The sequence below is a fragment of the Monodon monoceros genome, unplaced genomic scaffold (assembly GCF_005190385.1).
Source record: "Monodon monoceros isolate NGI ecotype Baffin Bay Population unplaced genomic scaffold, NGI_Narwhal_1 Super_Scaffold_18, whole genome shotgun sequence".
Taxonomy (NCBI): Eukaryota; Metazoa; Chordata; class Mammalia; order Artiodactyla; family Monodontidae; genus Monodon; species Monodon monoceros.
The window spans coordinates 106,523,634-106,595,476 of NW_021703774.1; the positions used below are offsets into that span (position 1 = coordinate 106,523,634).

A 71,843-nucleotide genomic window follows, 5' to 3' on the forward strand; every position below is an offset into this window, starting at 1 on the left:
TAAATAGATAATTTTTTTTCCTTCTTCCATGGCTGAAAGTGTGAACCTGAGGAAAATATAGGACCCCTGACCCCCTGGACTGGGGCTTAACCAGCTCTCAGATGAATAGTGGGTCTCACAATTTAATGTGCATCAGAGTTGTTAAAAATACAGGTTCCTAGACCTCCCCACCTTAGAATCTGCAATGTCAGTAAGCACCCTGGTCACTGAACTCACTTGAAGAAACACAGCTCTGGATCATTCGTCCCCCTTCAGCCACATCAATCATCCGATAACAAGATGATCGTTAACTGCTTCTGAATTCAGCCCTGGGTCTACCACCAAAAACAGTAACATCATGTTTATTGAGTGCTTCCCCTGTGCCAGGCACACCGCATGTACTGTCTTATTCATTCCTTACAGCAGCCCTGTGAGGGTGCTATTATTACTCCAGTCTTACAGAGAAATAATCCCAAGGGGATGCCACTTGACCGAAATTACACTTGGAGCAGTAAGTTGGCAGAACTGGGGCTGGAACCCAACTCTGTGTGGTTCCAGCACTCTTAATTAACCACTGTACCAAAGTACATCCTACAGAAGCATGGTAGATTGTTTTTAGGCAGTGTGTTTTCAAGTGATTTTGCCTTTTTTTTTAAAAAAAAAAAGTTCTTTGTTTTATCATCAGAGAAAAAATCTGTGGACTGTTAATTTGAAGGTTTGACACATGCTTTCTTTCTATTCGTGTCAAAAGATGCTCTAAAATTCACACACCTGTAACTTAAAAGCAGTTTGACCTGAAATCCTTCACTTAAATTATACTTTGTCAAGTTTTTCCAATGGTCTTATTAAGGAAAGGAACACTATAGTTGAGAGGATTTTGAAGCATGGAGAGAGAGTCATACTCAGCCTGTAAACACGTCCACCAACTTTCATATATCACTTAATCTAGCAATGACAAGGGCAGAGTAAAGGCCTTTCTAGTAACAACCACATTTCTGACACATCTTCGGCTTTGAGGTTAGAGCGCAGAGCTAGTGGTTAACCAATGCTGCTAGCTCTCTGGGTATCGCTGTAGGCATGTGTGTGGTCTTGGTTCCATGCATATCTTGGGGTTCAATGGGTGAAAAGCCTAAACTTACAAGCTAAATGAATCCTCTACCCCAGGTGGAGGGGGTGGGCCTGGGGGCCAGGGAAGACAGAGGCAGAAACATAAGCCTTCTTCTCTACTTTTCCTTGATTCCTCCTGCAGGTTTATGAAAAGCTGAAGGACCATATGCTGATCCCCGTGAGCCATTCTGAAATGGAAAAGGTGGACGGGCTGCTGACCTGCTGCTCGATTTTAATTAACAAGAAAGTAGACTCCTGAGTCGCAGTCCCTCCCTTGTTGCCGGCAACACTGCACTTGTAAGGCCGATAACTGTACCCATTCCTACCGTTTTCATTGACAATCTTTTATGCCACTCTGCTACTAACACTGGTCTACAATTCTAAATTTAATTGCTTCGTTCTGCACCTCCCCCAGCCCCTCCCCTCGAGGTGGTACCTAAACTGTGGATTTGCTCAATGAATTAAGCAATCTAGAAAATATAGAGCTAATGAATTATTCAAATGTGATTAATAATCGTAAGGAAACACTCATTTTAGTGTTTGTATTATCAGTGTGAAAATTGTTTATTTGCCAATATAAACCGAAGAATGTCTTTTTGATCAGTCAGCTAAGCTGGATTTTCTTTCTGTATATCATTAATTATCTTTGGCTCCTATGAAATTCCCTGGTCTGTGGATCCTCCTCCTTTCCCTCTTTGTTTCCATCTGAAGTATGAAAACTTTCCCACTTCTATCACAGTCACCTTGACCTTGGGTAGAATCCGGGGTCTTGCCTTCTGCACATCTCCCTGCAGGTCGACCCTGTCTGCCAGCAGTCTTTCTGCCTCGCCGCTACATCTGCCGCCACCACCACTTACCCGCAGAGGGTCAAACAGGCCCCTCAGCAGAACCGTGACCAAAATCAGAGCGGCTGTTTAGGGGAGAGTTCACTGCACAGAGGCACATCCCAGTGGGGTTTGCCCCAGAGATCTAAATTCTAGAAGAAGTAGGGCACCACACCTAGGAAGGTGAATTCAGCACCAGATGGTTGCTAGGGGGTTGCAGATCAAGAAGCTTGGACACACCCCATGAGTACAACACTTTAGAAAGTCTTTAAGTCACATTCCGTGAATTTTTGTTTTATTACTGGCCATATACAGACCTTGGGGAATAGACTTATTTTTTTCTTTCAATTTACTTTCATTTCCCCCCATTGTGACTCACCCTGTTTCCAGGCTTCTACCCCTTAATCTACAGAGTTATTTTTTTGCTGACCTACAGAGTTATTTCTTTCAAAAGACACATTACATCTAAAAATGATTATTGATGGTCTAGTGCGAGCCAGATGGAGCATGTTCAGGAAGTGATAGGCTTGGTGCTTGAAATCAGCCGCAGACAATGGACAATTCTACTTTGAAATATCCATGAATATTTACTGTGGAATTCAATTAAAACTTCTCTCCTCTGTAGCCTTCCAATTACACAACCTTAAACTGACACGAATCTCTTAATAAAGAACAATGCCGCAGTGAAGGGAGAGATGGTTGTCTTTTACTTAAATGAAAGAATCAGTCTTTTAGCAGACCAGGGAAATGGTACTTTCCAAGGAATGGTGACTGATCCAGGCATGTTATCAAACTTCCCAGTCATCTCCACCTTTCCTGTATTGCCTATGGCTAAGATTAAGATTCAGGGAGTTTAAGGAATGCTACTTCACGTCTTGCTAGGCTCACCTAACGTGTTTGTAATCAGACATTCCTCATGTTTGGTGACCAAGAGAGAATACCTTCATTCATTTCATCTCCCCCTGAACAAATGGAAGTGAGAAACCTCTGAGCAAACCAAGACAACCTTAACTACTATTTTTTTCATTTATTCGATCATTTTATGTCAGACTTAGAAGAAGTTCCTTCTCCTCCTTCTTTTTCTTTTTGCTTGACTTTAATATTCATATCACGTTCAAATATCTAATTTCATGCATCCTATGGCTGAAACGTATCTTGGTCACTGGCATATTTCCAACTGTCTCATCATGGGTGAATAATATGTTTTTGCCACAGAGAGAATGAATGTTACCCACATGCCCAAGTTAATAAAGAAAAATCGTCCTCAGTAGTTATGGTTGCCCTTTGGGGTTAAATCCGGCCCTATGCTGGCAAAAACAGAAATCCTCCCTCAAAAACAACCACAGGAAAACTCACTCAATCAGCCACTTCAGTCTTAAGAGTACAGGTAACTGGCATATAATTTCCGATATCTTTATTTCTAGCTTTCCAAACTAAAGAACTGTTCTCTATTATGTTTAGTAAATTGCAAGTGAATCAATTTTTCTTTTGAACCATTTGTTCTACAGAAGGCTGTTTTCACTTTTCCTTTTCTTTTCATCGTTCCATCTTTCCTTCTCTTTGTCTCAAGAGATCACTTAGAATCTATGTGCCTCTTCTACAGAATCTTATTCTGCACTGCTACATCACCTACAAGGCTGGCTTCTTTGGGCTCTGTCTGCGATACGCTGATGTGAAAACCTACAATATTTGCAGCATACTAGTATTACGTCTTTGGTGTGCTCACCAGCATCACGTTATCTTTGAAGAGGAAAGACAACCCGCTACCCCGTTACCTAGGTTCCCCTCTTGTCCATTGTGATTTATAAGGAAAAGCTAACAGAAACTGCTTTTTGACGTTATAAAGACATTAGAGATTGTATTTAAGTAAATAAAAGCTGAGTCAGAATCACTTGGTCCGTAAGATTCAACTTACTAAGGACCATACAGAGAAAGTACATGATTTAGCATGATTTCTTCAACTGTGATGAATTGCTATAGAAATCAGCAGGCAGATCTCTCTACTGTGTATTGATTGCTCTTTTAAGCTACTGTGAACAGGCTACTAAGGCCATCTCTTCATCTAGAAGGGGAGAAATAGTCTGTAGATGAACAATGTGACTTATTTAGAGTTGCATGTTAGTCTTCGTAATTATTTACTCCTTTACGTTCTACAGAACTCAGACATGATTTCCACATGGTGTTAGATTCGTGCATTTTATCGTACTGACCATCCTGTTACAGCCAGTGTATGGTTATCCACTCTGTGTGCCAAAACCAGTAATGCCTTTCACGGTCCTTTAGTCCAGAGAAATTCTGCACTGATTTTAGTCTCTTGCTGTACTGATCCTACAAGTATACCAATCACGATGGAATAAAGTGTGAGTTGTACTGTGATCAATAGCCTATGTCTCTTTCTTGCAACAGAAACTGCTGTGGTGAATGAAGTCACCATTTCTTTGCTACCAGAGATGGGAAGTTTTTGTTTTTGTTTTCTCTTGTCCTATAAGCTATGGAATTAGAAATACTTACCTGTAAGTCAACTGCTATCAAAAGCTTGGATTTAAATGATAATCAAAGGATACTTCCTACTTCTGGTGCTTTAAAAGTATGCATATTATCCACGTGTGGTCAGGAGATCTTGATTTCACATATGTTCCTCCTCAAAAAGGCTTCCCTTGTTCCTTTGACTCCTGTCGTCAGCACATTATAATATGGCTCAGTTATGGAGACAGTTGAAAGATGTTTTCCTGTGTTCATGCAAGAGTTTGCTTTTTGTTTTTGTTTATTTTATAGTAAGAGATTTTTAGGAAATATGAAGGTTTTTTTAATAAGACTTTTTATTTCCAACAATTTTTTTCAAACTGAAAGTAGCTTCATTGTTCTCTTTTTCTGACTGTAAAAATAATAACCGCTCACTGCAAAAATAAAAATCAAACCTTACCCCAAAAAACATAAAAACAAAAGTAAAGGAAAAAAATTACCCCAAATTTTATCACCTACAGACAGCTGCTATTAGCATCTTGGAGAATATCCTCACATCTAGGACTAGACACAGATATAAATATGGAATGATTGTACATCATCATGCTGTTCCATAGCGTGCTTCCCTCACTCAGCAATACATTGTGGCCATCTCTCCATGTCAATAAATGTAGATCTACATCATCAACTTTAACAGCCCTGAATAATTCACAATAAGGTTGTCACAGCAGCTCTTTCTAAGTTATGTGGAGTGTTCTATCACAGATGTTTGGTGTGCCCACATTTCTAGTAGCCGGGGGTCTTTAGGCTATCAAACATGTTCTGCTTATAAGCTCTCACACACCCCGAGGGTTAGCTCAATCCGTAATCCTCTTACCATAACCGAAGGGTACATGCAAAAGCCCATCAGAAGCACAAACCAGTACTAAAATCCCTTGGAGAGGTCATTGATTTAGTCACACCGCTCAGTTGACGATGCGTCAGTTAGTTCTCCGTTATTTAGGCTGCCATTAACGTGGACGATGAAACTAAAAACTGCCAACTGCAAACCTGCTCTGGGCCGCCACAGGAAATGGAACCTTCCACCCACGTGCCAGAGTTCAGTGCTACTCTTAGAGGAGAGAGGGAGACACTTTTTAAAGCAAGAGTTAGCAGGGCTCCCCTGACTGGTCCCCCCCAGCCTTGCAGAGAGTGGAGGAAGCTGAGAATGAGCAAAATCCCCTCTCACGACAAGCTTCAGATTCTGGAAATGGGAATTTGCTGAATGAAGAATGCTGGTCAACCATCATTTTAGACACATGAGCACATGTTTAGCAAGTTCCCACACTCTGCCAGGCTCCTGGGTGCAGCTCCTATCTTTCGAGAGCTGACAGTCTGGGAAGGGTGGGGAAGGAAGACCACACAAGCGCCCCGATGATCATAACACAAAAGGAGGTAAGGGAGGAACCAAAAAGAATGGTGCTGTGGTGGTTCCCAAGTAGGGGAGATCAGACAGAGGGCTCAGGGTTTAATCTGGGCTTGAAAGTTCAGCTCTGGCTTCGAGAAGCCAGGATAGAGTTCTGGGGGGCAGCAAGACAAAGGCATGGAGGTGGGAGAGCACGGTGTATGCTTCAGAAGCACCTACTGTGTGCCCGTTAACCTACCTAGGCCCTCAGGATACAATGGTGATTGTCTTTGCTTTCCTGGAACTTACATCCAAGTAGGAAGACAGACATTAAGCAAGTTACAGCAAGCATGATAAACATTATGAAAGGAGAATGGGGTTCTCAGAGCGCGTGGTAGAGGCAAGCAAGGGGATTTGTTTGGCTGAAACATGAGACAAATATAAGAGCACAGTGAGACAATGTAGGTTGGAATGTCAAGGGCCTTGGGTATTTGGACAGAATTTGGCAGTCTGTGAGTGTCCCCTGAAGACGTTTGGGCCAGGGAGTTATACTAATGGAGTTGGATATGGCAGCATTGTATAGGATGAATGGGAACTGAGACTGGTGTTCTTCTAAACTTAATCTCCCCAAATTTAATTCATCATTTAAACACCTCTTCTCAGCACCAAAATGGAACCTGAGAACTCGGCAATTAACTCTATATTTTCTCTCCCGAAAAACAGATTCATAACACCTTTCCCTCCCAACTACAAAGGGACATTTTCAACGCAGATGAGATAAAAAGACTAAAAGGTTCTTTGGAAGAAAGGTATAATGTAAATATCATTATCATCGTCATTATCCTCATTAACTCCTATCACAGCAAGTCTGGAGCCCATCAAAATGTCATCTTCTATTTGAAACATCAATCACCTACTCCAGAAATAACTCAGGATTTTCATAATTGATGCCTGTAAGCTGGCCTGACAGCTTCCATGGTGAATTCACAGGTTTCCTTGGTACCCAGCAAGGCTGCTCCAAAGACATACCTGCCTTAGGGAACTGTTGGCAAATCTGAATGGCCCTCATCTCCCTTCCCCCTCCAAACACTCATTTTTAACTCAGTGAAAGCAGGACCACTTATAGCAGAAGATAACGGGAGTTATCAGGCTTTTAGGAGAACGTGTAAGTGCCAAGTATGTTAGTCACTATAAATAAATATAAGATTCAAACCAGTCTGCCCTCTAACCACTTGGTAAAATATAGCCTGGGCTGGCTTGTGACATGAATGCTTAAAAGCAGTGATGGGTCCCTAGGTCTCAGGAAGCCCCCTCTATTTATAAATAGAAAGTTTAGTCATTTGGCTATGAATAGCAAGAAAGAGCTTGGGTGAATTAACACAAGCCTCTGAAGGTAGTTTTGCTTTTCCTGTGCTTAAACTTTTTTAAAGATTTTTTTTTTAAGTTCCTAAGGACTCTTATTGATTAGACAGGGCTTTGAGCCAGAACTCAGAGGACAACTGCTCAAAAATTAAACTAGGAAAACGTGTGCTATGTGTTGAAATTTCCCATATCCCATCAGGGTACAAGACTGCATGTTTCAGACTTTGCATATTTCACACTAACGCAGGAAAAGTTCAGGAACCAAACAAGTTCTCATTCCAAGCAACAGTCGAGCTATGTAGAAATGTTAGGTCTTCTACCTCTGGAAAGAGCTTGTGGAATAAACAGAGTCGTGGTCATGGATCCAACAGAGACTTAAAATTCCAGGGCAGGATATGAACAAAGTCATCTGTTTTGTTTACATGGGACTCAGATGAGCATATGAGGTCCCCCTAGGATTAATGTTAGGACAGCAACATGGGGCTTGCTTTCTTTCTAGGTTTAATAATAATTGAGGGAGACAGAAGGAACACTATTACCATGGCAAGGTGGTAACAAAGAGTCTATCTGATAAGAAATAGAATTCACCCCCACTTGGATCAAATTGAAGAGATTCTAACGAAGGTCTGTTTCAAAGGTATGGATATTCAGTGGACAAACAAGGGATGGTGGGTGAGACACCCAGAAACCAGCTGTCAGCATCACGCCTAGGCCCAACAGGACAAGGACAGGAAATCATACCACTGGATCTGGGACAGAGAAGGAAGGGCCACAGCTCTGGCCAGAGACCAGTTTCCAGAGCCTCTCTTCTCACTGTCTGACCTGCTGGCGCTCCCCATTGATTGAACACAATGGCAAGATGGTTAGTGAGGGGTCCCAGGCGATGCCCCTGCAGGGACCAGCACAGAGCTGGCAGAGAAGGGTAGAAAAAGGATCTGGAAAGGGTAGAAGATGATCAGCACAGTGCCGCTATGAAAATGAGCTCTCAGCCCTTCAGAGAATCGTCATCACCAACTCTGTCTCTCAAGGTTGGCATTTAAATCCTATTTCTTAGCAAATTCCTCAGGCACATGCCAGTTCTGTGGTCTGGTTCTCCCTCTTTCAGTATCAGAAAATGATTGGAGCAGAATCAACAGTAGAACATGAGTCTGCACAGCCTGAAGGTGAGAGAACGTCACATTCCAGACCCGTGAGTCCTGGACCGCTTTAGTAAGCAGTACGTTAGTTCTAAAATAAGCACAGTCGCTCGGGCACCTGGTGTCCAAAAAGAGCTAGTTGCCTTTTTACTGCATGCCCATGACTTGCTGGTGACATAAAGTTGCTTACGATTCCAAAGAACCTATTTTCTGTGTTCCCCCTTTTGTTTAAACCTACAGCCAGCCTTGCTGGGCACAAGCTGTTTTGGTTTTACATGGTTATGTTGCTCATGGGGATAATATTCAGTCTAAACTAATAGTAGTGAGTTCCCCATTTTGGGAGGTGTTCAAGTAGAGACTAAAGGACCACATCCAAGATGGGTTGTAGAGATTGCTCTATCCAGTAAAATCTAATGTAAATAGCATCCAACATCCTTCATTACCCTGGAATTCTATGATTAGGTATTTGTACTGTTCTGATCCGGAGTGACTTTCTTTTCCCCTCTGATCCCCACTCCCCCAGTCTCCCTAATAGATGGACATCATCCTCATCTATTAAATAACAGTAATTACGGTTCCACTTCCATCATGACAGCATGAGGAGATAGATCTGCAAAACTGAGAAGATTGTTTTTTTAAAAGAAACATTTAGAGTATCTGGAAATGGTCATAAGTGTAAACATCAAAGGAAGACATTTAGTCAAGAAAATCTGCTAAACTCGGTAAGATCAGTGAGACTCTGTGGTATTTGAAGCTACACATTTCCTCCTCCCCTCCCAGCTCAGTGACATTAGTCCTCCACTCCAGAACACAGGGCCCTCTCTCCCTGCAGCACACCGAGGGGTGAAACATCAGTGTTGCTCATCTTGCCCTCAGCTACATATTGCTGACACTGATTTCTGGACAAGTGTGGCTGGGAGATGGGGACTCCTGTCTTTCTCCCAGCCCTACTAGTGGGACAGAGGCTCTACCCTGAGCACTGCACCAAGGAGAATACTGGGGCCCTGAACCCCTTGCCCTGGCTCCCAGGGTAGGGGTTCCAGCCAGGAGAAGGAAGTCAAAAAGACTCGAGGCTATTGCCCCCCACCTAGCACAGAGCAACTACAGCAAAGAGGTCACTCAGAGAGGAGCACACCATTGTCTCTACCCCCAGCTGTAGAACCTTCCCTCAAAAATTTTGCCCAGGGGAAGAGGCAGGCAGTAGAACAAAGAGTTCCAAATTGAGAAGCTGGTCTAAGGATACTCTCAAAAATAGAGGAGTTAGTAGTGAAATGCAACTGGGAGGAGATTGGTAGATTCCTTGGAGGTGTAGGCATCCAGATTGGAAAGGAAGAAGGAAAATTGTCTCTGTTCACAGATGACATGATTTTGTATATAGAAAACTCCTAAGGGATCCACTAAAAAATGATTCAAATTAATAAATGAGTCCATCAAGGTTTTAGCATACAAGATCAATATAAAAAATCAATTGCATTTCTATATACTTGCAAAAAACAATCCAAAAATGAAACTAAGAAAAACAATTTCATTTACAATAGCATCAGAAAGAATAAAATACTAGGAATAAATTTAATAAAAGAAGTTCAAACCTTATACTCTGAAAATTATAAAACATTGTTGAAAGAAATTAGAGCTAAGTAAATGGAAAAATCTCTCACGTTTATTTATTAGAAGACTTAATATTGTCAAGATGGCAATACTCCCCAAAATGATCTACAGCTTCAAAGCAATAGCTATTAGAATCCTAGCTGACTTCTTTGTAGAAATTGGCAAGCTGATTCTAAAATTCCTATGGCATTTCAAGAAGCCCCAAATAGTCAAAACAATACTGAAATGAAAAACAAATTTGGAGGACTCAGACTTCCCAATTTCAAACTTCGAAAGCAACAGTAATCAAGACATTGTGGTACTGGCATAAGGATAGACACATAGATCAATGGAATAGAATTGAGAGTCCAGAAATAAACCCATGTGCCTATGGTCAACTTTTTCAACAAGAGGGTCAAAACTATTCAATAGGGGAAAGAATAGACTTCTGAACAAATGTTCCTGGGACAGCCGTATAACCACATGCAAAAGAATGAAGTTAGACCCTTCCCTTTCACCATATACAAAAACTAATTCAAAATGGCTCAAATACCTAAGTATAAGGGCAAAAATATAATATAAAACTCTTAGAAGAAAACATAGGAGTAAATCTTCATGACCTTGGCTTTGACAATGGATTCTTAGATACGACACCAAAAGCACAAGCAACAAAAGAAAAAAGATAAATAGACTTCTCAAAATTAAAAACTTTTGTGCTTCAAAGGACACTATCAAGAAAGTTAAAAGACAACTCATCAAATCAGAGAAAATATATCATATATCTGATAAGGTATTTTATCTAGACTATCTAAAGAACTCTTACGACTCAATAATAAAAAATACAAATAACCCAATTTTAAAGTGAACAAAGGATCTAAAAAGACATTTCTCCAGAGAAGATATACGAATGACCAGTGAATACATGAAAAAACGTTTGACATCGTTTGTCATCAGGGATGTGCAAATCCAAATCACAATGTGATACCACTTCACACCCATTAGAATGGCAAGAATCAAAAAGTCAGATAATAACAAGCATTGGCAAGGATGTGGAGAATATGAACCTTCATACATTACTGATGGGAATGTAAAGTGCAGCCACTGTGGAAAAAAATCTGGCAGTTCCTCAAATGCTTAAACATTGAGCTACCATAGGAACCAGTAATTCCACTCTTAGGTATATATACCCAAGAGAAATGAAAGCATATGTCCATACAAAAACTTGTACATGAATGTTTATAGCAGCATTATTCAAAATAACCAAATGGTGGCAATAACCCAAATGTATACCAACTGATGAATGGATAAACAAAATGTGTTATCTCTATACAATAGAACAGTATAAAGCCACAAAAAAGAATTGAGTATGGATACATGCTACAACATGAATGAACCTTGAAAACATGCTAAGTGAAAGAAGCCAGTCAGAAAAGACCACATAGTATATGATTCTATTTATATGAAATAACAGAATAGGGAAATCTGTAGAGACAGAAAGTAGATTAGTGGCTGCTTAGGGCTGGGAGTGGGGGCAGGTGGAAAGGGAGAAGAAGAGGGAGTGATAGCTAAAGGACAGGGGGCTTCTTTTTGACATAATGAAAATGTTCTAAAATCGACTGGGGTGATGGCTGCCCATATGTGTGAATATGCTTGAAACCACTGAATTGTATACTTTAAATGGCTGAATTGTTTGGTATATGAATTATATATCAATAAAGCTGTCTTTTTAAATGATAGTGATAATACTCTTTGTCATCTTCATATCTCAAAGCGTGGTTAGAATTATTAAATGAGAGAATTTATATAAAAGTACTTGGTAGCCTATGCAGTGCTGTGCAAATGTAGCCTATTATATTCTCGAAGGGGATTAATCAGCTTTTCACCAGCACCTGTCAGTACAAAACTGCCTGTCATAAGCTGCCATTCCTAAACCTACCTTTGCCCCCAATTAGATTTCCTTTTCTTTCATGGTTAAAATTCATTGACAGAGCCCAACCCTTGAAATAGTCCCACATAATGATTGCTTATGGAATGCTTCTTACCCTCACAGCCTTTTTAAAAGAGGAAGTAACGTTTCTTCCATATGTTTTCACAAAGCTCAACTCAAGTGTGCATAATTACTGCACATACCAAGCTCCTGGTTAGTCAGACCTGGAGTCCACGTGGGCTGTGTAACAGTTTGGCTAGCTGGTGATCGTTCCTTTCCTCTCAAATTCCCAAACCCTGAATTACATTTTGGCCACCACTGTGCTCTTTAAGCTGGGATGAGCAGCCGTCTGAATAAGCAAAAGGAGACGAGAAAAAATTTGCTCGAAGTGGCAAGTTTGAGAGTAATACTGAAGGAAGCTGGTTCTCGGCCAGGTGAGCCTATGAGCACTGCACCAACACAGCATTTTTATACGAGAGAAGGAGGGAGAAATCAAGTTCCCCTTTCTGGTGGCATTTGATTTGCTTCACCTCGCCTGTCCTGTCCCATCCTGCTGTCTAAATACCCCTTTCTTTTTTTATCCAATTGTACAGCCTTGGACCCCAGCCCACCCTTTTTGGCTTGCAAGAAGCTGATGCCTTCATCATCTCTTTTTTTTAAATTTTAAAATAGTATTTAATGAGAATAGCTTTTTTTTTTTAAGCTGTATGTGCCTGGCACGGTGCCAGGAAATGTTATGTGACTCTTTCCCTTAACCTTCACAAGTACCTGAAGAAGCAGATGACAAAACTGAAGCCCAGAGATAGTCACTGAACAAAGTCACACAGCTAGTGGGTGTGGCTCTGGGATTCAAACCCCCATTCCTGTCTGGGCAGTGTGGCCCTTGCCCTTCAACACTATTCTTTGTTGATCATTGAAAACAGGTGCCCTGTTAACATTTCAAAATGATAACACATCAAGGCATTTTCAGAACTTAGGAAGTGTTCTTACCTCTGCTCTTCCATATTAATGCAGACCCGGGAGTGTGTGTTACCCTCTTTCCCAGAGGCATCCCTTGTCTGAGCCTCAGAAACAAAAGCGTTGGGGGACATCCCTGTTAGCAGACGGCAGTTTTTGCAGGAAAATTGTGGGGTAGTAGCGCCCTCACGTGGTCATTCTCATTTTCTCATGAGGCCTTTGGCGGGGAGAAGGGCTAAGAATGTGGCGGTCTCCGTGATACACGTGATCCCTGGGAAGCTGAGCCTTCTTAGGACCCGGCTGTGGACTTGGCTGTGGATCTGGCCTGGGCAGGTTCCGCGGCCTGGACTCTCTCACCTTGGCTGAAACCAGAAATGGAGTCAAAGTCCCTGCAGGGGTGTTTTAGATCCTTACACACTGGAATCCGGAAGGCTCTGAGCCTTCATGGCCAGGAAACTACCCCCTCCTCCCACCCCAAACCCCAACCATTCCTTGACCCACGTCTGCGTGTCTGCCTTTAATCCCGTGGAACACCAGCTTTTTAGCTAATGATTTGTTCCTTTGCTGAAAAATAAAATCACCAACTCTGGGGTAGGGATCGGGGTGGCAACACTTTAATTCTTATTAATTATTCACATCTTGGTGTGAAATATGTCCATCTGACACCTACCTGGTAACAGGAGCTTTAAGAGATAGGAAAGAACCTTAGGATAATGAGATCCAGGAGTAGGTGGGAACAGCAAGAAATAGACAATGGCGGAAGAATCAAAGAGGAGAGACAAGGGGAGGGAGAGGAGGGAAGGAGAGAACAGGGGAAGGGAGGGCAGGGGAGGAGGCTGGCCCAGACCCAGGTGCAGTCTGACTCAGCCCTCATTGCCCCAGCCTTCAAAAGCATGGGGAAGCCACAAGGGCATTTTTGCTCAACGCACCAGACGTTTCAATGTCTCCTACTGGACTCCCATCATTGCTTGGTGTACAGTCTGAGATCTCCAGAGAAACAAAATTAATAGGATAGATGATGATAGACAGATAGATAGATAGGTAGATAGATAGACAGATACTAGATAGATAGATTTACTATAAGGAATTGGCTCATACAATCATGGAGGCTGAGAAGTCCAAGATCTGCAGTTGACAAGCTGGAGGCGCCAGGGAGCCAATGGTGTGGTTCCGGTCCAGGTCCAAGGGCCTCAGAACCAGGAGAGCTGATGATGTAATTCCGGTCTAAGTCTGGAGGCAGGAGAAGACCAATGTCCTAGCTCGAAGACAACAGGCAGAGGGAGGCCAATTCTTTCTTACTCAGCCTTTTATTCTATTCAGGCCCCCAACAGACTGGATGAGGCCCACCCATGTTGGGTGCTAACTCTTCCACCAATTCAAATGTGAATCTCCTCCAGAAATCCCCTCACAGACACACCCAGAAATAATGTTCAACCGATTATCTGGGCACCCTGTGGCCCAAATTGGCATCTAAAATTAACCATCTCGCTTGGCCACAGCTCTGGTTAGCACACTGCCTTTGGTTGGTTGTGCCCAGATTCACCTTAGACAGTAGACACTGAGGGCAGATACAGTTTCCCAACATCATATCCCCAGCATCCAACACAGTCAGTGCTCAGGATGTTTGAAAAGTATAAAAATAGGCAAACTCACAGATTTGGGCCCAATATAAAGAAAATACAGCGTTTGTCTGATCACACAGCCGTGCCCTCTACAGAAGACAGCGGCCACTGAGGTGGGGACTATGCAAGTCATCGCATTCCCAGCGCTTAGTGTGGTGTTTGACACATAGTAGGAGCTCGATAAATATGTGACGACCCATGAGGGAATGGATCCATCAGTGAGTGAGAGAATGGGGGCAGCCGTCCACCTCCCTAGCTGCAGGGCTGGATTTGCTTTTCACTTGGAGCTGACCAAACACCACTCTTACTTAACCTCTGGTCAGAATCTGAAACAAGCTTTTACAAACTGGTATCTTTGACACTATCTTCAGAGCTGAGAAGCCTTCACGTGTAAAATTCCAGTCTTGCCTTGTTATCACTGTGTTATCACCACAGTTATCCAGAAACTCTCAGAACCTCATTGGACCCCTTCAGGGGTAAAGCCAGGAAGACTTTACAATTACTGCTGTCTGTGAAGAGCCTATGACAGCACCTTGAGTCCTTCCAGGGGAGAATGAAAATTCTGATTAAATGCAGAATGTCTGTCTGTCACAGCTGGCAGGTCTGCTGTGCTGACAGAAGATTTGCCCTAATGCTGTGAGACGGTTTCCAGAACAATTTGGAGAAGGGTGAAGAGACCCAGTCCAAGTTCATCTTAAGTGCTAGAATGCTGTTCAGGAAATAGAAGAAAGGGAAATCTACCTTGGGGGATTCTGTGCCTCGGTTTTGCTTGTGAGAAGCAGGAATGGCGGTCCCAGAGAGACTCACAGAAGTGTGGGGAGGGTACCAACCCCCAACTCCTCAGGCGGGAGGCCCGGCTCGGGGAAAAAGGAACCCTCAGTTACTCAAGCTTCTGCCAACTCACAGAGGGTACAGGGTAGTAGCGAAGTCGTGGGCTCTAGAATCAGAACTGCTTTCAGATCCTAGCTTGGGCCATTACAGTAGGGGCACCAAGAGGTAGCTTGGAGGGGATTTAGCCATCCATGATTCTCTCAGACCTCAAGCTATTCCAAACGATGATCATAATCATCATTATAACAAACAGTTGAAATATTCTTGATCTTTTTTTTTTTTTTTTTTTTTTTTTTTTTGCGGTACACGGGCCTCTCACTGCTGTGGCCTCTCCCGTTGTGGAGCACAGGCTCCGGACGCGCAGGCTCAGCGGCCATGGCTCACGGGCCCAGTCGCTCCGCGGCATGTGGGATCTTCCCAGACCGGGGCACGAACCCGTGTCCCCTGCATCAGCAGGCGGACTCTCAACCACTTCGCCACCAGGGAAGCCCGATATTCTTGATCTTATGCAAAGTATGAATATAACCTTATTCGAAATTTTTGGTATTTTTGTTATTCTCAAGCTAAGTGAACATGATATACTTTTTGTGCAAACACAGCTTCAACCAGAACAGTATCCCCAAAAGCCCAAACCAGATCACCACCTTAAGCCCCTTCTACGTGTAAATTCTGGAGCCAACACTGGCAAATCACTTGCCTTCTGTAAGCCTGTTTCCTCCTCTGTTAAAACAATAGAAGCTAATATAGTTATTGAGTACTTTCTGTTTTCCAGGCACTGAGCTAGATATTTTTATGTGAATTATCTAATGTAACCCTTTCAACAACGGTATAGTCAGTTCTTATCTCTCCATGCCTCAGTTTCTGAAGGGTAAGACAGAAATAATAAAGCCTATCTCTTGGAGTTGGAGTAGACATCAAAAAAGATGATGTGTGTAGAATGCTTGGTGCTGACAGTACTCAATAAATGGAGGTCATAATGGTTATAATGATGCTAGAGAGGCTGAAGATGAAGGCGGTGGGGGGAAGAGGCAGATGAAATCATGTCTTCTGGTAGGCAGAGGCTCTAGCTCGTACCTGGACCCTCCCTCAAGTGTTCATTTCAACCACTTTCTTTCCCGAGCATAAGCCCTGAAATGTCTCCCCAACGTCTCTTACGTGTTTTATTCATGTAAGCTGAATCCACACATAACTGAAATAAGGAGGGGGCCTGCAACATCTGTAAAGTAGGTGGATCTGGCCTTGAATGGCCCCAACGTGGGCTGTCAGTGTTTTGTTTCTCTCTCTCTCTCTTTTTTTTTAATATCTTTATTGGAGTATAATTGCTTTACAATGGTGTGTTAGTTTCTGCTGTATAACAAAGTGAATCAGCTATATGCATATGTATATCCCCATATCCCCTCCCTCTTACATCTCCCTATCCCACCCCTCTAGGTGGTCACAAAGCAGCAAGCTGATCTCCCTGTGCTATGCGGCTGCTTCCCACTAGCTATCTATTTTACATTTGGTAGTGTATATATGTCCATGCCACTCTCTCACTTCATCCCATCTTACCCTTCCCCCTCCCCGTGTCCTCAAGTCCATTCTCTACATCTGCTTCTTTTTTTTTAAATTAATTTATTTATTTATGGCTGCGTTGGGTCTTCGTTGCTGTGCGCAGTCTCTAGTTGCGGCGAGTGAGGGCTACTCTTTGTTGTGTTGCGCGGGCTTCTCATTGTGGTGGCTTTTCTTGTTGCTGAGCACGGGCTCTAGGCACGCGGGCTTCAGTAGTTGTGGCTTGTGGGCTCAGGAGTTGTGGCGCGTGGGCTCTAGAGCACAGGCTCAGTAGTTGTGGCACACGGGCTTAGTTGCTCTGTGGCATGTGGGATCTTCCCGGACCAGGGCTCGAACCCGTGTCCCCTGCATTGGCAGGCGAATTCTTAACCACTGCGCCACCAGGGAAGCCCTACATCTGCTTCTTTATTCCTGTCCTGCCCCTAGGTTCATCAGAACCATTTTTTTTTTTTAGATTCCATATATATATATGTTAGCATATGGTATTTGTTTTTCTCTTTCTGACTTATTTCACTCTGTATGACAGACTCTAGGTCCAACCACCTCACTACAAATAACTCAATTTCGTTTCTTTTTATGGCTGAGTAATATTCCATTGTATATATGTGCCACATCTTCTTTATCCATTCATCTGTTGATGGACACTTAGGTTGCTTCCATGTCCTGGTTATTGCAAATAGAGCTGCGATGAACATTGTGGTACATGACTCTTTTAGAATTATGGTTTTCTCAGGGTATATGCCCAGTAGTGGGATTGCTGGGTCGTATGGTAGTTCTATTTTTAGTTTTTTAAGGAGCCTCCATACTGTTTTCCATAGTGGCTGAATCAATTTACATTCCCACCAACAGTGCAAGAGGGTTCCCTTTTCTCCACACTCTCTCCAGCTTTTATTGTTTGTAGAATTTTTGATGATGGCCATTCTGACCGGTGTGTGTTTCTCTCTTGTTGACACCTTCTCCCATCAAAAGTCCCCCACCCCACCCCAAGCAAGTTTCTAACAGGGATTTAGAGGAAAAGCAAAGAGAACCAGTCAGGAGCAGGCCAGGGCCGGGAGTCCAGAGAGAGCCACAGGGTTAGGGCACGTGTGAATGAGATTTGAAGGCCAATAATACAAGGATGTGAGAACAAACTCGGCATAGGATAAAGGACTAAAGGGGTGTGTGATAGGGACTCATGATTGTCCAGCTGTATCCATTCTCCCCTTCTTCCTTTTGGTAATAGGCCCTTGAAATTTTACCAGGCATATGGCCACTCAGCTGGAGATTACATTTCCTAGCCTCCCTTTTTTTTAAATTTATTTATTTATTTTTGGCTGCACCGTGTGGCATGTGGGATCTTAGTTCCCTCACCAGGGATCACACTCCGCGCCCCCTGCATTGCAAGGGCGGAGTCTTAACCACTGGACCACCAGGGAAGTCCCCCCAGCCTCCGTTACAGCTAATTATTGCATTGGAGTAAGTTCTGGCCAATGGAACATGAATGGAAGTGATGTGAACAGTTTACAGGCCAGATGCCTGGCTCTTCCTTTTCTACCTTCCCATGGACTGAAACCCAGACCCGGTCCTGGTGAGGCAGCTTCAGCCATGAAGACAAAGGCAACGGCCCTGGGGTTAGTGAAGCAACAAGATAGAAGGAGCCTGGCTTCCTAGATGACCTTAGCCTGGGCCACTCACTTATCATCTCTAGATTTTTCTCCCCCCCCCCCCCCCCCCCCCCCGGTACGCGGGCCTCCCACCGCTGTGGCCCCTCCCACCGCGGACCACACTCCGGACGCGCAGTCCCAGCGGCCACGGCTCACGGGCCCAGCCGCTCCGCGGCATGTGGGATCTTCCCGGACCGGGGCACGAACCCGCATTCCCTGCATCGGCAAGCGGACTCTCAACCACTGCGCCACCAGGGAAGCCCCTATCTCTGGATTTTTCCTTGAGAATTTTATAAACTTCTATCTTAACCCTTTGATCCTCTGGTTAAAGCAGCATAGCTTGTACACATTTGTCAATTGTCCAAAATGAGCCCAACATCCAGGAATGGGATGAGTCTAGCTAGAATCCCAGTCAGAAGGCCACCAAGTCCAAAACAGTCTTGGGAAGTGGGAGCTGGATGCTTCCCACTTCCGAGTGCTGGGAAGTGGATACTGAAATCAGCTTGCTAGGCTTTTCTTGTCGCATCATGGACTGGGGTACTCACACTGTCCACTGACATTTGAAGCGTGGTGGTCATCTCTCCCAGAGCCTCCTTGACCTTGACCAGGTTGGAAGTGGGGAGTGGCCAGGCTAACTTGAAAGGAGGAAGACTGGAGGGTACCAGCCCTGGGCCTGCGGGTTGGGGCAGGAGTGGTAGAATGGGTAGGAGTGGAAGCAGAACACATAGGAAACTGTTAGAGAATTGGGTCAGAAAGCTTTTTATCAGAAAGCCTGTGTGTGTGCCGGTGGTGATGGTGGCTGTGAGCACCATGGTATCAGGAAAGTACATGATGTCAGGAGAAAGTGATCACGGTCCACGCTGCCTACACATCAGGAGAGCCAACAAGAAGGAAAACAGGGAGCTTGCCTTCCCTGGTGGCGCAGTGGTTGAGAGTCCGCCTGCCGATGCAGAGAACACGGGTTCGTGCCCCGGTCCGGGAAGATCCCACATGCTTCAGGGCGGTTGGGCCTGCGGGCCATGGCCACTGAGCCTGCGCGTCCGGAGCCTGTGCTCCGCAACGGGAGAGGCCGCAGCAGTGAGAGGCCCGCGTACTGAAAAAAAAAAAAAAAAAAAGTTATTTAGTTATCTCAGTTAACCTGCCTCATAAAATACCTCATTCCCATATTTCTGTAATTTTGTCTGCATTCTGTGAAAACTGGTCACTTCCCATACCGTGACATCAAGAGCAAATTTATCCCATGCTCAGTATCTGGGGGGTCACTGCCTTTAGTCTCTCAATCTGGGTGGTGCTCCTCTCTCAGAGACTTTTTCTCAGGAAGACTTTTTCTTTTTTTCCCTCTTGGGCAGTTTTCTTCTCAGGCAGGCACTTCACTGAATTGCTGCAAACTCAATCCATGGCTGGCAAGTATTCACGTAATTTTGTTCCTGGAATATCAAAGTATAATATCATACTCTGTGTGTCTGCACCTTTCTCTCTACCTATTTCATCCTTGTCTTCAGCAGGAATTCTCCTTTCCTTTTGCTAACTTCTTTCATTAGTCTGAACGTTTGTCCAGTTCCTCTTGGAGGTTTCAGATGCCATCTGATGCCAGTGTTGGATTGGATAGGGCAGTTAGCCTCTCTGAGTTTCAGAGTTTTCATTTATAAGATGGGGATAGCAGACACCTACCACATGGGTCATGAAGAGGATTGCAGAGGATGATATACATGTTCCTGCTCCGTGCGTTTGTGCGACGTTAGAGGTGCTCAGTAAATGGAACTTTTCCACCCTGGTCGGGTCTGCCCCAGAGAGCCCCATGTGGATGTACATGGAAAAAAATCTAGCTGTGGTGTGCAGGCCCAGCTAATGTGAGAAGCCCTGGCTCTGGCCAGCAAGTCTTCAGGGCCCTGTACGTGAGACCCAGGCAATGCATATTGCTGAGAGGCAGAATTGTTACCTCACTCAGTAGTGTAAGTTATATTTGGAACCTGATGTGGTTAGAGATATTAAACACGTGAATGTCATACTTCTATGATGTTTCTAAGCTGGCAGGTATCTCTGAGGCCATTATATATGACTGTGCAGTGCACAGCTCAGTACAGCTGCACGTGGTGGTCCACAGCATCTCCCCCTAGCCGTCCAGTCAAACTCAGTTCCTGCCTCCCTCGCTCTGGTCTCCTCTATTCCTTCCCATTCCTCCTTTCATCCTCTCATGAAAGAGGAGATCATATTATTATGAGGTTTTTAAGTAGACCAAAGTAGATGTGTCTAAAAATGCTTCACTAACTGCAAAGTGCTATATAGAACCTATGTTTTATTGTTTTATTTTTCAGTACAGGAACTACCATATATGTGTCACACACCCATTAACCAGTTAAAGTGCTGGTTTTATTTATATGGAGTGGTTTGGATTATTTTGTTGGTTGGTTGGTTGGTTTTGGCTTTGAGGTTTTTTTGCTTTTTTGGTTGTTGTTCTGATTTCTGTTTGTTTTGATTTCCAGTCCATACTGAATTAGTGGTGTTTTTAAAACCTAGCAGTCCTCCTAGCATAGCTGAGATAGAAACATGACTTTCCTGAGAGAGAATTCTCACCCTGAAGCATGTTATATAGACTTGCCCACATGAGAAGTGACTCAATTACAAATTCACACCTGGCACTCAGGGTGTCTGCCCTTGTGACTTTTGATTTGGGGATCACCTTAGAAACCACGGTGTGTTTCCTTTGTCCTAACATGTAAGACTTGTCTCTCCAAATTGGCAGGTGCATGGGCCTCTGACTGAATCTCAAATTCAACAACTACGGGGCTTCCCTGGTGGCGCAGTGGTTAAGAATCGCCTGCCAATGCAGGGGACACGGGTTCGAGCCCTGGTCCGGGAAGATCCCACATGCCACAGAGCAGCTAAGCCCGTGAGCCACAACTACTGAGCCTACATTCTAGAGCCCTCAAGCCACAACAACTGAGCCTTCGAGCCACAGCTACTGAGCCCGTGAGCCACAACTACTGAAGCCTGCGTGCCTAGAGCCCGTGCTACACAAGAGGAGCCACTACAATGAGAAAGCCTGCACACCGCAATGAAGAGTAGCCCCCGCTCGCCACAACTAGAGAAAGCCCGCGCGCAGCAACAAAGACCCAACACAGCCATAAATAAATACATAAATAGATGATAGATAGATAGATAGATAATTTCAACAACTGCAGAGGACTCCTTGAGGTGCCCCCCAGGACTCTATTAGAATCTCAGTAATGATGTCTTGCTTCCCAGCCTGAGCTCTGAACCTATTAAGAAATAAGACAAAAGACCAAGTAATTAGAGACCAAAATATCACATTTATTATTGACAAAGGTGAGGTTGGAAGAGCTCATGTGTATCTATGGGCAAAGAGAAGCAGGCTTAGGAATCACCATTCCAAGGCAGTGCTGGGCCAGAGCAAGCCTCCTGATGCAGGGGTGGAGCCTGCCCTGGGGATGCTGAAGGGGACGCACTCCCAGCCGATGAGCCTGCTCCCAAGAGGGAAAAGGCACCGAGCCAAATTCCCAGTTTTCCCTCCCAAATTCACCAAGTAGAAGGAACTTTGCCATAGACCAGCCCTGATCAAGGACTATTCTTTTCCCGCAAAGTCTTCTTGGGACAAATGTTTATAAAATGACAATCTCCTTCTAGAGGGACATCTGGTTACCCTATGATCTATTCTGTTCTCACATAGTGATTAAAATACCTCTATTCCATCCTCTTTCTGGTGTTTACCGCAAACCCAAGTTGCAGTCTGGCATTCACACCTCCCACCACTGAAGTCACTTCTTCCGTTTACCTAACATCCAACACCTACTCACACCAGCTGTCATCTGAAGGCATGCAGGACACAGTGGCTGGAGTTCACATTTCCTCTTAAACTGCTTACATGATACAACCTGTTCCTCTTTTGTCCTCACCTAGACACATTCTGTTGGCGGTTTCCATATTTTGGGGTTTCAATGTAGTTAAGTGTCCCAGGGACCCACAACAACAATAAATGTAAAACCTAATCACCGTGTGTGTGTTTCTTAAGTCGTTCCATTTAAATGAGTCACACCATTAAGTAAATACACAGTTTCCTTTAAACCTTTCATCAGTTATGTAAGTACCAGAGAGTTCACTCTGACCCTGTGTTATGTTAAGGTTTTTCCCTTGTTCTGTAAAATTTTTGTTCTTGGATTACGCATTTTCAGGGACAGCTAATTCCTCCCTTTGCCTTCAGTTCTCCAAGCATTGTGTGTGTGTGTGTGTGTGTGTGTGTGTGTGTGTGTGTGTGTGTTAATGTCAGCATCCTAGTCCTACAAATAAAAGTCACCTTTCCTGTTTTTCCAGCAACTTGGATCAATTCCAACTTTCTCCTGGATTTCCCTGCTAGCGTTTGGTACGCATACTTAGCTGGACTGTTCCAATAAGCTTCCCACTCTGCTTCGAACGCATCCACGGTAAAGGGCATCGCATTGGAAAGAACTGAACTTTCTGATCTTTCAGAAGCTCAGCCTTCTCCTTGGAGGACCGAGCTGCTGGGCAGATGCTTAAGAGGACCTGGTTGGTAGTTGCAGCCTCCTCTGTGCTCCCAACCATCTTCTCAATAACACTTTTTATTTCCTTCTGCTATGTACACACCACCTGTATTTTAATGACTTGCTTCTCTCTCTTTCTGCTCACCTGCTCTGTGAATTTCTCCAGGGCAAAAATTCTGTCCTACTCTTTTGATCTGTTCCAGCTAACTCCTGACTCCTAGTGAGAGCTCAGCTAATATTTGAGGGAAGGGGAAAAAAAAGAAAGAAGTGAGGGAAGTCAGGAGAGGATGGAGGGGTCCCAGTCCCCTTGAATATGCTGTACCCCTGTCTAGAAAGCTGTCCCCACACATTTCCTACAGCCAGCTCCTTCCTTATCTGTCATTCCCATCCACATCACCCTCTCAGAGTGCCCTTCCCTGACACCCTTCTTAAAGAAGCCACCACTCGGCCACATAGGTATACATACACACAGTCAGGCTGTATTTTCCTTCCCTGTTTTATCTACTTCATGGCTCTCCACTCTCTGAAATTATTTTAGCTGCCTGTTTATTTACTGTCTGTCTCCCTGCGCTATAACGTAACCTCCAGGAGGTACTACAGATTTAGTGTCTTAAATAAGCGCCTGGCGCATGGTAAGTGCCTAACAAGTTCCCATGGAATGGATAAACAGAGGAGAGGCAGGAAGGAGGGGACTGTCTCCCCTCTCCCTTTTGCCCTGTTTAATAAACTTTAAAATGTGGAGTGATGGGAACCTCCACAGAGAAAAAGGAGCTATTCTTCTGCCCTTTGCTGACCTGCCCCTTGGCGCTTCAATGTAGACTACAAGGTGCAGAGGCATCGAGAGGGAAAAACAGGTGAGGGAAGTGAGGAATGTCTCAAGCCGTTTGTCCTCCAAGTTGCAAAGAAAGACTGCTGTGAGGACTGTGGCTCCTGAGATGCGGAGCTTCTGATGGGGTAACGGGGATCCGGTTTGCTCAGACGCCCACAGGAGTTTAAGCAGAGATGGGCGTTGTTTTCAATGCATCAGGGTACCCGTGAGTAGGCGGCATAAGGAGGCCTGGAGCCAGACCTGGGAGGGCGGGGCCAGGGGCTGCAATGCTGCTGCTCAGCCGTCTGAATTGTCCTCCTTTCTCCTTCACTCTGTGCATCTGCTTCCTTCTCCTCTCTCACTGCAGCCCTGTCCACAGCAGCCAAATACCGCTGCTCAAGAGGCTCAGAGGCCCATTTCCGAATTTCACGGGGAAGAGTCTGATGGGTCCAGCTTGAGTCAAGTGTGCACAGCCCTTCCCGTGAGCTGGGGGTGAGGAGGTCACATTGCATGGGCGTGGCAGCCGGTTCAGGGTGCAGAGGAGGGGAAATGCGGCTGGGGATCAGCCGAGGAGACATTTACCTTAGGCAACAGATGGTGTGCTCCAGGCTCCAACAACATCTGAGAAGCAATTTATTGTCATTTCCTTTCAATTGTCCAGATACTTTCCATCTGTTTTCCCCGTCATTAACTCACAGTCACCTAGCACTGGAAGCACAAAATATAAGAGACTGCTCTCGGAAATATTTGCTGGGTCACTAGGGCATTAAACACTTGTTTCCAGTGTTAGTAGATCTAAAGCATCAGTCATGAGTCAATGAAAGAGACATTTTTACTGCCCTAAATTGGCCTAAGGATGCCTAATGCTACACAAGTCTTGGGGGCAGCTTTCCGCTTTCCTCTTCTTCGATCTTGGGGCCTGAGAAAACAATTCCTGGAACGTACCCACTGAATCCAACCGCCTCAACCAAACTAGACAGTGTATCCTGAATGTACCCAAGACACACGTTTCCGTGGGTAATTATGAAGCCAGCGCACACAGACTTCTGTCTTTCTCGCTGACTATTTCTGACTCATCCAGAGAGCTTCCTGGCTATTTAGCCCAGGCGTACGTGATACAAGGTGACACCAGGTGAGATCATACCTTGGGGGGTTTTTTAGCTATTTTTCAATTGATTTACCTTTGAGCAAACTCCTCCTCTGTTGTGGGAAGCCTATTCAATACCCTGGGGGTGGGGAATTTAATAACAAGGTGGCTTCAAGGAGAAAAGCTTCTCTGCACATTCATGTAAGGAGTTGTCATAACTGTGGACGGAGACATATTTCCTAATGATGCAGCTGTGTGTCTGCGACTGGCCTGGCTTTTTGAGAGGTTTCGGGCCAATTCTGTCTGGTCCCATGGTACTATTTGCCCAGGTACTACTCCAGGAAGACCTCTAGGTGACCAAGACTTTGATCCTGAGGCTTTTATGTGTCCTAGGCTGTTGGAAAAGAGCTTCACACAAGGTATGGGTGGGGCAGAGAGCTGAACAAAATCCTGGGGCACAGGTGCTGGGCTTTGGACCAAGCTAATCACCACTGTGACTGAAGCCCATGAGCAATCTTCGTCACAGGTGAACAGGACATCTAATCTAGGTCCTCAGGACAGGTTAGGTCTCCAGGGATGTGAGCTGATGGGCCGTGTACCCTGTTCCAGTGGAGCACAGCTACCTCTCTTTCTGCCCTTGAGGTCCTTCTCTGCCCTTCCCCCAGGCTGTGGAATCTTTAGTCTGGGGGATAGAGCTGCTTTGTAATTATGCAGTTATGCATCTGGCTCTTTCTTACACCTGCACCAGTGACTTTTGAACTTAAATGCTATAAATTGGCCTCCTTTATTCTCTGGTTTAAGAATGACAACCTTCCCCTAAAGCAGTGGATGACATTATCTAGTTTTCCGGGCGGGCTAGGAGGAAGATTCTCAGGGTGCAAGTGAAGAAAATCAGAGAGCCCAGCATTGGAAGGGTTGTGAGGATTGAGGGGAGGGGCACATGTGAGAACACAGAAGTAATTTTTTTTTAATTTATTCAGAAGTAATTCTTTAAAATATTATCCCACTCCATGTGAATTAGAAATTGTGTCCAGAATATGAGGCTTGTTATTGTTGAGTTGTGTGTTCTTGGTCTCATGTTTCTTGAAGGCCGCAGGACAGACTTGTGGACCTTATATGGAGAACAAAGAAGGAAAAGTAGCTTTGGGCCAGCACAATTTGGGCTGAACTATGGATGTCCTGCTGCAAAGTTGACTAAGGAACCCAGATCTTGGGAAATGTCTTGATATTAGGCTTTGCATTCTTTTGTCTTTGGAAGACCATAATGCCAGACCTCACCTCCAGTAGCAATGGCTCCCCTGTCAATCATTTCTTGGGTGAGCTGACCTAGAGCCAAGTGAAGGGGAAAAAGTAAGCAAATACCTTCTGCTTTTCCCTGGGGTGAGTCAGGCCTAGATTCTGAGGATGAGCACGAGTGGAACCCTCCTGCTTGGTGAGATGGAGTTTGTTGGTTAGGATGGCCTTTGCTTTGGGAGGTAGGAAGGAGAGAGTGTACCGGGCACCGTTGTGCCCCTCCCAATGCCTTAGCACCCATTGCTTCTTACTGACTCCCTCCCTGGGGCTCTCTCCAGCTCAGAAGCACACTCTCCTCTGCATGGGGCAGCCAGAAGTACCAGGGAGTTGATGCGCCTGGGGGAGTATTCAGCCAGTGATGATTTGGAGCAAGTGGATAAATATACCCAGTTTCTTCAATTTTCAGGTAGCACAATTCTGAGGCATGACCTACACCAGCACTGTTCAATAGAAATATAATTTGAATCACAGATGGAATTTTACATTTCCTAGTAGCCACCTTTTTTTAAAGTAAAATGAAACAGGTGACATTAATTTGAATAATATATTTTGTTAAACCACATTTTTCTAAAATATTATCACGTTAATGTGTAATCAATACAAAAATCATCAATGAGATGTTTGACATTTTTTTGTACTAAGTGTGAGGAAACTCAATGGTGTTTTACATTTAGAGTAAATCTCAATCCCGATTAGCCGCATTTCAGATGCTCAGCGGCCATGTGTCCTTAGTGATTACCATATTGGCCAGGCAGCTCTATACTGTCTCTCAAAGGTTCCCAGTGGGACTGAGCCCCAGTTGCCCACAGTGGTAATCTTCTTATTGACACACCCAACCTAGACTTCCTTCCCTTCCCTGAATGACTTCTCCACTTTTCCCAACGCTTCTAACCAACCATCTGCCAGTGAACTACTCACATTCAGATGTGTGCCCGAGTCAGCTTCTGGGGAACATAACCTGAGACGTAGTGGCACGTCTCATATTCGTTGTTACATTATTCTCAGTTTTGAACTTTCCTCCTGTTATTTTTGCATGGAGTGAATCCATGCTAAAAGTTCCAGCAAGGTGTGTTTTATGCTGTGACAACTTCGGGGAAAGATCTATTTTCTAGCCTGAATAGCAAAGGACAGAACAATGTCCCCTCCCCAGAGGCTAAAGTGGTGATAGTAGTAGCAGTACCCACGGAGACACCTGTGCCCAGCAGAGGGCAATTTCCTGAGGGCCACCAGCAGCAATGAGGCTGAGTGACAAGGAGGCTCGGGCAGAAGAACGCAAGGGGCCTACTTGCTTTCCCACAAGATGTCTCTGGGGACCCTTGGACAGGCCAGGACAGTTTCTAGCCACCAAACCACTGGTGGGGGGATAGCTACCATAATTTTATATTTAAAAGGAAATTTTATTTTTGAGGGCATGCGTGGTAAAGTCAGGACAGGTGACTGGCTCAGTCAGCTGTGTCAGTCAGGATGACTTCAGAGAATCCTCCATCCGTGCCTCTGAGAGCAACTAAGAAAAATGATGGCCAGTTGAGCTGCAGATCAACTCTGACAGTGTTCATAAATTCTCCTAGAAGAGGTGCTTCCTTCTAGAAGAAGTACGTGTTTCTAGGAGTCAGAGCATGACTTAAGATGTTGTCAAACAACACTTAACACATCTCTGTCAGGGGATGGAGCAAAGATGAGAGAGAAATTTTATGTCAACAAGCACTAAAATATCCCTAGAAGAAATCTGACCCTGAAATGTCTACATAGATTAACAAAAATTTTTGTTGTTTATTTACCTAATGAAAATGAAATATCCATCTCTGCTTATTTGTACTCTGTCTCCAGTTCTCTTAGGCCAAATGGAACAGTTCTTTGAGAAACCAGCTGTATATTTCCAGGTATATTTTTCTCTCAAGGTATCATCCTCACCAAATATAGGACAATATAGTTCACCTTTCGAGCCAAACATGATAAATGAACAAAATATCATACAGAAGACCAGCCTAATCTTGTGGCCTTATTTCCTTACCTCCCCAAACCATGTTTTTCCAAAAAGTGAATTTAGAATGACAACAGTGGCAACATTTCATTTTTGCTTTCACAATACACTCTGCTGAAATTACTCTCAGGTCACCAGTGACCTCCTATCCTAAAACCAGGGATCGTCTCTGTGTTCTCATTCTACTTGAACTTCTGCAGCATTTAATATCTCGAACAGCCTTTTCTTTGTTCATTCCATTTCGATAAATATTTACTCAGCACCTGCTATAAACTGAGCACTATTATACGCACCATGGATACATCAGAAAATAAAGACCTCTGCCCTGTGGAGCTCACATTATAGCAGGCGAGACCTCATAAACCATTAGCCTCAGTAAATGACAGAGTATGTTGGACGATGGAGACCAAACTGCCCTTTTGGAGAAGCAAGGAAAGGACTTGAGCTTTGGAGGCTCGAGACTGTGGGGCGATGTGTGATTTTTCACCTAACGTAACCCCAAACAGTCAGTAAATTCCTAAGCATCAGAAGTTGCCAAACACAATTGGGGTTCTTATGGGAAACAGAGTTGGGGTGTTTCTTCACATCTGGGTCTGGCAAGTTCCACCAGTTCTCTCAAAGTCACACCTTCCTTATGAGCTCAGGGCCTCAGCCTTCAAGCTGCTCTTCTCTCAAGCTCCAGTCTTAGACTTCTCTATCCTCCCCGCACCCCCTCACCCCAGCTTGCTGCCCAAGGGATTGTTCCCTAAAATACAAATCCAACCTGTCGCTGCCTTTTTCCTAAAATAAACGTCCTGAAATTAGTCATTTGCTTACCAAAGATGCCCTGAGAATATACACACTGAGAGATGCAGGCTCATTTGTCAGTAGAATCATACCTAGAAAAAGTACAATGGAATCATCTCTTCTCTTGAAATAAGAGCAAAATGTTATTCCTATTTTAAAAGGTTTGACACACTTTTCACTGCTGTAGGAACTACCCAGAGTTGAAATAAACAGCAAAGATTCTAAGAAATTGCAGGTGGCTGATAGAGCTAAACTGATTTTGACAGCAACCCAGGTAATCACAGGTGGTGGGCTTGGGGCTTTTCGAGCTGGCACCAAGCAGTTTAAAGCACAGCACTGCCTGGAGGTTGAAGAGCTGCGAGTGAATCCTCCCATTCAGCAGCTTGACATGACTGGCAACGCCCGATCAGAAACCCAGAATCAACAGCTACTCTTTAGCAATAGCGAGGTTTGTTTCTGCTCGAAGGGTAGGTCAGCAATGTGTGGGCGCTCCCCAGAGGGAACCAGCCCTAGGGTAGTGGCCTGGGGCCTGAGTTTCCTCGGGGCAGCACAGTGGAGGGGAGAAACTGCCTTGTGGCCCAGAGGAGTCAAGGTCATCATCAAGAAGAAGGTGCTGGGCTTCCCTGGTGGCACAGTGGTTGAGAGTCCGCCTGCCGATGCAGGACACACGGGTTCGTGCCCCGGTCCGGGAAGATCCCACATGCCGCGGAGCGGCTGGGCCCGTGAGCCATGGCCGCTGAGCCTGCGCGTCCGGAGCCTGTGCTCCGCAACGGAAGTGATAATTGCTAATATTTACTGCCTGTGTGGTGTATGCAAGAAACTAAGCACTTGATGTGCATTCAATCAATCTGAAATCAGATGTCGCTATTTCTTATTCTTTTTATGGTAGTATTTCCCAACATTCCACCTTTACTTCTCTTCCCTTCACATAAAATATTTAAGCTTTTTTCCTGGGTGGATGAGAAACCTGGGGAACAGAGCAATTAGGAAACTTGCCTGAACTTGAAAAGTAAGTAGTAAAGGAATGATTCAAGCCCAAGGGAAGTAAGGCTGAAAATCAGAGAATGAGGTGTGAGTCAGAAAGCACAAGGACGGAGGTCAGGATGGAGGAGAGGAAGGGATGGGATGGGGCAAGTGTGTAGCGCTAAGGCCGGGAAGAGTTACAGAGCACTGACTTCTCCTTGAGCTGTGGTCTGGTGTGTTACAGAAGGGAGAATGGCTGCTGAGGGGGGAGCTGCAGAACTGGATGGGGGTAATGGGAAAAGCATGCTGACATGAAGACGTTAAGAATATTTTATTTTTTATTTTTTTATTTTATTGTGGTAAGAACACTTAACGTGAGATCTATCCTCTTAATAAAATTTTAGGTGTACAATACAGTATTGTTAACCACAGGCACAATGTTGTACAGCAGATCTCTAGAACATATTCATTTTGCATAACTGAAATTTTATACACGTCAAATAGCTTTTATTTCATCAGTCATTCAACATGTGTTTATTGTACACCTAGTGTCTTAGTCCTTTGGCTGTTATAACAAATTACCATAGACTGTGTGGCTTATAAAAAACAGAATTTTATTTCTTCCAGTTCTAGAGCTATAAGTCTGTGATCAGGGTGCCAACATGGTCCAGTTCTGCAGAGAGAGCCCTTCCAGGTTGCAGCCTGCTGACTTCTCGTTGTATCTTCCCTTGGCAGAAAGAGCAAGAGAGCTCTTGGCAGTCTCTGTCATAAGGGCACTCATCCCATTCATAGGGCTCCACCCTCATGGCCTAATCTAATCACATCCCAAAGGCCCCACCTAATATGATCACATTGAGGGTTAGGATTTCAACATATGAATTCTGGAGGATTCACAAACATTCATTCCATAGCACATACTATAGGCCAGGCACTGTTCCAGGAGCAGCATTGACAAAGTAACTAATGTGCTGGCTTTATTGAAGTTACAATCTAATTGAATAATAATGATTAAATTTTATACAATAAAAATAGTAGATCTGATATGCCCTGCTATCACAGCCAGCTCTTTTCTCTCTTTTTTGTTTAACATCTTTATTGGAGTATAATGCCAGCTCTTTTCAAAGCAAAACCCCAGTGGAGATGGATTAGGAAAATTAGGGGAAAGATAAAGGAGAAAAACAACAGTTTTTTATCCTGCAGGCCAAGACCCTTCCTCTGCCCAGCAGAGACCCTCCAGGTACAAGTGACTCTGCCAGTATGAACACCACGGTCTTCCAGAGGCTTAGATTTGGGAGCACTGTCAAAATCACTTAAGCCAACCACCTCACCTTCTGGTTTTTAAATTCCCTCCTAGAAAAAGTTGTCTGGGTTATTTTGAATACCCTGCAGGAAAGAAAACCTTTTACTTCTCAATACAACCCACTTCAGAGGAGTTCACTTTTTGTTTTGTTTTGTTTACCTTTATACTGATTCCTGTTAGAGTTCATCTTGACCCTGAGTCTGTTATTAAAAGTATTTCATGTTCTTAGTTTCAGGTTACCTATACACTAATTAAAAAGTAACTTCTGGATCACTGGTTTTCAAACTATACTCTATAAAGCCCTGGGTGAGTAAGTGGGAGAGGAAGCTTCTACAGGGTCAGGAGACCGGACCCTGAGAATCTGGCCAAAAGAAAAACAGCTTCCCTTTTTTCTTTTTTTTTAAACTTTTACAGAGGATTTCATTGGGAGAAAGGGCTGTACAGTTAGAAATAAGTTTGAAAACTCCCGCTCCAGATATTCATCCACTGAGGTCATTAGTATAAATGTTGAATTGAATAGATTTGAGAACAGGGCGCTAAGGCATATTTCCCTGCATGTCAACAGCAATCACTAGCATCTTGGGTATAGCTGGAAAACCATCTATGAACCATCCTCACTCTTCTACACAGATCCTAAGGGATTAGAAGTGTCTCCCTAAAGCTGCAAATGTCTCCCTGAAACAGTCAACATGTGTCCTGTGATTCACCATTCTGTCAGTATCACTGAGGATCACTGGTTCTCAACCCTGACTGTGATTCTAATGATCTCATTAAAATCAACAAGGAAGCTTTCAAAACCACCACTGCTCCTCAAAAGGTTAAACATAGGGTTACTGGGCCTTCCCTGGTGGCACAGTGGTTAAGAATCCGCCTGCCAATGCAGGGGACACGGGTTCGAGCCCTGGTCCAGGAAGATCCCACATGCCGCGGAGCAACTAAGCCCGTGAGCCACAGCTACTGAGCCGGCGCTCTAGAGACCGCGAGCCGCAACTACTGAGCCTACGTGCCGCAACTACTGAAGCCCACGCGCCTAGAGCCCATGCTTCGCAGCAAAAAAAGCCACCGCAATGAGAAGCCCGCGCGCCGCAACGAAGACTAGCCCCTGCTCACCGCAACTAGAGGAAGCCCGAGCGCAGCAACAAAGACCCAACGCAGCCATAAATAAATAAATAAATAATAAAATTATTTTTAAAACAAACAAACAAACACAGGTTTACCATGTAACCCAGTAATTCAACTCTTAGGTCTATGCTCAGGAGAAATGAAAGCACACATTCACACAATACCTTGTACACAAATGTTCAAAATAACAACATTATTTATAATAGCCAAAAAGTAGAAATAATCCAAATGTTCACCAATTTATGAATCCATAAATAAAGTGTGGCATATTCATACAACGGAATATTTATTCAGCCATAAAAAGGAACGAACGACTGATTCCTGCTACAATGTGGATGAACCTTGAAAACATTATGCTAAGTGATCATGTATCATTCCATTTCTATTAAATGTCCAGAACAGGCAAATCTATAGAGACAGAAAGTCAATGAATGTTATGAATGTTTGCCTAGGGCTAGGAAAGATGGGAGGAGTAGGGATGAAGGCTAAAGGGCACAGATTTCTTTCAAGAGTGATGAAATATTCTAAAATTGATTGTGGTGATGGTTACACAATTCTGTGAATATACTCAAAAGCACTGAATTGTATACTTTAGATGAATTGTGCGGTATGTGAATTATATCTCACTGAAACTGTTAGAAGAAAAAAAAAAAAAAAACCCTACCACTACTCAGGCTTAAACATTGGTTTGCAGTGGGACTTTAGCACCCATGTGATTCTAATAAGCAGCCCAGACCAAGAACCACTGATTCTAACCATGGCTCAGGGTAAGTGACTGATTTTGAGGGAGCCTATGGTGCCTCTCAGTGGTCATCCCCACCCTTCCACTCTAGACACGCGTGAGCTACTCCTTTAAAGACCCTTCCCAGAATTATGCCTGCATTGGAATCCAGCCCACCGTTTGCAGTACCACCTTCTTCCTCCTTCTGTCGCATTATTGGCCATTCCTGGTTTCCAGCATCGCCACTGTTGTGCACAATGCCTCATGCATCTCAGCAGGATGAGGCGTTCTCATTCACAAGTTTCCTTCTATGCCCTGAGGTACCAACTGACAGAACCACGAACCTATGAACTCATGTGAAGCTGTCTAGTTACCATCTCTTCATTCAGCAGAGGACAGTACATTTGCAGAAACTCACCATGGACTATGAAGTCCTCTTACTATGTTCCTGACCTTTGGCTGCCCTTATGCAGTTATGCTGTAGCTACCTTTCAGAATCCTGCTCCATCAATGACATCCCTAGGCCTGGAACAGTGGGTGCATTCCTTGGCCTTCCCCACGGCAGGATGCTCTTATAAGGCTGCCGTTCAGGGTCCGTCAAGAGCTCGAGAGCTCCCTTCCTGCCAGTCTTTGGGCGTTCTCCTTTGCATTTGGGGAGTTTTAAAATCCCATGATAAGTTTGCTGGCTTTTCTTTCTCCTACCTCAGACACAGCGAACAGACCTTGCCTTGCCCCCGGGAATGTGTGAGTATCCTCTAGCTCCTCTGAATCACTATATCCTAAAGCAATTAGCTCAGTCTACAGCTAGTAATTAAGAACACTGGCTCTGTTATCAGAGAGAACTGAGTTGGAATCCTGATTCTGCTATTTGGTAGAGGAGTGGGCTTGGGCAAAACATATTATCTAAGCCTCAGATTTCTCACCTGTAAATTGAGGATAATAAAGCCTACCTGGAAGGACTGTTACAGAGATTAAATTGTAACAGCAGAGGTGGGGTGCTTGGCTCAGAATGGGTGTGAAATAAGTTGCTGGTGATTGTTTCTTCCCAGGCAGTTGTATGACTAGGAGATCTAGCTCTTTTCTCAAGATCTCCTTGCTGGTGTATGGGACATCACCGCACCTCGATTAGATCCAAGGTAGCTCGTCCCATAAACATGCAGGGCTCTAATACCAAATGCCTGTCCTTATTCTCCAAACCAATCAGTCTTCTGGGGGAAGGCAGTGGGAATGATCCCTTCTCTCCGGTTCCCTCATCAGCCCCAGCAATGTCTCAGTCTTGGGATGCACTTGCGAATGTCCTCAGAGGATCTGCTCAGGTCCGTGCACACCACTCCATACCCTCCTGGTCCTTCCTTCTTAGGCTGTGAGCCACTCCTGGGGGCAGGACCTCCTGGAATCTTCAGAAAACTCCTGAGTTAAACCATCTAAACTCTACCGCATATCGCCTTGCCATTAAAACCCAGGAGTGTCTGGCACAGAACTGTCCAATTTTCTCCTCCAACTATTTCCAGGAAATTTATAATTCAGATTACTTGAAATAGAATTCATTGTTCAACACAGCACCTGGTGTCTGGCAGGAAGTATTGGGATAAATCATTAAACAGCAGTTAAACTTCACCTACTAAAATCCTCTGGCCCAGTTTAAATGCACCTCTTTCATGTTGTCTCATCGGTCAGAAATGGTTTGCTCTTCCCTCCCTCTGCATTCCTATAACAGCTATCTTTATGGAATGCTTATTGATTGTTCCCAGCTCATATAGCTGATAATTGGCAAATCTAGAATTCAGCTGTACTGCGTTGAATAGCATCTTGTCAAATGTCCACTGGAACCTCAGAATATGACCTTGTTTGAAAACAGTGTCTTTTTTTTTTAACATCTTTATTGGAGTATAATTGCTTTACAATGGTGTGTTAGTTTCTGCTTTATAACAAAGTGAATCAGTTATACATATACATATGTTCCCATATCTCTTCCCTCTTGCGTCTCCCTCCCTCCCACCCTCCCTATCCCACCCCTCTAGGTGGTCACAAACCACCTAGCTGATCTCCCTGTGCTATGCGGAAGGGTAAGCTGTGACAAAGTGAGAGAGTGGCATGGACATATATACACTACCAAATGAAAACAGTGTCTTTACAAAGGTAATCAAGTTAAGATCATCCTGGATTAGAGTGGGCCCTAAACCCAAAGATTACTGTCCTTATAAGAAGAAGGACATTTGGAGACAGAGACATAGGAAGAAAACAGATAAAGCCATGTCAAGATGGAGACAGAGACTGGAGTTATACGGCCACAGCCAAGAAATTCCAAGGATGGCCAGCAACCACCAGAAGCTTGGAAGAGGTCAGGAGCAAGTCTTCCCTAGGGCCTTCAGAGGGAGCTTGCATGGCCCTGCCAGTTTTGGACTTCTAGCCTCTAGAACTGTGAGAGAATAAATTTCTGTTGTTTTATGTCCCCATTTGTGGTAATTTATCATGGCCACCCTAGGAAACTAATATACCAGTCTCGGTCTGTCAGATGCCTAACATCCTCATTTGTAACCACTATGATATACTGCCTCATGTTTGTAGCACCCAAACTGTATCCTTCATAGTACGTTAATCAGATGCCTTGTATGTCACAGTAAGAGGCAGATGGTGAGCCCAGAAGTCGAGGTGGGGATGGAGGGGGTGGGGAAGAGGTAGAATTATTGCAAGGTAGAGAATGAGCAGAGCGATTTTCTTGAATATATGCCCGAACCTCATTATGTCTGATCCTGTGATTTAGCAGAGAAATGGGAAAGAGTTTGCTTATGAAAGAAGTATGATGCGCTAGAAAGCAAGCAGGACTAGGAATGGCAAGGCCCGATGCGAACTAGCTCTGTGATTAGGCACATGACCTTCAGATGTGGCTGCTTTGACACAGACTATGTGACTTGGGAACATTGAGACACGGCCTCAAAAACAAAATATTAACCTTTCAGCTTTTAAAACTTTCTAAACTTCTCACTCATTCCCACCCAACCCCTGATCCTCATTTCATAACTCCCACTTCTGACACACAGCAGACACAACTTTTTAGTTAAATAATGAATAAGGGAATGAATAAGGAAGATGGAAGAAAGCTGGAGGTGTCAGAGTGAAATGATGGTCAACAACAAGGAAAGAGTCAGATGCATTGTAAGGGTCATGAAAGAAGGTTCAAGAATCAAAGATGTCTGCCACTAATATTTGGCAGTCAAAAGCCATAATAGATGCAAATGTGGCAAAATATCAATCCTTGTTAAAATCTTGGTAATGAACACAGGGTGTTTGTAACATTATTCTTTATAGTTTAGTGTGTTTGAAACATTCTGTTTAAAAAAGAACAATAGAGGACTTCCCTGGCGTTGCAGTGGTTAAGAATCCGCCTGGGGCTTCCCTGGTGGCGCAGTGGTTGGGAGTCCGCCTGCCGATGCAGAGGACACGGGTTCGTGCCCTGGTCCGGGAAGATTCCCACATGCCGCGGAGTGGCTGGGCCCGTGAGCCATAGCCACTGAGCCTGCGCATCTGGAGCCTGTGCTCCGCAATGGGAGAGGCCACAACAGTGAGAGGCCCACATACCGCAAAAAAAAAAAAAAAAAAAAAAATAGAATCCACCTGCCAATGGAGGGGACACTGGTTCGAGCCCTGGTCCGGGAAGATCCCACGTGCCGCGGAGCAACTAAGCCCGTGCACCACAACTACTGAGCCTGCGCTCTAGAGCCCGCAAGCCACAACTACTGAGCCCGAGTGCCGCAACTACTGAAGCCCGCGGGCCTAGAGCCTGATGCTCCGCAAAGAGAAGCCACCGCAGTGAGAAGCCCGTGCACCACATCGAAGAGTAGCCCCCGCTCGCTGCAAGGAGAGAAAGCCCGCGTGCAGCAACGGAGACCCAATGCAGCCAAAAATAAATAATTTTTTTAAGATAAATAAATAATAAAAAATAACAATAGAAGAGCAACCTCATAATGTCCTATGAAAATGGGTGTAGCGAATTGGCTTCGTTCAAATCCCTTTGCTTTGATAGGTTCTGAATCCCCTTCTTCATCAGCAAAGCAGAAATGGTTGAGGCAAAACAGTTCGTCGCTGCACACGGACGGACCAACACTTTGGAGAGAACCTGTGGAAATATACCTGAAAAGACAGAGAATATTCCTTTCACTGGGCTCTGTACTCCTTCTCCTGAGAACTTATGCAAAAGAAATGATAATTCAACAGAAAAAAGGCCTGGGGAATATGGAGATGAAAAATTCACGGACAAATTTGTTATAATAATGAAAAATTGGGAATAACTTAAGGCCACCATGGGGAAGTGCTCTCCACTGCTCCCAGCCTGGTCACATCACCCTCATCTTTGCCAGGATCACTCTGGTAGCTTCCAGCTGATCTCTCTGCTTCCACCCTTACATCTACAATCTTTTCTCTACTCCGCAGCCAGAGTGATTCTTTGAAAAGGAAATGAAATCACTTCCCTACTTCTCTTCAAAATGTTCTCACCACCCTAACTGCTTCCAACCCGGCTCTAAGCCAACACCTCCCGGGGCCTGGATGATGGTGCTAGACCCTAAGTGGTCTCCCCTCTTCCATCTTCCTGCCCCTCAAGGCAACAGTGAAAGTGCTCCTTTTTCAAATCATAAACCAGATCATGTCACTCCCCTGTTCAGAACCCTCCAGTGGCTTCCCGTCTGACTCAGAGTATGCCCATATGACTCAGAGCAAAGTCAAAGTAAACTTTTACAGTGGCACACAAGGACCCCATCCCCTTCCCAGTCACACTGGATCCTTTTCATTGGCTGTTCCCTCTAATATTCTTTCTCCATATGTCTATATGGCTCATTCCCTCAATTCCTTCAAGTAGTAACTCAAATCTCCCTTTCTCAATGAGGTCTTCATTAACCACCCTACTTAAAATTTTACTAATCCAAACACCCTCATTCTATTGCCCTGTTTTACATTTTCTCTTAGTATTTATTATTTTCTAACATAATAAATAATTTACATAACATTTTTCAAATGTCTGTCTGCCCTGCTCAATATACTAGAATTTAAACTCCAGGAGGAAAGGAATTTTTATCTGTTTTGTTCACAGTTGTTTCCCCAGCACCTAGAACAGTCTCGGGCACATAGCTGATGTTCAATAAATATTTGTGAAATGAAAGAACAAATAGTTAAGTAAATTGGGTTATACCAAGAGGATGGAAGGTTAAGCAATCAGAAAAAATACTGTGTATCAATATGGAAAAAGACATGTGAGGTAATGTTAATGTTAAAAGTAGAAACCCCGTGTTGCGATAAAAAACACGTTGGTGTGGCTTTGGCAACGTTGTTCTTTTCTGGTTCTTTTGCTTTCTCTTCCCTTAAATGTTGGGGCTCCCAAGTTCGTTTTTGGTCCTCTTGTCATTTTTATCTACACTCTAGCTTCAAATACCATCTACTTTATTTCTAGTTTATTTAGCATGTTGTCCAAACAACCATCTTGAGCCCAGGGCTCTGTTTTGAGCTTTTCACCCACATTACTTTGTATACACCTCTGTTAGTAGCTAGAATACCATTCCGAGAATAGTGGTCTGTTCATCAGTCTCCCCCGATAAAATGGGAGAACTGTTACAGAATAAGATGCCTAGAACATATTAGTAAGGACTCAATAAATGTTTTAGTAATGTAAGGTGTGTACTGTGTGCCCAGTACCTCTAAGAACCTTACGTATATCATGTCATTTAATTCTCACAGCAGCCCTGTGAGAGGCATGAGGTAGACATAGCTTCATTACACGGATGAATAAATAAGGAAATGTGTTTATAATAAAGTGACCCCAAAAAATGCAGACGTTAAATTAGGTGTTAAAGTAGTGGGATCGTAGGCGGTTTTTCTCTTTCGGAAATTTCGTTAATATTGTTGATAGGCTGTATATGCGTCTTGTGTGTGTATGCACGTGTATCCGTGTGAGACCAAATAATTTTAAAACTTGAGTGGGCAAACACAGCAACAGGAAATTGTTGGGTAGGGTCTGGGAAAAGAGGAGGAACCCAAAAGTACAGACAAGCAGAGACTCGACTCCGCCTGTGAGCTGTCTGCGCAGGCGGCGACGGCCCGCAGGCAGAGCAGCGATGCACCCCACCCAGGGAAACGATTCCTTTTAGTGAGGCCAACCCGCGGCCACATGCAAATGACCTGGAGGCTGTGGGCGGAGCCACTCCTGAAAGGCTCCGGCCGGGGGGCGGGGAGAAGGTTGACCCATGGGCTGGCCCCGATTGGCTCCCACAGAGACGGGGCGGGCTCTCCCGAAGGCCCGGCCTCACAGAGGGGCGGTGCCTGGGCCTGGGCCTCTTGGAGAGGGAAGGAGCGGGAGCCCGAGCTCCGCGTCGGGAAGCTTAGGTGGGCTGAGCCCTCGGCTCCCAAAGGCAGGGCCGGAAGCGCTACAGTTTGACCCACGAGTCCATCTGTTTTCGAAGGCGTAGCCCTCTTCCTCCCGACCCTCTCCGCCTCCCCCTCTGCCCCTTCATCCGGAGGCCGAAGCCCCCAGCCTGGGCGGGGCGGCGCAGCCCGAGCTCCCGGACCCGGAAGAAGCGCCATCTCCCGCGTTCACCATGGAGCCCACTGCGCCGTCCCTCACCGAGGAGGACCTGACTGAAGTGAAGAAGGACGTGAGTAGCAAAACCTTGCCCGGGCACCGCCGAGGGCCGGGGGCGGGCGGAGCGGGGGGGGGGGCTGCATTCCTGCAGCGAGGAAACCCCGCGTCCTAGTCCGAGTCGGAATCGGAGGAGGAGCCCGCGGTCTGAGAAGCGAAACGTCCGGGCACAGCAGGACCGCGGCGAGCCCTGCATCCGAGGGACCTTGGTGGAAGTGATCTGATCCCCGCTGACCTGTTAATCCACGTTTTAAATCAATAAAAGCAGGGCTTGGGTTTCAGAAATCTTGTTCAGTGGAGCGTTTCTTTACAGTCAGCTACTTGCCCACTGCTCACCCATCCCCTGGTGATTTCACCCCAGCTGCGCTTTGGGGCTGCGTTGTTAGGGATCGACGACTCAAGTTCATCCTTGAGCCAGACTGCCTTGGCTGCTGGCTCAACCTGGAGCAAAAGCTGGACCAGATAAAGCATCCCAAGCAGTGGATCAAATACGTGAAACTTGCAAAGGGGGTTGGGGGAAGCTGGACTGTTGAAAGCACAACCCGGAATTCCCCTAGTAAGCAAACGCCCACGTATTTAAATTGAAGGGGCGCGGAGGGGGCGGGGGATGAATACATGAAGCGGAGAATTAATTTACAGGTAAACGTTGGAGATATTCAGCAGCTAAATTATGCTCTTCTGCTTGGATGCTGAAGTGCACAAATCTTAGTATTTATTCGTAAAGAATGACTTTGTTGAGGTCTGACTTGTTTCTCTTTTCCTTTGCTTTTAGTTAACCTGTTTTGCCATGTGAGACTTATATGAGTACCATTAAAATACTTTATATTAATTCAAATTCAAAACAATATGAACATGAATTGTGTTCTGGCTTAACACTGCAGTACTTATACAAAATCATCTTTGTGAATTGGACAGGACAGCAGCTTTTTAAATGTTTGTGTGCTTCCTTTTACCCTCACCTGTAAGGTTTATTACACTGTACTCATAATTACAGTTGGTATGACTCATTAGCAAGAGGAGACTGGTTATGACTGTGCCTTAGTTTCCTCCTTCAACAGATAATTGTGGAGTACTTATATGGAAAGTACTGTCCTTGGGCCTGGAAAGATATAAAAAAATGACAGGTCCCTGCTTTACATTCTAGTTGAGTTAAGACTGGGACATTGATAACTAATAAAGAATAAATGAGTATTGTGTTTTTCAAGATTTGTGCCAGTAAAAACATGAACTTCAAGAGCTAGGCCTACTGTATTCCAGATACTCTGTCACACAATTTACAATGTTCTCATTTAATCTGTACAACAACCTCTAAGGCAGATAATTGTCTTTCCCATTTTATAGTTGATAAAACAGGTAGTGAGAGGTTACAAGTGGGAGGATATAAAGCCTGTACATAAACACAGATGTGAAGGGTGGCTTCTAGGTCTTTTTTTTTTTTCCATCAGTTCATTGATATTATCCATCTCCATGATTTCAATTTACAGCTATATAAGAAATCCATAACCTTGGGGAATCATGGACACGTTTCAGGACATCTGTGAAAAAAAATACGTGCACATTTTCTTCTTAGAAATTTTTTTCGTGATGTTTTCAGAATCGTTTATGACCTTAGGAGTTTTAAAATTATAATCCACATATTTGGACTTCCTTCTTTCTCAACTCTAAGTGCTTATTTCCAAATATCTACTGGAAATCCACTTTTATATCCTTCAGATTCCTCACTTTGTCTAAAATTGAACTTTTTATCATCCTTCCCCCAAAGCCACTTGCTGTTTCTGCTGTATTCTCTGCCGTGATGAATCCATGGGGATTGGCTGCTGATACCAAAATTCATCGATGCGGGTCTTCCCTGGTGGCGCAGTGGTTGAGAGTCTGCCTGCCGATGCAGGGAACACGGGTTCGTGTCCCGGTCCGGGAGGATCCCACATGCCACGGAGCGGCTGGGCCCGTGAGCCATGGCCACTGGGCCAGTGCGTCCGGAGCCTGTGCTCCGCAATGGGAGAAGCCGCAACAGTGAGAGGCCCGCGTACCGCAAAAAAAAAAGAAATTCATGAATGCTCAAGTCCCTTTTATAAAATGGCGTAGTATTTGCATGTAACCTACACACATCTGCCCATATACTTTGAATTATCTCTAGATTACTTATAACACCTAGTACAATGTGAATACTGTGTAAATAGTTGTAAATACAATGTAAATGCTATGTAAATAGTTGACCCACACAGCAAATTCAAGTTTTGCTTTTTGGAACTTTATGGAATTTTTTTTTTAATTTATTTATTTTATTTATTTTTGGTTGTGTTGGGTCTTCGTTGCTACACGCGGGCTTTCTCTAGTTGCGGCAAGCGGGGGCTACTCTTCGTTGCAGTGCGCGGGCTTCTCACACAGTAGCTTCTCTTGTCGCGGAGCACGGGCTCTAGGCGTGCGGGCTTCAGTAGTTGTGACACGTGGGCTCTAGAGCGCAGGCTCAGTAGTTGTGGCGCACAGGCTTAGTTGCTCTGCGGCATGTGGGATCTTCCCGGGCCAGGGCTCGAACCCGTGTCCCCTGCTTTGGCAGGAGGATTCTTAATCACTGTGCCACCAGGGGAGCCCTTGGAATTTTTTTTTCCAAATATTTTCCATTCACTATTGGTTGAATCCGAGGGTGCGGAACCTGCAGATACAGAGGACCGACTGTACCACCACTTATCCACATGGAAACTTCCACTTCTTTTTTTTTTTTTTTTCAGGCTCCCACTTCTTCACTATACTCCTTCTCCCTGTGTGCTCCATCTAGTTGTTTACCTCTCTTTTGTTGAATTTAGTTCAGTTTCATAAATATGGACTACACACTGTGAGACTGATACTGCCATTGATTCTAACAGTTCAGAAATTAAAAACTAACACACAATCTTAGTTTGAGAAGAGCTCAACTTCTTGGGGGGTGGGGGGGACATGTAAAATGACAATTGCAAATCACAGAATAAGTGCAATGAATTTTACATTCATCCAAAACATTATCTACTTAGCACTCTGCTAAATGCAGGATATACAGAGTTGAACAGAATGTACCTGGTTCTTGCCTGCTTTTAACATGTGGGTTCTTAAGGTTGAAAACAAATAAATGTATAATTCCAAATTATGGTAAGTACTATGAAGGAGACAAACAGGTGTTGAGCCAATAACAAGGTAAGAGGGGAAATCTACTTGAGATAGGATGGTCAGGGAAGGTTATTAACATTTTTTAAACTGGTTCCTGAAGGCTATGACAGAACTGGAGAAGAGCATTCTAGGCAGAATAGAATTTTCAAAGGATGTAAGGCAGGCAAGATCTTGGGGAAATTGGAAAAAGGCAGAGAGTGCCTAGAGGTGAAGTTAGGATGGTGGGCTAGTGCCAGATTATGAAGGGTCTTACAGATGGTAGTAAAGTGGGATTTTTTTTCCCAAGTGTAGTAGAGACCTATTGAAGAATTATATTTTTAAAAATCCCTCTGCCTAATGTATGGACTGGAGCGAGCAAAAGGGAGAAGAGAGAAACTAGTGAGGAGATCCTTGGAATTTACGTAGTTGAGAGATGATGGTGATTCGGATCAGGGTACAGGCAGTGGAGATGGATGGAACAGGAAAATTCCAGATGCATATTTTAAACAGTAATGATAGGACTTGGTGATGGTTTGAATGTGGGAGTTGAGGAAGAGAGTGGAATCAGATTAGTAAGTGGAAATGTCAAATCAGCAATTAGACCTATCAGTTTGAAGATCAAAAGAGAGATCTGAGCTAGAAATAAAAGTGTGGGATTAAGTGAGTTTACCTGGGGAACTTGAGAGCTAGAAGGGAAAGGGAGACCATAGAAAAGTTTTAAAAAGTAAGAAGTTATGGCCGCAGAGATGGGAAGAAAGCCAGGAGAGTGTGGTATTCATATAAGACAAGAAAAGAGTATTTCAGGAAGGGAGTGATCAACTGTGTTCACGCTGCTGAGAAGTGAGATGAAGACTGAAAATTATCAGATTTAGTGATAAGGAGACCCTTGGTGACTTTGAGAAGAGTAGTGGCACAGAGTGAAAATGTCTGGGAGTGAGTTGGGAGATATAAGTGGAGTCCTGTTGTATAGAAAAGTGAAGTGCATACACTGGGTGCTGTAAAGGCAGGAGAGGAGTACTCATTTGGGGGAGTTTAAGTAAAGTTACCTGAAGGAGATGACCACTGTCCTGAATTTTAAAAGATGAATAGGGATATGGGAAAAGAAAACAAGGCAAAGGTAACGACTTAAAGAAATGTAGTGGAAAACAGCAGTTTTAGGAAGAACATAAAGTTCCAGAACATAGAGTAAGCTGGAGAGGTAGGCAGGATCCATACTATGAAGCACCTGCCTGCCATCATCAAGTAGCTGTGATTTATTGAATACCTACTGTGTCAAGCCTTCATATGCACTGTCCCATTTAGTCCTCCTACAGGTCCTGCTAGGTATTTATTATTTTTTTACCAATAAGGGACCTGAGGCTTAGAGAGGTTAAGTAACTTCCTCCACCTCTCACAGGAATATGTGGCAGATTCAGGATTTGAACTGAGGTTGGTCTGAGTCCAGAGCCATGCTCTTCACTTCTCTGCTATTCTGCTATGGTTGAGAAACTTTATCCTTTAAGTCGAGGTGGAACACAAGTGTTTTAAATTTTTTAAAAATTAACTAACAACATTTCAATATTGGTAGAATTCATGTAACACTCCAGATTTCCATTTTTTCTTGAAAAATTACAAGGTCTGATAGATGTGTGAAGGAAGAAGTTGAGCGGGGTGGGGAGAGAAGGAAGAAGTACAGCTAGGTGTCTTGTTAATAGTCGATGCAAGATATATAGGGACCCGAACTAGGACAATGCTAATAATAGGGATGGAGTGAAGGGGCAGCTTAGATAAATATTGGGGTAGATTGGCAGGACTTGGTGGGTGGGTGATCTGATCGAATGTGCCAAGTGAGTGAAAGAGAGGAAAAGTCAAGGGTGAGTTGTAGGTTTATAGCATGGTTGGATGGATGGTGGTACTCGCAGGTGAGCTGAGAATGTCAGAGGAAAACGATAGGGGAAGATAACAAAATTGGTTTTGGACATGTTGAATTTTAAGTACCATTGGGATCTCTAGGTGGAGAAAGTCTTGATCACATAGGAAAATTTAGAAATCATCAACGTGTGGTAGAAATGACAACAAATGAGGTTTTCCAAGGAGTTCATCTTTTAAATCTATTTTTCTCTCTCCTCATCCCCACAGCTTAAATTCGTGCACTCAGCTTATCATATGTAAGATATTGCAGCAATCTTCTAATTGCTCTCCTTTGACCCCAATTTTTGCTTTCCCCCAACCCTCTGTAAAAGTTTTCTTATTGCCTCTTATTTATAAACCTTTGATGAGGTTTTGACTATAGGGAAATGTAATTTCCCTCATTGCCTACCTTTCATGCCTCTAGGTCAGGTGTAGTCTCTGTAAATTTCCCAGGTCCTGGAGGCAGAGTTGGTTGCTTCCCCAGTACTTGACCTATATCTTTTTTTCCAGGTCATAGTCCATTGTCTCATAATTTTTAGCTTGAGTTGATAATGTATTCTTCAACTAGACCATGTGCCCTTTGCATGCAGGTTTCAAGTCTTGTTCATCTTTGCATATCCACTGCTCAGCTCTTGGCATATTTGGCATTTAGATATGTGAAATGTTTCTCGTGGGAATTCAGTGGACTGAGAACTGTAGGAACCATTCACCTAACCTACTTTTCTGCCACCATATACTCTCATATACTTTGAAGATTTTCCATTGTCTTTAGTTCATCATTGTCAGTGTGAATCAAGTTAGTCATCATTGTCATCATCACTAACATTTACTCATCACTTACTATGTACTAGGCACTTTCTCAAGTGCTTTACGTGTGTTAATTTATTTCTCGTAACACTCAGATGAGGAAACTGAGGCACAGAGGAGTTAAGTTACCCAAGATTGCATATTTAGTAAATGGAGGAGCTATAATATAGTCACTCACATCAAATTGTTAATACCATTTATTAGGACCCACATTGATTTTTGACTGATTAAGCCTCATTAGGCACTTCTCAGGTCTAGGCCTGTGTATGTGATTTCTTTTTATTTCTTTAATTTTTTTCCAATATCCACTACTCCTTTAGGTTTCTTTCCCCCCATACCTTTCTACCTTCCTTCTACCAAGGCTGAGTTAGACTACAGTCTTGCCAACTGACTCCAAAGATAGACCCAGTATGGTCCCTTTTGTTTTAGGTTCTTTCTTTTTCTTTCTCTCCCTCTGTGTGTGTGTGTGTGTGTGTGTGTGGTTTCACTCTAGAAAGATGGAAAATTAATAACATGAGAAAGTTATAAATTGTGAGTTATCCTCTCTGGTCCTGACTAATCCTGGATTCCTTGCTAAATGGAAACTAAAATGTACAGTAACCTCTGCTCTCAACTTTACCTCTGAAAGCCCTCAGCAGACCTCCCTATTTCCACAGACCCAAGCCCCCTAGATTAGACTGGCCCCCTCCTCACAACAGTTTGGTCTTGGTTTATAGATATGAAGATGAGATCAGAGCAGTGAGGAAGCAGTGAGGAATATCTAGTCAGGGACCTACTTCTGTCTAACCGGACCTTCATTTTAATAGCATGCCTTTAGTAGGGCTGAGCCTCCTGACTTCAGGATGTTTTCTCTCACCAGTCAGATTCCTAACTAATCAGTCACCTTTGTGATTTCCTTAGGTGTTAAAAAAAAAAAAAATACATTGAGGCATTTTTTATATCTTTTAGGCTTTAGAAAATTTGCGTGTATACCTGTGTGAAAAAATCATAGCTGAGAGACATTTTGATCATCTACGTGCAAAAAAAATACTCAGTAGAGAAGACACTGAAGAAATTTCTTGCCGAACATCAAGTAGAAAAAGGGCTGGAAAATTGTTAGACTACTTACAAGAAAACCCCAAAGGACTAGATACCCTGGTTGAATCTATTCGGCGAGAAAAAACACAGAACTTCCTGATACAGAAGATTACAGATGAAGTGCTAAAACTTAGAAATATAAAACTAGAACATCTGAAAGGTAAGATATCTTAGTTATCCAAAAGTTCATTTAAATGTAACAATGCTTTTATAAGTAGAATGCAAAACAAAACAAAAACCTAGAAGTGATCATTTTGCTTTTATTCAAAAAGTTCAACCTTCAGAATTACATTCAATTTGCATTTTTTTACCTTATTTGATGTCATTACATTGCAAAAGTGAAATATCACTCAGTGTTCTGTATTTATATTCGTTTAACAACACATTTATAGAAAACAACTACAATGGAATCCCAGTATACACAGGAGTTTGTTTCTAAAGTCATCAGAATGCAAGATTAATCTGTTCAAAAGTAACCCCTGAAAATGCATATCACGCATAAAGAACAGTATATAGGTAAAGTATTTTACCTTTGATAAACTCTGATAGTTTTTCTCCCACCAGTTGATTACATGATGGAGTAGTTGGCTTATGTTGGTAAGAATCATCGTGTATAAGTTATATATAACTTTAAACACTAAAATCACACTCAGTGTTGCAAAATTAGAGAGGCATAAAACTGAGATTGATTAAGGGAGTAGCAGATTTACCTCTTCCGTTTTACCCTCACCCCAGAGCACACACTCACTAAATTGGAATGCTGTGCAGAATTGTTTGCACGATTTAAATCCCCCTCTCCCTCCAAACCCCCATCTTTCTCTGTCTCTCTCTACAGAGCACTTAAGATAAATGTGCATGCGATACAGCTCTATTCCAGCTGTTCTAGGCAAGGGAAACAGAAATTAGTAATTTAGGGCTTTTCCCTTAAGGAACCCAGTCTATAAATCCATGTTGGAACACAGATGAAGTTTCCCCTTGAGCCATATTTAAGAAGATAGTTTCTCTTTCATGGGACAGAAATGCTGACTGTATTGTGAAGTTGAAAAACTAGTGGAAAAAATTGACATACAAATGTACTTTACAGACTCTGCAGGTTTTACATAAAATCTGTCAACTCAGGAAGTTCTGTGCCTGTAGACCATTGGGTTGAATATTTGCTGAGCTTAAAAGAGAGATAAATTGTATTTGTGTTTATTCTTTCCACACTGAGGCTAATTGTTGGCTATACCCTTTGGATATGATAGAATTCTTTGTTCAGAACAACCTCTGTCATTTAAGTAAACTGTTAGGTTGAGAACCAGGACATTCTCTATTTAATGTGAAGAGGAGACCTGGGTTCTAGCTGTCCCCCTTGCATGAAGTAGTCCTGGAATGTTGGGCATGACTTCACTGTTCCAGGCCTCTGTCTTCTCGTCTCTAATAGTGAGAGGCTATCCCGATGACCTGTAGAATCCCTTCCACTTGTAACACCCCATGATTCAAGAATTGGAAGTAAGAGAAATGGAAATAAAAACAAAAATAAACAAATGGGACCTAATGAAACTTCAAATCTTTTGCACAGCAAAGGAAACCATAAACAAGACCAAAAGACAACCCTCAGAATGGGAGAAAATATTTGCAAATGAAGCAACTGACAAAGGATTAATCTCCAAAATTTATAAGCAGCTCAAACAACCCAATCCAAAAATGGGCAGAAGACCTAAATAGACATTTCTCCAAAGAAGATACACAGTTTGCCAACAAACACATGAAAGAATGCTCAACATCATTAATCATTAGAGGAATGCAAATCAAAACTACAATGAGATATCACCTCACACCAGTCAGAATGGCCATCATCAAAAAATCTAGAAACAATAAATGCTGAAGAGGGTGTGGAGAAAAGGGAACCCTCTTCCACTGCTGGTGGGAATGTGAATTGGTACAGCCACTATGGAGGACAGTATGGAGGTGCCTTAAAAAACTACAAATAGAGCTACCATATGACCCAGGAATCCCACTACTGGGCATATACCCTGAGAAAACCATAATTCAAAAAGAGTCATGTACCAAAATGTTCTTTGCAGCTCTATTTACAATAGCCTGGAGATGGAAACAACCTAAGTGTCCATCATCAGATGAATGGATAAAGATGTGGCACATATATACAATGGAATATTACTCAGCCATAAAAAGAAACGAAATTGAGCTATTTGTAATGAGGTGGATGGACCTAGAGTCTGTCATACAGAGTGAAGTAAGTCAGAAAGAGAAAGACAAATAACGTGTGCTAACACATATATATGGAATTTAAGAAAAAAAAAATGTCATGAAGAACCTAGGGGTAAGACAGGAATAAAGACACAGAGCTACTAGAGAATGGACTTGAGGATATGGGGAGTGGGAAGGGTAAGCTGTGACAAAGCGAGAGAGAGGCATGGACATATATACACTACCAAACGTAAAATAGATAGCTAGTGGAAAGCAGCTGCATAGCACAGGGAGATCAGCTTGGTGCTTTGTGACCACCTAGAGGGGTGGGATAGGGAGGGTGGGATAGGGAGGGTGGGAGGGAGGGAGACACAAGAGGGAAGAGATATGGGAACATATGTATAACTGATTCACTTTGTTATAAAGCAGAAACTAACACACGATTGTAAACCAATTATACTCCAATAAAGATGTAAAAAAATTTTTTTAATAAAAAATAAATAAAAAATAAAAAAAGAATTGGAAGTAATTAACTCATAGAATTTTAGCATATACCCAGTTTAAAATTGGGATAAATTTTTTTTTTGTGTGTGTTGGAGTGCTAAAGAATATTTTTTAGTTGTGAAAGCTATTTCTTATTTTATGAATAATTTTAGGGGCTACTTTATTTTTTCTAGGTCCTTCAATGGTTAAGTATAAATACACAGATTGAATGTGAATTGTAGCATGTCATCTAGCTTCCTTGAGATTATTCCTATATCTAGAAAATGTAAATAATAGTATGCTTCATGATTGTCAGGAAAAGCAGATAAAATGTGAAATGGATTATGACAATTTATAAACTGCTATTTAAATTTGTGTAATCTTTAAAAAGTTCGAAGATGGGTGTGGACTCAGTTTTCTAGTTACTTTTCATTTACATCTGAATAATTTTATTGTAGGACTGAAATGTAGCAGCTGTGAGCCTTTTCCAGATGGAGCCACAAACAACCTCTCTAGATCAAATTCAGATGACAGTAATTTCTCTGAAAAACTGAGAGCATCCACCGTCATATACCATCCAGAAGGAGAATCCAGCACAGCCCCCTTTTTTTCTACTGATTCTTCTCTGAATTTGCCTGTTCTAGAAGTAGGCAGAACTGAAAACCCCACCTTCTCTTCAACTACGCTTCCTAGACCTGGGGACCCTGGGGCTCCTCCTTTGCCACCAGAGCTGCAGTTAGAAGAAGAAGGAACTTGTGGAAACTCTAGTGAGATGTTTCTTCCCTTAAGATCACGTGCTCTTTTGCGGCAATGACAGTTTACTGCATTTTAATTTTTTTAATGATGACAAAAAATATTTGAAAGGATATGAATCATCTTATAAAATTGGTATAATGACTTATTAACATTTGATACATGTCTTATAATGCAACGTAAACATACTTTGTAAATAGAATTTTTTAGAATAAAAAGTATACTTGTAGATAGCTAAAGTAAGTCTTGTTGATCATGTACTCTTCAGTATTTTCTCTTCTTTTTTGAGGTAATTTAGTGTTTTCACTTTTTTTTATGTTTTAAGACTAATTTTAATAGAGAACATTTCTCTATTTGAGAATAGAGTCTTAGGCTGGGAACAATGTTTCTTCTCTGTGCATTTGTGCTAGTAAGTTTCACAGTCTAATAGTCCTTTCCAACCATTCAACAGTACATTTTCAGAATTAAGCTGTTCCTATTCGTAATAAAGCCAAGCACTGCTGGGAAAACTGCCAGCTACAGAAAAGAATCTTTTTCCCACTCAATTGGGCTTACAGGCACTTAGTCCCCTTCTGATTCAGAGAAATATCTAATGGAGTTTGAGCCACCTACGGTGCCAATTTGCCAAAATACATTTCTTATTAATCTTACTAATTAATACTACTTTCTTAAGATTTTCACACTCTTTGCTTTATCATTTTCATTCCTAAAGAAAAATCTTGGCATAAACTTCAGTTATTACATATAATTTAATGAGATTTTAAAAATACTTTTTCTGTACTTTTTGTTCCCTTTTAATGAGGACCACTGTACAGTTGAAATAATTAGAACAAAATGGTTTTTATGTGTGTATATGTGACAATTCTGTTTTTAGTACTATTTGGAACAAGCGGGCCATTAGCTAGATATGTCTTTTTGTTCTATGACAAAGTTTGACTAATTTTACAAATTTATAAATCTTGTTTCATTGTTTTCATTAAAGTATATCTATTTCTAGATATCTGTCTCATATATATTTCCACTACTTGCAAAAAGCAGAGATGGAAATATGCTATTAAGAATAAATGTTTTTAAGTTGTAGTGCTGTGTTTTGGAAGTTTCAGATTTTTCAATAGGAAATAAATACCTAAAACTTTTTTTATATGCACCGATTTTAATAGGAAACATTAATTCAGGTTGTAAGATGGAGTTGCACTTCTGGATGGACTGATGAAATTATCAATCATGAAGAAGACTGGCATATTGACTTTAAAAAAATTTTAAAGACTGGGTGATTTTTGTAGTATAAACATTTTCTAATGATTATGGAGAAATATGTTTCACCTCCAGGGTAGCATGACAAAATAGTGGCAATTAAAAAAAAAAAATAGTGGTATAATACTTAAACCTTTTTCAAAAGCAGAAGCAAGCTTTCATTTCATTAATTAAAATAAAATTTGATACGCAGTTTTTTAAAAATTTAAATAGGATTTATTTGGAATCAAAGATCATAATTTAGATATGGTGTAGCACCTATATTTATAGTTTTCTTTCAGACTGTTGACTAACTACGTAGACAATAAAATTAAGGTTTTAACAAACTTAGGCTTTTGGTTTTCTGAATCCTATGAAATCAGTTTATTTTTCATTTAAACACTGAAAACCAGCTGTTGCCAAAAATGTATAAATTTGAATGATACTGTGACATGACAGTGCAATTGGTTATTGGGTTGATTAATGCAGCAGTGAAAATTATCACTTAATATAAAAACAACACCTTCGAGCTCACTTTTTTAAATTGCTTTTTAAAAAATTGAGACTTTATTTTTTAGAGCAGTTCTAGGTTTACAGAAAACTTGAGCAGAAAGTACAGAGTTCCCATATACCCCCTGTTTCCTATATTAACATCTCACATTAGTGCATTTATTAGAATTGATGAACCAGTCTTGATACATTATTATTAACTAAAGTTAATAGTTTACATTAGGAGTCATTCTTTGTGTTATACAGTTCTATAAGTTTTGACAAATGCATAGTGACATGCATCCACCATTATATTATCACACAGAATAGTTTCACTTCCCCAAAAATCCCGTGTTCCACTTATTCATCCCTTCCTCTTCCCCCCAGCCCCACCCCTTCCCATCCAGCCCTGGCAACCACTGATCTGTTTATTCTCTCTATTGCTCTGTCTTTTCCAGAATGTCATATATTGAATGGTTGGAATCGTACAATATGTAGCTTTTTCAGACTGGCTTCTTTCACTTAGCAATATGCATTTACATTTCATGCATGTCTTTTCATGGTCACTTTTTCAAGAGCTAATTCCATCTTTGGTCAGCATGTCATTCCTAGTGCAAGGGCAAACACTGGCAAATTTGGAACTTACCAGGATATTGGCAGGTTTTTTGCTTTCAATTTTTTTTGTTGTTGTTTCAAATTTTTTTATTTTGTTTGGGAGGTTTTTGGTTTCTTTTGATAAACATTTTTTTTTTTCGGCCATACCACTTGGCATGTGGGATCTTACTTCCCTGACCAGGGATAGAACCTGTGCCCCCTGCAGTGGAAGCACTGGAGGTGCGGAGTCTTAACCACTGGACTACCCGGGAAGTCCCTTGATAAACATTTTCTAAAATTTAATTTAGTTTAATGATTAGTACTTTTGTGGTTAGTGATTTTTGTCTCCTGTTTAAAAAATCTTTGCCTATCCTAGTGCTGTGATGATAATCCCCTATGTTTTCCTCTGGAAACTTAGTTGTTTTCATTTCACAATTAGCTCTATGATCCATTACAAAGTAATTTTGTGTACAGTATAAAGTAGAAGTTAAGTCTTGTGGCTACTGTCCTTTTACCTAAGCAGCGTGAAAGGGAGCAGGAAGTTTCACGCTCTGTCCTTATCTTGTATCACTGCATAAATAAGTACATTGTTGATTTTGGAGGGAAAAAAAATAGCTAACCAAGCAGGGAATCGATCTTTGTTGTTAAATGTAATCTTTTGAGGGCTTTCTGAAAGAAGAGCTAAATTTAAGCACAAACAATACGTGGATAACTTGAGTGCTGCTGCTAAAGGCCTTACTCTGATCTTGCCACTCTATTTAATTATCAGACAGTTGTCCTTCACTGTGGTGGTTCCCAAACTGCTGCCTATTTCAGAATCACCTGGAGAGCATTTCTTTTTTTTTTTTTGCTGTACGCGGGCCTCTCACTGCTGTGGCCTCTCCCGTTGCGGAGCATGGGCTCCGGACACGCAGGCTCAGCGGCCATGGCTCACGGGCCCAGCCGCTCCGCGGCATGTGGGATCTTCCCAGACCGGGGCATGAACCCATGTCCCCTGCATCGGCAGGCAGACTCTCAACCACTGCGCCACCAGGGAAGCCCACTTGGAGAGCTTTTAAAGATCTGGATGCCAGGCTGTGGAAGCCAGTCATCAGAAGTGGGTAAAAATTTCTAGGTGATTCCAACGGGCAACAGTGTTTGGAAACCACAATCTTACTGGATGCCAAATACAGTGATTAGTGTTTCCACATGTGTGATCTTGTTTTTAATCCTAATAACAACTCTGCAGGGAGGGTTTTATTGTTACTTTTTTTTAACACACGAGAAACAATCTCAGGATAAAGTATATGGCTCTAAGTATGTGGCACAGCTCTTTAGAATTAAAATCTAGGGCTGTTTGACTCCAAGATCAGTGTTCTTTCTACAACTCCATGCTCTCTTATTAACATTTCCTAGATGGCAGAAAGGTAAGAGTGGAGATTGTGTATTTTTTCACTCATAATTCAATATTTATTGATTACCTATCATTTTAGGTGCTGGCGATACAGTGATAAAACAGACAATGTCTATGTTCTCATAGAGAACTCACATTCTAGTTGGGGGAGATAGTTAGAAAATAAACAAGGAAACCCTGATAATTCTAGTTGCTGTGGATATAAAATAGGGCATGTATGAGCTAAACAGTAACTTGGACCAAAGTGTTTATAGCATTATGAGGGAACTCCTCTCAAAGCAGGCAACATTTGAGCTGAGGCCTAAACCATTAGAAGGAAGGAGCCAGCTGTGTAAAGTTCTAGTAGGAAGTTTAGGCAAAAGTAACATTGAGTGCAAAAGTCCTGAGGCAAGAATGAGCTAGTGAGGACCACCCAGGCCTGTATGGCTGGAACGTAAGTATGAGGGGTGACTAGGGAACTCAGGAGCCCGGATTGAGATGAGGTTTCATAGATAGCGAGGACCAGATATGGAAGGATTTACAGACCATTGTGAGAAGTTTGGATTTTCTTCTTTCTTTTTTGTATATTGAAATAAAAGAGCTGTATTAGGGACTAGTATATAACATTTGCATACATTTTCAGGGTATTATACTATATTCCAAAAAACTGTTAATGCTCAAGGGGCGTTGGGCCATACTGTATCAGCTTGACCTATGGAGGGGCTGGAGGCTATGTCCACATGACCAATCCCCAGTAAAAACTCTGGACGCTAAGTTTCGGGTGAGCCTCCCCAGATGGCTCCATGCATGTTGTCACATGTCTTTGCCGCGGAAGTTAGTACTGTCTACACCTCCACTGGGAGAAGACAGCCAGAAGCCCTGCATGTGGAAGGCTCCAGCACTCTGCACCCTGCATCTCTTCCCTTGGCTGATTTTAATCAGTATCCTTTAGCTACAATAAACCATAATCACGAGTAAAACAGCTTTCAGAGAGTTCTGTGAGTGCTTCAAGCAAATTACCAAGCCTGAGGATGGTTTTGGAGGCTCCCAAACTTTGCACTTTGGGACCATCATTTTCCTTTGTCAATGTAGGTACTTGGGTGGAAAATTTTGAGAAACAGATCTACACCCTCATAAATTATAATCCACAATACTTATTGATCATCTACTCAATGACAGGCACTGAGCTAGGTACTAGGAATATAAAAATGAACAAAGCATACTCCAACTCCTCCCCAGAAGGAGCTCACAGACATTGTGCTATGGGACTGGGAAAGAGTGAATAAGACATCTTCTCTGCCTCCTGGAGGTGAGTGTATCGTGTAAATGAACAGGCATCCTGTGAACGTTTACACTGATACCAACTTCACTGCTTTCACTTGGGTATAATTCCCTCTGAGTTCGTGAGGAGGAGTCAAAGATTTCTAGTTTCCCTTGGTGGCTAGGCACATGGTTATATCATTTATTGTACTAAGAGAGGGAACACAAATGCAGAAGCAAGTTATATGTAAAGGCAAGTTACTGATCTTTAAGTGGGTGTTTGAGACCCCAGCACGATGTCCATACATAAAGTTTAAGAGCCAAATGGAGGTTTGATCCAGAACTTGAGAGGTTGGAGTTGGAGACCCGGATTTGGGAGTCACAAGCATTAAGGTAGTTAATGCCCTGGAAAGGGATGGTCTGACTTGCAACTTTGTAACACCCTCTACAGATTGTTAGTAAGTGTTGCTGAAAGCTGGTATAATATGTTGGGAAACACCGGCGTTTAAGGGCCGTACAGAGCAAAGCAGGCATGGAAGGAGGCTGACAATAAGAATCCAGAGAGTTTGGAGGACCCCCAGAGTGGTGTGATGCAATACAAGAGAAGTTCCATCAAAGGAGGCTGTTCAGAGTGCGCTGGAATGAGGTTAAGCAGGAGAGGATTCACTCTGGGACTTGGTAAGTCCACTTACCCATAGAGGTGTTCCATGACGACTGAGGGAAGCACACTGAGAGTAATTTTATTTCGAGGAAGAGATGCAGCAGGATCAGAAAGAAATCCTGGTCTCTCTGGGCAAGGGCTTTAAGGTGGCGGTGAAAAGACAAAATTTTTAGCTTTTCTGTGCCTTTAATAAATTCTTACTGAATCTGAAAGTTTGGTTGGACCACTGCCTGAGGATCTGTCTCTTCTCAGGGGTCCTCAGAAAAGAGCATTAGAAACCTCTGATTGAGGACGTGCGCGGCCCCGCCTCCAGTCCTTCAGCCCGGCCGCAGTATCACGGCGCAGCCGCCAGGGGGTGCAGACTCCGGGCCCACCAGCGAGACTTGGGGCGGGGCCAACTGCGGGGCGGGCCCTGGCACGGCTTCCGGTTTCCGGCGGAGCCATAGATCGACGCGCGCAGCCGTCATGGCAGCGGAGGAGAAGGATCCTCTGAGCTATTTCGCGGCTTACGGGAGCAGCAGCTCAGGCTCCTCAGACGAGGAGGATAACAGCGAGCCGGAGGAAACAAGTCGTAAGGCCTCGGATCCGGCGAAGTCGGCGGGCGGCTGTGGGAACAAGGCGGAGAAGCGGCTGCCTGGACCCGACGAGCTGTTCCGGAGCGTGACTCGCCCGGCCTTTCTCTACAATCCGCTCAACAAACAGATCGACTGGGAGAGGCACGTCGTCAAGGCGCCAGAGGAGGTGAGGTCCCCGACCCCGTTTCCCGATCTAGGTCCCGACCTCCGCCCACTTCCTCCTGAGCCCCCTCCTGGGGACCAGCTGTCCGCCCCACACACGCAGTCACCCCCTGCGGGATGCCGCACCACCCTCTCCCACCTCCAACCCTGGGGAGCCCGGGCCCCCTCCCCCAGCCTGGTGGGTGTCAAACCGGATCCGCAGCCCCGCCCCCTTGTGAGGAGACCCAAACCTCCGCGCTCGGTGCCCTGACCCCGCGCGGCTAGGACTAACGGTGGTGACTCCCCCGCCCCCCTGCTGCAGCTTCTCCCCGAGACCCCTTCCCTTTGATGCCGAAGTGCCTGCGGTGCTGCCTCCAAGACAGTGTCTGCTGCAGCCTCCTGAAGGGGTCAGCCTTGGCGTAGTATCTCTGAGACTGGATTCTTCTTTGGTAACTAAAAGTTAATAGCTTTATTCGTATAGGGAACCCTTTGGCTTTTCACTTAACAGTAGTGTGATTTTGATGGAAAAATATGTCTTTAAACCTTAAAAAAGAAAAAAAAAAAGTCAGCCTGAAGAATAAACGAACGGCAGGGAGGTGCATGTGCCCATACCGATTATAGGAACCTCGGTTCGTCACAGTGTTTCTTAATGTGTTTGCTTAACAGCCTCCGAAGGAATTCAAAATATGGAAGTCAAACTATGTACCACCTCCGGAGACCTACTCTACTGAGAAGAAACCTCCCCCTCCAGAGTTGGATATGGCAATAAAATGGTCTAACATATATGAGGACAATGGTGATGATGCCCCACAGAATGCTAAGAAAGCTAGGCTTCTCCCAGAAGGGGAGGAGACAGTGGAATCAGGTAAGGAAAGTCAGACTCCAGTGGTAATGCGTTTTGGTCCCTGTGATGAGTTTTAAGAGAACGAGATGTTTAATGAATGAAACTTAAATCTAGTCAGTTAGCAAACTGATTGTGATGGTCTTTGGGTGTCTTTTGCTGTGTGTGTGTGTGTGTGTGTGTGTGTGTGTGTGTGTGTGTTGAACGTCTTTATTGGAGTATAATTGTTTTACAGTGGTGTGTTAGCTTCTGCTGTATAACAAAGTGAATCAGCTATACATATACATATATCCCCATATCTCTTCCCTCTTGCATCTCCCTCCCTCCCACCCTCCCTTTTAATGTGTTTTTGAGAAACGTCATAAAATATTCAGGATTTAAAGTGAAATCTTTGATGTCTCAACCAGTAGTATATTGATTTATGATGCCTTATTATTAAAGCAGCATGAGTTATTTCATGAACTCTTTGTTGTGACTGCAGTTGTGAAGTGCTGATGGCTTCATTTTATATTAAAGCAATTGTGCTTTACAGCCAAAATTAGTGTCACAAAATGGATTTAACTGAGTATTACTACATAGTAATTAACAATAGTAAGAAGATAATGACTTAGTTGTCTTGCCTTAGTTCATAATATCATAATTCCACCTTACAATTCCATTATTGTAAGTAATCACAGTAATCTCTGCTTCCATACTTTTACCCACTTACCCCCTTGCCTCACTTGCTTAAAACCCTTCACCAGCAGCAGAGTGAGCCCTCTTTGATAGGCCCTGCCTTTTTCTCCACCCTCATTTCAGATGGCTCCCTTGTAGAACTTTAAGATCTTAAAATTCAAAACTGAATAGACCATGCTATTTTATGGTTCCATGCCTTTTAATATATGTTTCACCTTAGTCGGGAATGTTTTTCCCTCCCTCTTTGGCTGGTAAACTCATTCATCCTTTAAAATCCAACTCTAAGAAAAAGAGAGTTGGTAATATCTAAATCTCAAATATTACCTTCCTCTAGTTAATTATTTGCTCCTCTGTACCCTGTATGTGCTAATGCTATTGATGGCACTTACCACCTTTTATGTGATTTTTTGTTCGTAAGTCTATCTGCTTTATGAAGATGAGTTCCTTAAACAGCAGGGTCCAGGTGTTATTTATGTTTGTAATACAGTTTGTAGTATATTGTGAGTATTCAGTGGATTATTGGACTAAATATTTTTGACTATCATTTTTATGAAAGAGTGTGCTGTTTTTGTTAAACAAATTTCTGATCTTCCCATAATACAACTGCTACTTATTTAGCTTGTTTTACAGCTGCAGAGAATTTTGTTTGTTTCAAGAGAAAGGGTAACAAACTGGTAGGAGTTCTTACTCCAATTTTTGTTTTTTTGCTTTGTGTTTTTTTAAGGAATAGGATATTTATTCAGATCTAAAGTGTCTCTTCACAAAATTAATGCTTGTTAATTGCAAATGGGAAAAAAATAGTAACTTCATTTTGGAGTTACTTCATTGTGGAGAAGCCTGGCAGACCCCATTTTAATCAAGCGATTAAAGTGATCATAAATAACAGGACAAATCAAAACTGAGTGTCACTTGAACACAGCATCACGTTGGTGATATTCCTGCCGAACACAAACACGCACAAATTGAGGGATGTTCCACAAAATAACTAGCTGAATCTTCAAAAGTATCAAGGTCATGAAAGTCAAAGAAAGATTGAGGAAACATTTTTGACTACAGGACACTAAAGAGATGTGACGATTAAATGCAATACACATTCTGAAGTGTATCCTTTTTTTGCTATAAAGGATATTACTCTTCAGTTTTGATTCTACCTGGCTTTCCCATTTCTTTCACTGACTTCCCAGTGTGAATTAGAAGTCACTAGTGAAGGTACCTCTTCAGTAAATGGCATCTTTTTGGACATGCCAAATGAAGTGGACATTAAAAATACCTCATATTTTATAGTATATTTATATAATTAATAAAAAACACTTTTGCATAAATTACATTTAATCCTTACAACACCTTGTGAAACCAGATAGGGAAGTGTCAGAATGAGAGCTTATGTGACTTGTCCAAGATCACAAAGCTAGAAAATGCTGAGCTCTAAAATAGTACCTTCACACAAGTTTTCTAATTTGTTACTCTTAGCAACCTAGTACAGAAGTGGTACATGATTCATTATTACTGTTTTGTAGACAAGAAGACAATCTCAGATTCAAGAATTGCCCAAATTCACACAGCTAGGAAGAGGCAGAATAGGAATTCAAATTCAGATCTTTAAATGGAAATGATGCCATATTAAACTGGGGTTTAGTCTCTTGATGTTTTGCAAGCGAGAGTGCTTGAGGAGTAGCTGTCCTGTGGGAAGAATGACAATAAGGCCACTAGAGTTGATATTCAATCTAGGGTGTCATAGGCTGGTGCTCTCCTATCTTTGTTCCTATGTGGAAAAGGTTTATATACCAGGACAAGTAAGTAGAAAGAATTATCTTTTTTTCCAGCTTGCCTTTTAAGTTCAGATAGCAGGAAATATGTGTGAGAGAATGCTGCTATTCCCATAGGTAATTTCTGACCTTTTGCTCATATGATGGTCCTCCATTAGAAAGTGGATGTTGGCAATATCAAAAAAGGACCCCAGTGCTCAGCCAACTTAAAGCTGGATCATAAGATTAAAAGATAATACTGAAATCTTCAATTTTGACTTTAATGTTGGTTGTTGAATGTAACTATCTTCTTTTTGTAATGAATACCTTTCTTCTTAGAAGTGATTTTTGCCATTTCAAACTCCATACTATGTTTACAGATCAATTTCCCAACATCTTTTTTTAACCCTTTTTTTTTTTTTTTTTTGCGGTATGCGAGCCTCTCACTGTTGTGGCCTCTCCCGTTGTGGAGCACAGGCCCCGGACACGCAGGCTCAGCGGCCATGGCTCACGGGCCCAGCCGCTCCGCGGCATGTGGGGTCTTCCTGGACCGGGGCATGAACCCGTGTCCCTGTCATTGGCAAGTGGACTCTGAACCACTGCACCACCAGGGAAGCCCAACCCCTTTTTTTTTTTTTAATTCATAAAATATCTTGTATTAGAAGCTCCACATTCTTTTTTGTTTTGTTTTGTTTTCAATAGGAGATGGAGCAATCTGCTCTTTTTTTTTTAATTAATTAGTTTGTTTATTTTTGGCTGCGCTGGGTCTTCGTTGCTGTGCTCAGGCTTTCTCCAGTTGCTGCGAGAGGGCTTCTCATTGCGTTGGCTTCTCTGGTTGCAGAGCACAGGCTCTAGGTGCACGGGCTTCAGTAGTTGTGGCTCGCGGGCTCTAGAGCGGGGAGGCTCAGTAGTTGTGGTGCACGGGCTTAGTTGCTCCGCGGCATGTGGGATCTTCCCGGACCAGGGCTTGAACCTGTGTCCCCTGCGTTGGCAAGCGGATTCTTTTTTGTTTTCTTGTTTTTCTTGTTTTTCTTTTTTTTTTTTTTTTTTTTTGTGATACGCGGGCCTCTCACTGTTGTGGCCTCTCCCATTGCGGAGCACAGGCTTCGGACGCGCAGGCTCAGCGGCCATGGCTCACGGGCCCAGCCGCTCTGCGGCATGTGGGATCCTCCCGGACTGGGGCACGAACCCGTGTCCCTGTCATTGGCAAGTGGACTCTCAACCACTGCACCACCAGGGAAGCCCCCGCAAGCGGATTCTTAACCACTGCGCCACCAGGGAAGTCACAGAAGCTCCACACTCTTAAATATAAATCTCATTTTTAGATTATCAAATTACTTTGTTTTTATTTTTCCTTCTCATTTTCTGCCCTTTGGCCTTTTTTGCCAGTTAACTCCTTCCAGGTAAGGAAGCTGGGAAAAATTCAAAACTTTTTAATCCTTACTACTTATCAACACTTGTTTAGTGGTTGTAAAATGTAGATGATTAAGGCTTAGATATTTATTGTAGCTTAATTAACATGTAATTAATCTTGAAGGTCTAACTAAAGTAGCTAATGCTCTTTTTTTAAGAATTTAGAACCTTAGTTTCTATTAATAATTTAAGCTTGTTTACCTGAAGTGACATGAATTCCATAATATAAAAATTGTTTCCTTACAAGTGCATCTGTAGTATACGGCACAGAGTAAGAAGCTCAGTAAAGTTGATGATCGAACATTTCACGATTTTTTTTTTTTTAAGACAATGCCTTGTTATATCACTAGATGGCATTAGCTCTTCTGTTCAGTGACTGGTAGGAAGTTATTTTTCCAACCTCAGTAGTTTGTGTTTTTATTGTTATTCAGTAAATGAACTTGTAATAAGTGACAGATTAAAAGCAGAAGTGTCTCAGGATGGTCTTTTTAATATATGTTAACACTGCATTTTCTAGTAGAGTTAGAAAGTAATTTCAATTTTTATATTACTACTGAAAATAGTCTCAAAAGTCAAGCATGATGATAATTAAGCACCAATTAAAAAACAAAGGCCTTGGCTTGTTTAAACTGTATGCCTTATCAGTTGGTTTGTAGAACAAGTATTTTTTTTGTATACATGATAAACTAATGATTAAAACTTTGCTTTGTAAATTCCTGGGATGATTTGTTGATCTGAATTGTATTTTATCATACTGGGTACATAAATCTGTAGTGCTCTATTAAATATATGAATAACATCACTATGCTGTGTTTCAAGATGCATTACCTGCTGTTGATACCAATTATTGTCCACATCAACAAAGGAAATATTCTGAGTCTGGTAGTTAGCAGAAGGGAATTGAAGGCTTAAGGTTTTAAGTTTATTTTTCCCATAATGAGTTCGTGATCTGAAAAACAAAACAGATGAACAAACAAAACAAAACAAATAGGCTCATTGATAACAGAGAACAAACTGGTGGTTGCTAGAGGGGAAGGAGTTGGGGGGACAGGTGAAGTAGGTGAAGGGGTTTAAGAGGAACAGAATTCCAGCTATACAATAAGTAAGGCACAGGGATGTAATATACAGCATAGAGAATATAGTCAATAAGATTGTGATAACTTTGTATGGTGACAGATGGTAACTAGACTTATTGTGGTGATTATTCCATAATATATAAAAATACCGAATCACTATGTTTATACACCTGAAACTTAATATTGTGTGTCAATTATAATCCAATAAAAAAAAGAATAGGACAGAGCTCCCCAGTCTCTATCAGAAGAATATCAAGAAATAACATGTAAAAAATGACTGTAAAGTCCTTTTGCAATGTGAAATGTTAAGTAATAACAATAGAATTGACATTGTTTGTTTTTTTGACTGTTAATAAAAGGGACGTTGAAATGAGAAAAAAAAGTTTATGTTCTGATATCAATGGCTTCCCAAATTTTTTAATATGAAGTCCCCTTTCAACATCAAAATATTTTATACGCCACCACATGGTAGTTATTGAACTTTGAGTATCTGTTGATCGAGAAAATAAAGTACAATGAATTCAGTAATGTGCTTAAAATAAATTTGTATTTTATAAATCATAACATCTTCTACATGTTATGTATTCCATCTACATGGAGTTCTTAAAATAATGCCATGCGTTTGTCCAGAGAGATGGGGATTAGCAGCTGTTCTGTGCTACCCGGTGTTTTGTTGAAACATGTAGTTGGATTGTTTTAATTGAACAAAAGGGCCCATTGTTTCAGGTTTTACAATCTTTTTATTTATTAATTGGAAATTTTCTGTGAGTACAGATACTAATAATATTTTAGAAAAGTGTAAAGGACATGGTTTTAATTTGAGGTTCTTCTCCCCTCCCCCCCCAAATTTTCCATAATATGAAGGCAGGGAAGAAGTCTGTTTTTCTCTTGCCATTGGAATACTCTGACCATCCTAGGAGGGGGAGAATGTAGAACTACCTACATAGGACAAAACTGAAAATACAGTTTCAGTGAGACATCTACTTGTGAGAGCCTTTTTAACTTCAAAATGCATGTGTGGGGCTGGGGGTGGGGAGATGAGATGGGGGGAGGTGTTTGTGGGGGACGGAAAGCAGATTGCACATAATGTCATGGTTAAATTGACATCTTTTTTTGTAAAAAAAAAAAAAACGGTATGTGTTCCATTCTTAACATGTAGATTATATATTTAAATATCCACCATGTATATACTGTAGAATATTTGAGAATAGCTTTATCAGAACAAATTTTGATTTTCTCATTTTAAGCTACCTTAATATAGCACTAAAAGATCACTGTTATATATTATATATTTTGTATAACATTACAGTTGAAAAAATTCCTTATTTTTACTTGCAATTTAAAATCAGAGTTCTGAAAGTTATTTTTGTGTTTTTTATTGGAAAACTTTGAAAGAAACATTAGTTGAGGATAATGATTTTGGTATAGAGTCAATGAAATTTTAATGCTTAACATTTTTTTAATATTACTGATTGAAACTCTTCCTTTCCTATTTAAAGATGATGAAAAAGAAGAGCATACTTCTAAAAAGCGCAGAATAGAACCGGGAGAACCAACAAAGAAGAAAAAATAGAAAATAAATGACAAGAATTTTTGGACTGTGAAACTTTGTTGAAATGAATTTTTTTGGCAGATTAAATTGATACTGTAAATTATTATGAAACAACATCTCCATGAAAGTATATGTTAATTAACTAATGAGTTTTGGTGCAGGAACCTTCCACTGTAGAATTCATTTTTTATTTAAAACTTATATGTATTTAAAAATCAAACGGTGACTTGTGATTGTGAAATTGACAACACTTGGAAGCATTCTTGCTACCACAGAATTGGTGACATGCTTTGAGTTTCATCCCATGTTGACATGCCAATGTTCTATGAACCTTTTATAAAGGAGTATATTTTTAAAGTAAATATATTGTACTGTGAACTTGTAGGGTGCTTTTCAGCAGTGTTTGTACAGTGTAAATAGATCATGGAAATAAAATTACCAATATTACTATTACTGCATAACATTAACATTTGAATATTTGTGACAAGTACCCTCTTTGCCATGTGACATTCTGTTAGTGGGTATTACCATTTAGGGAGTGCCTCCTGTGTTCCAAGTGCTTTGTGCATATATTATCTCTGATCCTCAGCCTAATAAAGCAGGTATTAATAGCCTCATTTTATAATAGAGATTAATTTATCCACGGTTACACAGCTAATGAGCAATGAATTTGAGATTTAACTCAGGACACTTGAACTCCAAAAATATCACACTAAACCACCTCTCAGCCAATCAGAATTTAGTCATCTTCGCTCAGGGGGAAATTCCTCTAACCTCCTTCTTTCTGTAATGATCCATACGGCCTGAAGACCGTTAAAAACATTACTGAAGGGCTTCCCTCGTGGTGCAGTGGTTGAGGGTCCGCCTGCCGATGCAGGGGACACAGGTTCGTGCCCCGGTCCGGGAAGATCCCACATGCCGCGGAGCGGCTGGGCTGATGAGCCATGGCCGCTGGGCCTGTGCGTCCGGAACCTGTGCTCCGCAAGGGAAGAGGCCACAACAGTGAGAGGCCCACGTACCGCAAAAAAAAAAAAATTACTGAAATAAAAGTCATATTTTAGGAACTGTAGTTGCCATCTCTTCCAGGTAGTCTTCTGTGGTAATCAGTAGAGATCTTCTCCCCTGATTATATTACTGCACTTATCATATATGCCTTATATTATGATCATTGATTTCCCTGTTAAATAGTAAGCTTGCCAAAGATAAGGATCTTCTACAAAGATTTGCTAGATGTAGCAAATGAAATTACGGGATATCCAGTTAAATTTGAATTTTAGATAAACAACAAATGATGTTTTAGTATATGTGATATTTGAGAAATACTTATAGTAAAAATTTATTTATCTGAAATTCAAATGTAACTGAGCATCTTATATTTTGTCTGGCAACCCTACGCCTATGTGTTTTCTCTATCCAGCTCCTGTTTTAATGCTTTGCATATAGTAATAAAATCAACAAGGGGTATTTAGGAAGATTGTAATCTTAGATTTGACTTCTGCAGTCCAAAATGCAGTGAAGTTATTTGTAACATTTTGAAAGATAAAAAAGAGCGGTTATATACTGCGTCAGTCTTTCCATGATTCTTACATGCCTTTAAGAGACAAGAGTTAATTATAGGACATTATTCAGTTTTTTAAAATCCCCAGTCTGATTGTTTTCCCCATGCTGGAAACCAACATTTTAAAAACTATAAAATTTGTTGAGAACATGAATCAAGTAGATTTAAGTTTTTAAAAGTCATTAAAAGTGTACCAGTCATAGTGTTTTGTGGATTGAGGAAGGGACATGAGTATGATGGCTTCCACTGTATCTTCAACTTACAAATGCAGTTCTGCAGCTGCTTATCCTCTAGGTTTACAAGCATCTGCATCCCAAAGTTGAAATAATTGATAAGAAACTTTTTAAGGCTGAAATCTTTGTACATGAATAATTGGGAGGGCAGTGGTATCATGTACTAGGGAGTGGCATCAACTGGTAAAGCATGAGTCCAATGTGACCAAAATGGAAATATGAGGTTGTGATTCCCAAATCTGGAAAAATCTATAGTCTGGATGAATGTATTGGTGGAACAGATACCTCGGAAGTTACTGAAATATTACAAGATTTAAAAAACTAGCATGAAAATGAACCTCATACAAGAAAAAAAACACCAGCAAGCCACTGTCTGAAAATCTTTTTAACCTCTTTTTATCACTCATTGTTTCAACTCCTATCTTGTATCAATCAGTTTGTGACAGAGAACAAAAGATCACTAGATCGGTCTCTAGTGGTGCTTTGAGCCTCTTCTAGAAGGTAGCAGAACTGGGAAGGGGAGAAACAAAATACCACTTTTCTTTGGAGGGGGTAAATATTCTGATATTTTAAACAGGAAAGATAGTTGCTACACTTGTGAGATTATTAAGCAACTGCTGGAAGATGTGCACCTATGTGAGTACAGGTCAAGCCAGTTTTAGGAGTGGGAGAGAGAATTTAGGAAGAAGGAGGCTAAATATTTTGGGGCAGTCTGACTCAGCCATTTGTATCTCGGGTTTCTTTCCAAAGTATGGCCAAGTAACAGAAGGGGAAATGAACTTGCTTATGGATTGCTTCACCTTCTGCAGAAATATCCCTGGTTGGAAAATGGACTTTCATGTCACTCTACATCTATCACCACATTAGAGAATGGATTTTTTTCTCCCCTTCAGAGATGTCCTGGGAACATATGTAAGTGTCCATGTGGGTACTGTAGATAAGGCGCTGTTTGGTTCAGGTAGTGAAAACCCAGTAGAGAAGGATCTTCTAAAAATCCATGAAGATTCGGAAAATCCTCTATCCAAGTTACTTCCTTTTTAGAGAATCAAGTCACTTGATATTTCTGATTGTTTCCTCATCTTTAAGATAAGGAAGTTAGGTCGCATCAGGCATGAAGGACTTCTTTTGCGCAAAGACAAAATTTGAGAAAAGAACTAAGCATTCGTGGGCCATATTTTAAAATTCAAAGTATAAATAACTTTATAGAGTTTTATGGAAAACTGGAATCAAAGAACATTACTGAGAAAATTTACCCTGCTTTGTAGCCATTAAGATACTAATATTGGGCTTCCCTGGTGGCGCAGTGGTTCAGAGTCCACCTGCCGATGTAGGGGACACGGGTTCGTGCCCCAGTCCGGGAAGATCCCACATGCCGCGGAGCGGCTGGGCCCGTAAGCCATGGCCTCTGAGCCTGCGCGTCCGGAGCCTGTGCTCCACAATGGGAGAAACCACAACAGTGAGAGGCCCGCATACCGCCAAAAAAAAAAAAAAAAGAAATAAAAGATACTAATATTACTTGGACTTGCTTCTAATCTTAACCCTTAATGCTGTGTAGTGCTTTTGAATTGACAGAGTTCAATCATATAGTAGTATTTTATTTGCCAAAAACCTAATGGGGTAGGTTTTATCATTTCCAAATTAGAGAATGGAAAATAGACCCAGCAAGATGAAGCAATACACAGATACACCAAGCTCTGAGCTTCAGAGCTCAGGCTAGAATCTGCATCCCATTCCATGCAAAATTTATGGAGAACCTGTTGGGTGCAAGACATTATGATAAGAACAAAGGACTCATCTTCATTTTGGCAAAATCACATTGGCGGCCATGAGGAGGATGTATATGTAGGTTACTAGTCGAGTCAGAAAGACTGGTTGCTGTAGTCTAAATAGAGTGATTAGTGTCTGAGTGAACTAAGGCATTGGAGAAGAGACACTGATTGGAGAAACGGATAGTGCTTGGTTGGATATAATGGCTGAGAATGAGGTTTCCTTTTATTGCAAACTATGTACTTTTAATTAAAATATGAATGTAGCAATGCAGGTTTGGACATGACCTACATGTAAAACATATTGCCATACCATTCAGTTAGAAACAAAGCCCCACTGGGGATATTTGAAAAATGTAATTATTTTTATAGGTATCTGAGTGAACCCAGCAACTTTGATAAGTTAAAAACGGTGACATGTAAATCCACATTGGGCTTTAAAACATATCGTTGGTGGTTTTTTGGATTTTAGAGTTTCATATCCGTAGTGAACTGCTTTCACATCTCCATCATCACTTAGTGCAGAAGTTCAGACATTCCAACAAAAAGGCGTTATGCTCCCAGCAAATGTTTTGAACTTTGCATAGCATTCTGAAGTTCTCTCTCTTCATCTCCCTCTACACAGTTTTCCTAATTTGAGGTATCGCATTTGCATTTTAATGCAAAAAGAGAGAGAGAGAGATAACAAGAAGCATTTGTATGGACAGTCCGAAGAGGCGGGATTTTGCCTGTTTTGTTCATTGACTACAACAGTGCCAGCACATAGTAGCACTCAATATAACTGCGAAGTGTTGATGGTAAGAATTCCTCACCCGGGCTTATGGGTGATCCTCTTGAGGCTTTTCAGTTGTATGGGCCAATAAATCTTGAGAATTTAAACCAGTTTAAGTGTTGTGTCATTTTCCGTCAAAAACATCCTAATTGATGTGAAACTCTTTTCCCCTTTGGTTTCTTCCAGGGTCCCGTGTTCTCCTGGTTCTCTTTATTTCCTCTCTCTGGCCCCCTCTCTTCCAACTGCCCTCAGATGCCACTGTACCCTACGTTGTTCTCTTCTCTACACCGGTTCTTGACAGTGTCAACCAAGTTCATGGCTACCACAATCAGTAACCCTGATGGTTCCCTGCACTGTATGCTTACCAAAATGCTCTGTAAAGCCCCAAATTTATGCATCCGATTGTACACTTCTGCTTGGGTCTCAAAGTCCCCTCACATACTGTATGTCCAAAACCAAACACATCGAGTCAAAACCCACACCACCTCCTATAATTTGTTTCTGGTTAATGGCATCACAGTCAACCCAGAAACCTGCCTTCTGCCTTACTTCCTTCCCATCATGTGGGTTTGGTCAGTAAATCCTGAGGCTTCTCTCCCCTCATTCTGACACACTTCTTAATCCAGCTCTAATGAATTATTTACAGTTCCCCAGATACACCATCGAGTTTAATCATTCTGTGCCTTCACTTTTACCATCTGCTTGGCCTGGCCCTTCTCCATCTGCTTAGTGAACCTCCCTTTTTCCCTCCAAGAAGCAGTTCAAGTATTCCCTCCTTTATTCACCTTGTTCTATTTATCTCTGTATCTGCACCTGAAAGTTGGTCTTCCCTATGCTCAGTACTAAACAAATAGCCAACATTTATTGAGTACTTACTATGTGCCAGGCATTGTTCTCGCGCTTTCCATGTATTAACTCATTTAATTTGATGAGGTAGGTGCTAGTGCTACTTTTCAGGGGAGAAAACACGTACAGAAAGGTTAAGTGATTTGCTCAAGGTGGGAGAGCTGGGAAAGGCAGGCCGTCTGGCTCCAGGTTCCTTCCTCACTGCCCTGGAGTCACTAGATTGGTGTGTATTTGACTCAAGGACTCTTCTTAGCCCTAGAAGGCACTCAGAATACAAATACTTGGAGAATTAATGACTACAAAACCAGTTCACTAACTGGAGGCCCAGCATTTGTTTAATACACCAGAAACATCTTTCAGATGGATCAGATTAATGTAAAAGGAAAGTCAGTGCATAAATGTTTTAAGAAGACCGATGGCTATTTCAGTGATTTAGTAGCTTATTTATCACATAGTTGGAGTGTTTTTGTTTTTGTTTTTGTTTGCGGTACGCGGGCCTCTCACTGTTGTGGCCTCTCCCGTTGTGGAGCACAGGCTTCGGACGCGCAGGCTCAGCGGCCATGGCTCACGGGCCCAGCCTCTCCACGGCATGTGGGATCTTCCTGGACTGGGGCACGAACCCGCGTCCCCCGCATCGGCAGGCGGCTTCTCAACCACTGGGCCACTAGGGAAGCCCTCAGTCTACTATTTTTTAGCAAAGCAAGATAGCTTTAAGCCACAAATTGTGCCTCAAATTTCATTGTTTTCTCTAACATTTCAAATTATGGCTTGAGTTTAGAGTCATAGCACCAGGGCATGGGAAGGCCTCCAGAGGTCCTCTGGTACAGCCTTCCCAGAACATAGGAATGTCTCCTCTGTGATCGTTCCTCTCTTTTCTAGGCTCACAGGCAAGCCCACGAAATGAGAGGTTTACAGGCTGGATTTGAAAAGTCATTTCCTGTACGTCTGTAATATTTGGTACCCGGGGTCTGGAACTCATCCTGTTCCTTTCCCTGTGTTTACCATTTTCTGAAAAAAGGAGAAGAAACAGAGGATTTGGCGCATATCATTGAAGTAGAAGTGCAGCTCTATTCCTGGCATAATTACCTGTCTCCATTTCTAAATGGGACCAAATTCTAGCAAACTTCCCCAGCTGACTGTGGAGTTTAAATTTAGAATTCCTGAGAAAAACTGCAATGAAATAACAAAACAATCACTTCCAACTAAGGAAGTGACTTGTCTGCCAGCAAAGCTATAAGCAAGCCAACTCAGAAATAACACCCACACCAGGGGGATTTTTTAAGACCCTGGTGCTAGTTTTTGCTAGTTTTCAATCTGGAGACCCACACGCACACAGAGTCATTGGAACCTTCTCTTTTTTGCCATGTTCTGCCTTCAGGCCTCCCCCTCCAGTCCTCTCCTTAACTACAAAAAGTGGCCTAAAAGAAGTAGCACAGCAGTAAAATTTCTTCCGTAACATCTGGAATCCATATGTCAAATCCATAAGGCATAAACTCTTCATTGTTTTTCTTTTAATTTAGGCTTAATTACTTGAGCTCCAAATCCCCCTGCCCCGCCTCCCTCCATACCAAACTAATTAGAGCAATTATCTGAGCCATCCTGGGCTACAGATCTGTTAAAGCCTGTTATTGAGGTTAACAAATGAGAGGGCTAATTTCTCTAGACTGCTCCATAGTTGTCAAGGAAAGATAATAAGCCCTTACATTTGTAGGGTGCTTTTGCGTTTTCAAGGTCTTTTTTCTGTACACCAAGCTGCCACCCAGGAGAAGGGTTTACTTTGGGGGTTCCAGACTGTCCGGAACCCTTGAGGTAAGTGAATTAATTCTGAACTGAAGCACTTGGAATTCACTGCTACAACATGAAAGAGGCTCCCCCGGCCTTGCTGCTTCGACTGTAAAAAAAAAAAAAAAAAAAGGTTTTGATGCTTTTTTAAAGAAATAGGATTGCCAGGTAGTACCTCTGGCACCAAGTTAGAAATGTTGACTTCAAACCTTAGACAGTAAGTGGCTTTTTTTTAGATAATTTGACCAGGGCTCTGAGTATTTTTAACTTATTTAGAAGTTGCTGAATTCATCTGGTTGCTTTGGCTAATTATGAGCTGCTTAGGTTTTTCTATTCTTTTTCCACTTTTGTTTCCACTGTAACAGTAGCAAAGCTATCCTATATCAGTCTTGCTAGGTAGCTAAACTAAATTTCCTAATTTAATCTTTTGCCCTGAAGGTTTTTTTTAGATCACCCAGCCTAGTATTAATTTTTTTCTTTTTTAAGCTCAGGAGAATTAGTTGAAGGAGGATTAGATTTTCTTAGCATTTACCATGATTTCAACTAATTTTTCCAACAAGGATTTGTGAAAATGTGATAAACAATGATGGAGAACAGATTTTATTTTTAATGTTCTAAGAGAAATTACAACTTTATTGCACTAAATTTTGAGAATGTGTTGCCTGTACAAGAGTTTAAATTGGAAAATAGATTTTCAATTGCCTCACATAAGTGCCAAAAGTAAGGAAAAAAAGTCCATATGTTTCATAAGCACAGAAAACAAAAACTTTTAAGCTTTTTTTTACTACAAATATATTTAGTCTTTTCAAGGACAGGAACAATGTTTACACCAAAAATACAATAACAATTCATTATATTTATCACATTGTTTTAATTCATTCTCATAACATATTATACATTATTATAAATTCTATTATAAATTCTATATAATAGTAATGTTCATTTAAAATTTTTCTGATTATGAAAATGATACATGCTCATTGTAGAAGTTCTGGAAAAAATAAAAGAGAAATCATTTTAGTAGTGAAATCCAGTTAACATTTTGATATACAATATTTTCTTAGAGTTTTTTCCTATGCATATGTGTACATATTCTACACAATATAGATATTTCATATTTTACTTAACATTAAGCATCAATTCCATTAAGAATTCCTCAAAAACCTAATTTTTATTTTATTTATCTTTATTTATTGTTATTATAACAATATCATGTCCATATTTTTCAGCACTATAAATAACGCTAAGATGAACATCTTTGTAATTAAGTATTTGGTTGTAGTATTTGACTGTAGAACTACTTTTGTGAGTAAGAACTCAAGATGGAGTCATATGTAAAGTTATCCAGTTTGCTTGACTTAAT

The 71,843-nt window shown here is 42.1% G+C and overlaps 3 protein-coding genes across 3 annotated transcripts in view; all 3 read left to right on the top strand.

Moving 5' to 3' along the window:
• Window positions 1–4,286, top strand: part of DDAH1 (dimethylarginine dimethylaminohydrolase 1) — a 153,621-nt gene extending 149,335 nt beyond the window's left edge. The window contains exon 6 of the mRNA XM_029228276.1: window positions 1,229–4,286. Coding sequence (XP_029084109.1) covers window positions 1,229–1,345 — 117 coding nt within the window. The 3' untranslated portion in view covers window positions 1,346–4,286. The remainder of the gene's footprint in view (window positions 1–1,228) is intronic.
• Window positions 4,287–39,257: 34,971 nt separating this feature from the next.
• BCL10 (BCL10 immune signaling adaptor) lies at window positions 39,258–51,294 on the top strand. Its single transcript, XM_029229878.1, has 3 exons — window positions 39,258–39,592; window positions 46,342–46,630; window positions 49,602–51,294. Exons 1-3 carry the CDS (start codon window positions 39,536–39,538, stop codon window positions 49,955–49,957), a joined length of 702 nt encoding a protein of 233 aa, XP_029085711.1. The 5' UTR covers window positions 39,258–39,535; the 3' UTR covers window positions 49,958–51,294.
• Window positions 51,295–55,499: 4,205 nt separating this feature from the next.
• Window positions 55,500–63,971, top strand: CUNH1orf52 (chromosome unknown C1orf52 homolog). The gene is made up of 3 exons (XM_029229879.1): window positions 55,500–56,246; window positions 56,888–57,086; window positions 63,471–63,971. The coding sequence occupies exons 1-3, from the start codon at window positions 55,971–55,973 to the stop codon at window positions 63,542–63,544; spliced, it is 549 nt and encodes a 182-aa protein (XP_029085712.1). The 5' UTR covers window positions 55,500–55,970; the 3' UTR covers window positions 63,545–63,971.
• Window positions 63,972–71,843: the final 7,872 nt, after the last annotated feature.

Bases quoted from the DNA above. Each gene is read 5' to 3' on its own strand.
- BCL10 (XM_029229878.1), top strand. From the start codon at position 39,536: ATGGAGCCCACTGCGCCGTCCCTCACCGAGGAGGACCTGACTGAAGTG. The intron at 39,593-46,341 runs GTGAGTAGCAAA...TATATCTTTTAG, and splicing joins TGACTGAAGTGAAGAAGGAC to GCTTTAGAAAATTTGCGTGT. The intron at 46,631-49,601 runs GTAAGATATCTT...ATTTTATTGTAG, and splicing joins AAAACTAGAACATCTGAAAG to GACTGAAATGTAGCAGCTGT.
- CUNH1orf52 (XM_029229879.1), top strand. From the start codon at position 55,971: ATGGCAGCGGAGGAGAAGGATCCTCTGAGCTATTTCGCGGCTTACGGG. The intron at 56,247-56,887 runs GTGAGGTCCCCG...TTTGCTTAACAG, and splicing joins TCGTCAAGGCGCCAGAGGAG to CCTCCGAAGGAATTCAAAAT. The intron at 57,087-63,470 runs GTAAGGAAAGTC...TCCTATTTAAAG, and splicing joins GGAGGAGACAGTGGAATCAG to ATGATGAAAAAGAAGAGCAT.